Source organism: Oncorhynchus clarkii, chromosome 13, assembly GCF_045791955.1.
Source record: "Oncorhynchus clarkii lewisi isolate Uvic-CL-2024 chromosome 13, UVic_Ocla_1.0, whole genome shotgun sequence".
NCBI lineage: Eukaryota > Metazoa > Chordata > Actinopteri > Salmoniformes > Salmonidae > Oncorhynchus > Oncorhynchus clarkii.
In genome coordinates this window covers 26,830,067-26,881,743 of record NC_092159.1, presented here as the reverse complement: position 1 = coordinate 26,881,743, position 51,677 = coordinate 26,830,067, and the positions used below count along the sequence as shown (strand labels likewise).

At 41.4% G+C, this 51,677-nt stretch overlaps 3 protein-coding genes and 1 pseudogene across 4 annotated transcripts; 3 read left to right on the top strand and 1 right to left on the bottom strand.

Moving 5' to 3' along the window:
• Positions 1 to 8,340: 8,340 nt before the first annotated feature.
• On the bottom strand, positions 8,341 to 21,908 carry LOC139424728 (gastrula zinc finger protein XlCGF57.1-like). Its single transcript, XM_071176833.1, has 2 exons — positions 21,626 to 21,908; positions 8,341 to 9,676 (listed from the first exon to the last, which is right to left on the bottom strand). The coding sequence occupies exons 1-2, from the start codon at positions 21,789 to 21,791 to the stop codon at positions 8,349 to 8,351; spliced, it is 1,494 nt and encodes a 497-aa protein (XP_071032934.1). The 5' UTR covers positions 21,792 to 21,908; the 3' UTR covers positions 8,341 to 8,348.
• A 6,006-nt stretch (positions 21,909 to 27,914) lies between these two features.
• Positions 27,915 to 33,901, top strand: LOC139423873 (histone H2B-like; annotated as a pseudogene).
• LOC139423874 (uncharacterized) lies at positions 33,203 to 33,493 on the top strand. The gene has a single exon (XM_071175516.1). The coding sequence runs from the start codon at positions 33,203 to 33,205 to the stop codon at positions 33,491 to 33,493; it is 291 nt and encodes a 96-aa protein (XP_071031617.1).
• Positions 33,902 to 43,047: 9,146 nt separating the features above from the next.
• On the top strand, positions 43,048 to 47,193 carry LOC139423872 (vasoactive intestinal peptide b). 2 transcript variants are annotated; one of them, XM_071175515.1, is made up of 7 exons: positions 43,048 to 43,143; positions 43,323 to 43,432; positions 43,865 to 43,963; positions 44,422 to 44,526; positions 45,854 to 45,985; positions 46,133 to 46,238; positions 46,554 to 47,193. In XM_071175515.1, the coding sequence occupies exons 1-7, from the start codon at positions 43,138 to 43,140 to the stop codon at positions 46,560 to 46,562; spliced, it is 567 nt and encodes a 188-aa protein (XP_071031616.1). In that variant the 5' UTR covers positions 43,048 to 43,137; the 3' UTR covers positions 46,563 to 47,193. The 2 variants fall into 2 exon arrangements, with proteins under 2 accessions (XP_071031616.1, XP_071031615.1); XM_071175514.1 differs by having other exon boundaries at positions 46,133 to 46,243.
• Positions 47,194 to 51,677: the final 4,484 nt, after the last annotated feature.

Genomic DNA, 51,677 nt, shown 5'->3' with positions numbered 1-51,677 from the left:
TGATGATTATGATGACTGACAGTGTTAGTATGTTTGAGCCTTGTGTTTTTAATCAAATTCTCTCTCTTTCTCTCCATCTGTCTTTTGTCTGCAGGTATGTTTTGATGTGAGAGGATGCCAACCCCCAGTCCCATCATCGCCACCTCACCCGCTCTTAAGATAACCTTTCCGACTGAGACACCACTAGACACTATCATATAATTGTGATGAACTGAGAGAATATTAGGGTAGCACTGTGATTCATTAATCATATGCCGTCTTCCTGCTCCTCTGTTCTTACCTCTTTCCCTTTGTCTTTTACACCTCTCTCTCCACCTCCTCTTTCTTCCTCTGTTTTTATAATGCACACTAGATGTGCATTGAAGTACAGATTGAACTTGTATTTATATTACAGTTATAATATTTATAATTCATGTATTATGTATTTATAGCACTTGGATAATGAACTTCAACTTCATTCACATTCTCTACTAGTTGAACTTAAGTCTCTCATTTGATGCAATACTTCACCTATTCTGTGTTTATCAGATCAATGCAGATGAAGGAATATTAGATATTGTGATGAATCCGGTTTTAGAGTATTTACATGATGGATAGGAAGTGTAGTGTACTGTGTCTTAAATTATATTCCTGTATATATGAATTACAAATCAGCCTTTAACTAGTTAAATCATGTTTCTAATCTATTGCATAGTTACAATGTGTAACCATTGATGTCCCAGGACCAAGATTGGTTAACACTGTTGAAGTGTATAATTCTAAACACATACATGCAGACACAGCATCATTCAAAAACTGGAATTTGATACACCTGGTATTGAATATGACTGACTGAAAAATAATATCAAATACATTCATACCTGAACTGCACCTTTATTTGCCAAGGTAGAGTACATTGTTATGACTGGCCTGTTCAGGTCAGGTTATAGTGGATCACAGTCCTACAGAGACATCTCTCACTGCCGCAGGGGGAGGTGGGGGGGTTTATGACACCTCACGCCCATTGTAAATCTTAAGGCAGCAGACACATACTTTGTCCTCTCACTATGGAGAACCTACCTCAGCATGGTAACATGCAATAAATGTACTTTGGGACAATATATGTGATCAGACAAAATCAGCCAACGATAGATGGAATATGAAAATGAATGTTTTTGTTATGTGGTTATTAAAAGTTAAATGACAATGTTATAATGAAAACATTGTAACTCGAAGAGTTTTCATAATAGGTACCTGAAGTTTGCATACTGTGCATTGTGTGGAAAGTGTCCAGATCAAATCTGTTTTTGTAAAGATGAAATGTGAAGTTAGTTGTCTAAACTGTATCTGAGTAAAATCTATACCTTGCCATATAACTAGATACGGCCCCAGAGAACTTGCCATAAAGACGAAAATGCCCCATTGTGATCCGGGGGTATAAAACATGTGAGTTGAGAATTTACATAGTGACCACGCGATGCAGCCAAGGTCTACGATTAGTCACAACTCCAAAATGCAACACGAGGTTGAAGAAGACAAAGGAACCTCTTGAAAACTTCTTATGGGGGACGGTAGCATCCCACCTGGCCAACATCCAGTGAAATTGCAGAGCGCGAAATTCAAAAATACTCAATTCAAAAATTTAACGTTCTTGAAAATGTGTTATACATCAAAATAAAGCTTCACTTCTTGTTAATCCAGCCGCTGTGTCAGCCTTTTCAAAAAGGCTTTACGGCGAAAGCACACCATGCAATTATCTGAGGACAGCGCCCCACATACAAACACATGAAAATAATTTTTCAACCAGGCATTTGCGACACAAAAGTCAGAAATAGCGATATAATTAATGCCTTACCTTTGAAGATCTTCTTCTGTTGGCACTCCAAAATGTCCCAGAAACATCACAAATGGTCCTTTTGTTCAATAATGTCCTTTATGTCCCAAAAATGTCCATTTATTTGGCGCATTTGATTCAGAAATACACCGGTTTCAACTCGCCCAACATGCCTACAAAGTATCTAATAAGTTACCTGTAAACTTGGTTCAAACATTTCAAACGTTTCTAATCCAACCTCAGGTACCCTAAAACGTAAATAATCGATAAAATTTAAGACTGAATAAACTGTTTCTAATACCGGATAAGAACAACGTGGAGCGCGCTCCTGTTCACACGCACCAAAACAGTAGAGTCCACCTGGAGTGACACTTACAATGAATAGGACTACTTCATTACTCAAAAGAAAAACATCAAACAATTTCTAAACACTGTTGACATCCAGTGGAAGCCATAGGAACTGCAACCAGGTTCCTAATAACAAGGGTATCCCATAGAAAACCATTGGAAAATCCTATGACCTCGATTTTTTTTCTCCCCTGGATGGATTGTCCTCGGGGTTTAGCCTGCCAAATCAGTTCTGTTACACTCACAGACATTATTTGTAACAGTTTTAGAAACGTTAGTGTTTTCTATCTAAATCTATCAATTATATGCATATCCTAGCTTCTGGGCCTGAGTAACAGGCAGTTTACTTTGGGCACGCTTTTCATCCGGATGTCAAAATACTGCCCCCTACCCAAGAGAGGTTAACAATCAATGCTATGGTTGAGTAGCTGTATCTGTATCTAAGGTGAATTCAACCAGGACCACCTGGTTATTTTCTCCAAGGAATCGTGTGAAAACACTGCTTTCATTCCCATGCTGGAACAGCTACATGGCTGATTAGCCCCTCTTACAGAATGAGGGTGAGGAAACAGACCACTAAGAGAAAGGACTGACATTGTGTGGAAAAATCAGAGACTTACACCCGGTGAGACGAAAGAGGTGCAGCCATCAGAGGAGGAGGCGGAACTCGGTCCATGAAGAGATACCCCAACGGAGACCTTTGACAAGTAATTACATCATTATATTCTGACCCATAAGAGCGGCAGTTCGGGGCAAGGTGTTAGAATCATTTGTAAACTATGCTTAGTTTAGCCCTAAGTGTGCTTTCCTCTTGTGCACAGTCCTCATGTCTCCTTGCAGCATGTCTAAGGCATTTTCACGCAGATGAGCGGGGACCCTCGGCATCTTTCTTTTGGTGTTTTTCAGAGTCCGTACAAAGGCCTCTTTAAGCTGTTTGTCTTAACGACCATTCCACAGGTGCATGTTCATTAATTGTTTATGGTTCATCATGGGAAACAGTGTTTAAACACTTTACAATGAAGATCTGTGAAGTTATTTGGATTTTTACGAATTATCTTTGAAACACAGGGTCCTGAAAAAGGGACGTTTCTTTTTTTGCTGAGTTTAGATAATCTTTGGTATCGATCTAATGGTATCGAATGGTTGTGTTCCAAGCGGAAGTGTCTGCAATTTGTATTTTTTAAGTTGTGCTGACAATATCTGAGATAACTTAGACAAAAAATACAACTTTTTACAAATGTTATTACTACATGTCAGAAAAGTATAATTTCATGAGTTGGATTGGAGTGTATACATTTTTCTACCAGTACATAAGCATATTTTCAGAATAAAAATTATTAAGCAATTACCATAAGTCAAAATTGTCAGCACAAATATCTACTCTAAGTGACATTGAAAGTGACAATATGGTGCTTTTAGCCTTACATCCAGTACTTCGTCATCCGAGTCATTTCTCATGACTAGAGTCGTAAAATTACAGTGACTTTCCCAAAATGTGGAAGATTCCCAGAGGAATCAGGAGGGAATAAGCAGGAAATCCTCCAACCAGGGTTTTTGGAAAATTTGGGAAAGCTACCAGAATTTTGCAACCCTAGTCATGATAATAATCAGAGAACCTTGGCCTCCAGCTGGCTTTAGTGATGCCTCTATGTGGAGATTTGGGACATTGTTTAGTAATCCCTAGAATATTATACTTATTGTTATTTACTTATTCAGCAATAAAGTCTACATTTTAGCCCCCAACAAAACCTTAACTATAGAATGAGAAGACTATACACATTTTACATAGAAATGTACAAAAGCATTGCAGAGGAAAACACATAGGTGTACACCCTGTTTTGATGTTGTTCTGATGTTGTAATATTTTAAGGAGCGAGACATCCTTCTTCCTCTCCACCTTCTTTTCCACATCTTTCTCTCTTGTTTCCAAACTATCCCTCTTCTCCAGCATCTCTTTCTCAAGACTGTTGTAATTCTTCTCCACTGACTATCTTCTTCTCCAACTCTTTATCCTCTTCCCCAAACGTTTGTCTCTCCATTTTCTCTCACCTCATTTTATTTTTTGTCCATTTCCTCCTTTCTCTCATCTAATTCCTGATTCGCCGTCTTCATCTCCTTTCTGTCCACCATTTCTCTCCTTCAACTCTTTCTCCTTTGTCCAAATTAGGCCTCTTCTTCTCCAGCATCTCATTCTCTTCTCAAGGCTGTTGTTTTTTTCTCTCCACTGTCTATCTTCTTGTTCAACAACTTCTCTCTCTCCCTCACCATCTCCTTCTTTCTTATCTACCTCCTCCTTATCCAATTCCTTGTTCGCCATCTTCATCTACTATTTCTCTTCCCTTCAATTATTTTCTTTCTTTTACAAATTATTTATCGTCAAACTCATCTTTCTCTCTCTTGCAGGTCTTACAGATCTCATTCTTCACTTATACACCTACACTTTCCTTGACTGTCTGTCTCTCCATCTCTCATTTCCACTCCTGTCTTTCTGCCTTCCTGTCTCATTGAACTCTGTCCATGACCCTGGCCATTCAGCTCATCTTCGGTTGTTGGGTGGTGTGAGCTGCGTGTGGAACAGCTGCCTCCATGCTCAGCTTAGACTCCACTAATCACATCATCCTGTGGACACAGAGTTACAATGGACATGCACATACGCCACACATACACAAACACCCTCTTTCTCTCTCTCTCTCTTCAGAAAAGGCCCACTGGAAGGTTCACATTCTTACTTGCTATCACTTTGCTCAAAAGTCCCATACTATATCAAGATACCAGTACCAGGAATGATGATAGGCGTTTGCTCCAGATCAGTGATTCTCAAACCCCTCCTCGGGTACCCCCAGACGTTTCACCATTTTTTTGTAGCCCTGAACTAGCTCACCTGATTCACCTAATCAAGGGCTTGATAATTAGTTGACAAGTTGTATCAGATGTGCTAGCTCTAGAATAGATCAAATACATGGAACAGCCGGGGGTCCCTGACGATAGGTTTGAGAACCCCGTAGTTAGTCAACCACAGACCAATCATAACACCCTCAGAAAATGTGATAATTACAATTACTGTAGAAAAATAAAGTACAGAGAAAGAAAATACAACCCCTCTCTTTCCGTTGACATACACAATTCCCTTTGCCACAGCTCTCTTGAGTCTTCACATGCTTGTCCTCCATCTCTGCAGTTACAGTTGAAGTCGGAAGTTTACATACACCTTAGCCAAATACATTTAAACTCAGTTTTTCACAATTAAAGACATTTAATCCTAGTAAAAATGCCCTGTCTTAGGTCAGTTAGGATCACCTTACAGACAATTCATTTCCGTAACTGCAACAATGAGAGTTGGCCTGATGTCTTGACAGGATAACAACATTTTCTGAATTATGATGCCTTGCCGTTTAGTACTCTGAGGCGTCATAGTACCATCGTCATGACAATGGACAAACCATTTTACTGCACAGTCACACACAAGCAGAGGTTTAGTTTATTAGGATTATCATTAACTACTGTACATGCAGCACTCTTCCTGGGGTCCACATAAAACATACTGTTCTGTGCTTGGTCATCTATTTGAAAGACAATAACATAAGATATTACATTAAATTCAAAATACAAAACTAAAATAAGAGTTGTATTAAAGACACCAAGAGAAAACAAACTACTATTGACACTATTCATATATATATATATACAGTTGAAGTCGGAAGCTTACATTGGGTCCAACGTTCCACAAGCTTCCAACAATAAGTGAATTTTCCTCCTGACAGAGCTGGTGTAACTGAGTCAGGTTTGTAGGCCTCCTTGCTCCCACACACTTTTTCAGTCCTGCCCACAAATTTTCTATAGAATTGAGGTCAGGGCTTTGTGATGGCCAATCCAATACCTTGACTTGTTGTCCTTAAGCCATTTTGCCACAACTTTGGAAGTATGCTTGGGGTCATTGTTCATTTGGAAGACCCATTTGCGACCAAGCTTTAACTTTCTGACTGATGTCTTGAGATGTTGCTTCAATATATCCACGATTTTCTTTCCTCATGATGCCATGTATTTTGTGAAGTGCACCAGTCCCTCCTGCAGCAAAGCACCCCCACAACATGATGCTGTTACCCACGTGCTTCACGGTTGGGATGGCGTTCTTCGGCTTGCAAGCCTCTCCCTTTTTCCTCCTAACATAACAATGATCATTATGGCCAAACAGTTGTATTTTTGTTTCATCAGACCAGAGGACATTTCTCCAAAAAGTAAAGATTGTCCCCCCGTGCAGTTGCAAACCATAGTCTTTTTTATGGCGGTTTTGGAGCAGTGGCTTCTTCCTTGCTGAGCGGCCTTTCAGGTTATGTCGATATAGGATTAGTTTTAATGTGGATATAGATACTTGTATACCTATTTCCTCCAGCATCTTCACAAGGTCCTTTGCTGTCGTTCTGGGATTGATTTGCACTTTTCGCACCAAAGTACGTTCATCTCTAGGAGACAGAACGTGTCTCCTTCCTGAGAGGTATGACGGCTGCGTGGTCCCATGGTGTTTATACTTGCGTACTATTGTTTGTACAGATGAACGTGGTACCTTCAAGCATTTGGAAATTGCTCCCAAGGATGAACCAGACTACAATTTTTTTTCTGAGGTCTTGGCTGATTTCTTTTGATTTTCCCATGATGTCAAGCAAAGAAGCACTGAGTTTGAAGGTAGGGCTTGAAATACTTCCACAGGTACACCTCCAATTGACTCAAATTATGTCAATTAGCCTTTCAGAAGCTTCTAAAGCCATGACATCATTTTATGGAATTTTCCAAGCTGTTTAAATGTAGTCAACTTAGTGCATGTAAACTTCTGACCCAGTGGAATTGTGATACAGTGAATTATAAGTGAAATAATCTGTCTGTAAACAAATGTTGGAAAAAGTAGATGTCCTAACCGACTTGCCAAAAATATATTTTGGTTGTGGAGTGGTTGAATAATGAGTTTTAATGACTCCAACCTAAGTATGTAAACTTCCGACTTCAACATTAGGTACATCGAGTCATTATTTTTTAACTATTTTGAACCCTGGACTCAACTAATCATGCATCTGATTAATTTGATTCAATGCAATTACTGGCAGGCTACATGGCAGGCATTTTTTTTTTTTAAAGACATTGTCTCACAGGTAATTTTACAGAATTACTGTAAGCCCCCAAACAACAAGCCTGATGTGGCACGTAATAAACAGCATTTGTGTTTTTGAAAGTAGGACAACTCTCACCCTGTTTTCACACATTCCCATTTACCCTTGCTTTTTTGGTTTGCTTCTGCCCTTGAAATCAGATACAATTAAGTCTATATCAAATTGTTGCTGTAATGTTCATCACAGGAATACCTTTGCATAACTACAGCACTCATGGATAATAGTAAAAACTGTTTTGATTGCACAAATTGAATTAGACAAATGCTTTAGAGTATATCATGTTTTAGGCTCCCTAAAATGATGGATAGAATTAACAGGGTATCTTTAATCGGCAGTTCAGCACCCCATAAACATTTAGTAAGCACTTTATTTTCCTCTACATTTTAATATACATGACCTTGAACAGCAATCTTCTGTTCACTATACAGAGAATGGAATACATATGCTCCCTTGTACGATGTATTTGTACATATTTGAGAGGCCTAAAACAGGACTTAAATATGGCCCCTGACTAAAACTGCTTTGGGTGGCAAGTTCAGAGCAAAATATCCATAGGCTATCTATCACCTTTCCTTACTGTGGTTATAAATAATATATATTTAAAAGTTAAAGAAACATGATTAGGAAGACAAATCAAACAGTTTAGAACAATATATTTAGCAAGATGAGCAATCTGAGCCACCAAAGACCTAGGGCAGGGCTGGATTAAGAATGACATGGTAAAAAAAAATGAAAAAAATACCAGGACTCAAACCCCAGTTCCTGCGACGATCAGTCAAACCCCTCAAATATTACACCAGAGGTCCAAAACCATTCGGCTAACAAGGTTGGTAGTGGTGGCACTATGGTCGCTACACTTACCCCAATTGTAGGCCTACAGAATATCATTCCTCCATTTATCTGAAGCCTACAGCATGAATGACCCACACTTATTTTGCTTTTCTTTGTGTTTTCCTAGGAGTGTTGTCCTGTCCACATCCTGCCTTTTTATTCCCACCATCTGACAGATCTTTCTCCTAATTTCTTTCTTATTTCCTGTTTTCGTCCTGTTTTCCTTCTTTGTGGACGTTGTTTACATGCCTCACCAGGTGAGCCTTCTGCGTGAATCCTTTACCACATACTGAGCAGACATGTTGTTTCTCTCCTGTGTGAGTCCGAATATGTTCATTTAGGTGTCCCTTCTGATAGAAGCTTTTCCCGCAATCACCACAGCTAAATGGTTTCACTCCTGTGTGAGTCAGTATGTGTGTCTTTAGGGCTGCCTTCTGATTGAAGCTTTTCCCACAGTCACCACAGCTAAATGGTTTCACTCCTGTGTGAGTCAATATATGCTTCCTTAGGTGCCCCTTATGATTGAAACATCTTCCGCAGTCACCACAGCTAAACGGTTTCTCTCCTGTGTGAGTCAGCATATGCCTCCTTAAGTCTCCCTTGTAACTAAAGCTTTTCCCGCAGTCACTACAGTTAAATGGTTTCTCCCCTGTGTGAGTCCGTATATGTTCGGTTAGGAGCCACTTCTGATTAAAGCTTTTTTTCCCACAGTCACCACAGCTAAATGGTTTCTCTCCTGTATGGGTTCGAATATGTTCGGTTAGATGTCCCTTCTGAATGAAGCTTTTACCACAGTCTCCACAGCTGAATGGTTTCTCCCCTGTGTGAGTCCGTACATGGTTGGTTAGATGCTGCTTGCGTTTGAAGCTTTTTCCGCAGTCACCACAACTAAATGGTTTCTCTCCTGTCTCTCCTGTATGAGTCCTCATGTGCCTGGACAGAACCCCTTTGTATTTGAAGGTCTTGCCACAAATTGAGCAGGGTTTATCCACGTGACAGAGTCGAACATGGGCCTTCAGTTTACAGGTGGAGTTGTACTGTTTTTTGCAGAATCTGCATTCCCTGGGTCTCATCTTAGTGAGAGTCAAATGCCTCTGCAGGTCAGCTTTCAGAGCAAATGTTTCACCACAGTCACGGCAGCGTTGATTTTTTATAGACGTGGTGTGGCTGGAGTCATTGTTTTGATTATTTAGGTGGGTCACATTGCCAAAAGGTTTGAGATCCACTAGTTTAGAGTCACTATCTCTGTTCTCCACAGTCTGGGTTTGGGGAAGAGTCAAGGACTGAAGTGTGTCCTCCTGATCACATTCACTTTTCACACAAGGAGTGAATTTGAACTCTATGATATCAGCCTCCATCCCTTGAAGCTTCTCTTTCTCCTGACTGGTACAGAGTTCCTCCTGTTCCTCTTTAATCTGTGTGGGCTCTGGATCCTCATGCCCCAGTCTCGTGCTCCACTCCTGCTCACAGTGCTGCTGCTCAAAGGGAACCTCTTCAGAGACAGCAAGAGAGAGCTGCAGGGAGTCTGGGGGGAAGGAGAAAGGAGCAGATATGATCTATTCAGCCTTTAGACATCAGGGTCAATTTGTATTGAAGTCAGTAAATTCAGGAGAAAAAAAAAAACAGAAATTCCAATTCTATAAAATAAAAACTTGAATCCGTTTTCAATTACTTCTTTGCATCTCTTCTTAGTCTTACACATACCCCCAAATCATGTCTCAAAGCAAGTTCAAAAGTCCACTATCACAAGATACTTGTATTCAGACCCCTTCACTTTTCCCACATTTTTGTTACATTTTATAATTAGGCTGTAACGTATCAAATGAATGTTTCCTCAATCTATACACAATATCCTATAATGACAAAGCGAAAACAGGTTTTTAGACATTTTAGCAAATGTATTCAACATTTTTAAAAACACACCGTATTTACATAAGTATTCAGACCCTTGGCTATGAGACTTGAAATTGAGCTCTGGTGCATCTTGTTTCTATTGATTATCCTTGCGATGTTTCTACAACTTGGAGTCCATCTGTGGTAATTGCAATTGATTGGACATGATTTGGAAAGGCACACTCCTGTCAATATAAGGTCCCACAGTTAACAGTGCACGTCAGAGCAGAAACCAAGTCATGAGGTCGAAGGAATTATCTGTAGCGCTCCGAAACAGGATTGTGTCAAGGCACAGATCTGGGGAAGCGTACCAAAAAAATGTCTGCAGCATTGAAGGTCCCCAAGAACACAAGTGGCCTCCATAATTCTTAACTGGAAGTTTGGAAGCACCAAGACTCTTCCTTGTCAGGATCGAGGGAAAGATAAATGGCGCGAAGTAGAGAGAGATCCTTGATGAAAATCTGCTCCAGAGTGCTCAAGACCTCAGATTGGGGGCGAAGGTTCACCCTCCAACAAGAAAAAGACAATCACACAGCCAAGACAATGCAGGAGTGGCTTCAGGACATGTCTCTAAATGTCCTTGAGTGGCCCAGCCAGAGCTCGGACTTAAACCTGATCTAACATCTCTGGAGAGACCTGAAAATAGCTGTGCAGCAACGCTCCCCATCCAGCCTGACAGGGCTTGAGAGGATCTGCAGAGAAGAATAGAAGAAACTCCCCAAATACAGGCGTGCCAAGTTTGTAGTGTCATACCCAAGAAGACTCGAGGCTGTAATCTCTGCCAAAGGTGCTTCAACAAAGTACTGAGTCAAGGGTCTGAATACTTGTTACCATTTGCTAAAATTTCTAAAAACCTGTTTTTTCTTTGTCATTATGTGGTATTGTGTATAGACTGATGAGGGGGGAAAATTACTTAATCAATTTTAGAATACTATAATGAAGTCTGGTTTAACAGCAATGCGTCAGTGTCTTTCATCCTGGCCATGCATTAGCCAAGTAGCCCATCAATGGAAGGATTTTAAATGGTGTACTCGTAAGAATGCCTTGAAATATGAGGTTTTTGCATAATTCACAAATTACATAGTTCAAATCAAATCAAATCTTATTTGTCACATACACATGGTTAGCAGATGTTAGTGTGAGTGTAGCGAAATGCTTGTGCTTCTAGTTCCGACAATGCAGTAATAACCAACAAGTAATCTAGCTAACAATTCCAAAACTACTACCTTATAGACACAAGTGTAAGGGGATAAAGAATATGTACATAAAGATATATGAATGAGTGATGGTACAGAGCGGCATAGGCAAGATACAGTAGATGGTATTGAGTGCAGTATATACATATGAGATGAGTACGTAAACAAAGTGGCATAGTTAAAGTGGCTAGTGATACATGTATTACATAAGGATGCAGTAGATGATATAGAGTACAGTATACATACATACATATACATATGAGATGAGTAATGTAGGGAACATTATATTAGGTATCATTGTTTAAAGTGGCTAGTGATATATTTTACATCATTTCCCATCAATTCCCATTATTAAAGTGGCTGGAGTTGAGTCAGTGTGTTGGCAGCAGCCACTCAATGTTAGTGGTGGCTGTTTAACAGTCTGATGGCCTTGAGATAGAAGCTGTTTTTCAGTCTCTCGGTCCCAGCTTTGATGCACCTGTACTGACCTCGCCTTCTGGATGATAGCGGGGTGAACAGGCAGTGGCTCGGGTGGTTGCTGTCCTTGATGATCTTTATGGCCTTCCTGTGACATCGGGTGGTGTAGTTGTCCTGGAGGGCAGGTAGTTTGCCCCCGGTGATGCGTTGTGCAGACCTCACTACCCTCTGGAGAGCCTTACGGTTGTGGGCGGAGCAGTTGCCGTACCAGGCGGTGATACAGCCCGACAGGATGCTCTCGATTGTGCATCTGTAGAAGTTTGTGAGTGCTTTTGGTGATAAGCCGAATTTCTTCAGCCTCCTGAGGTTGAAGAGGCGCTGCTGCGCCTTCTTCACGATGCTGTCTGTGTGGGTGGACCAATTTAGTCTGTCTGTGATGTGTACGCCGAGGAACTTAAAACTTACTACCCTCTCCACTACTGTTCCATCGATGTGGATAGGGGGGTGTTCCCTCTGCTGTTTCCTGAAGTCCACAATCATCTCCTTAGTTTTGTTGACGTTGAGTGTGAGGTTATTTTCCTGACACCACACTCCGAGGGCCCTCACCTCCTCCCTGTAGGCCGTCTCGTCGTTGTTGGTAATCAAGCCTACCACTGTTGTGTCGTCCGCAAACTTGATGATTGAGTTGGAGGCGTGCGTGGCCACGCAGTCGTGGGTGAACAGGGAGTACAGGAGAGGGCTCAGAACGCACCCTTGTGGGGCCCCAGTGTTGAGGATCAGCGGGGTGGAGATGTTGTTGCCTACCCTCACCACCTGGGGGCGGCACGTCAGGAAGTCCAGTACCCAGTTGCACAGGGCGGGGTCGAGACCCAGGGTCTCGAGCTTGATGACGAGCTTGGAGGGCACTATGGTGTTAAATGCCGAGCTGTAGTCGATGAACAGCATTCTCACATAGGTATAACTCTTGTCCAGATGGGTTAGGGCAGTGTGCAGTGTGGTTGAGATTGCATCGTCTGTGGACCTATTTGGGCGGTAAGCAAATTGGAGTGGGTCTAGGGTGTCAGGTAGGGTGGAGGTGATATGGTCCTTGACTAGTCTCTCAAAGCACTTCATGATGACGGAAGTGAGTGCTACGGGGCGGTAGTCGTTTAGCTCAGTTACCTTAGCTTTCTTGGGAACAGGAACAATGGTGGCCCTCTTGAAGCATGTGGGAACAACAGACTGGGATAGGGATTGATTGAATATGTCCGTAAACACACCAGCCAGCTGGTCTGCGCATGCTCTGAGGGCGCGGCTGGGGATGCCGTCTGGGCCTGCAGCCTTGCGAGGGTTGACACGTTTAAATGTTTTCCTCACGTCGGCTGCAGTGAAGGAGAGTCCGCATGTTTTAGTTGAGGGCAGTGTCAGTGGCACTGTATTGTCCTCAAAGCGGGCAAAAAAGTTATTTAGTCTGCCTGGGAGCAAGACATCCTGGTCCGTGACGGTGCTGGTTCTCTTTTTGTAATCCGTGATTGACTGTAGACCCTGCCACATACCTCGTGTCTGAGCCGTTGAATTGAGATTCTACTTTGTCTCTATACTGACGCTTAGCTTGTTTGATTGCCTTGCGGAGGGAATAGTTACACTGTTTGTATTCGGTCATGTTTCCAGTCACCTTGCCCTGATTAAAAGCAGTGGTTCGCGCTTTCAGTTTCACGCGAATGCTGCCATCAATCCACGGTTTCTGGTTTGGGAATGTTTTAATCGTTGCTATGGGAACGACATCATCAACGCACGTTCTAATGAACTCGCACACCGAATCAGCGTATTCGTCAATGTTGTCGTCTGATGCAATACGGAACATATCCCAGTCCACGTGATGGAAGCAGTCTTGGAGTGTGGAATCAGATTGGTCGGACCAGCGTTGAACAGACCTCAGCGCGGGAGCTTCTTGTTTTAGTTTCTGTCTGTAGGCAGGGATCAACAAAATGGAGTCGTGGTCAGCTTTTCCGAAAGGAGGGCGGGGCAGGGCCTTATATGCGTCGCGGAAGTTGGAATAGCAATGATCCAAGGTTTTCCCGCCCTGGTTGCGCAATCGATATGCTGATAAAATTTAGGGAGTCTTGTTTTCAGATTAGCCTTGTTAAAATCCCCAGCTACAATGAATGCAGCTTCCGGATATATGGATTCCAGTTTGCAAAGAGTCAAATAAAGTTCGTTCAGAGCCATCGATGTGTCTGCTTGGGGGGGAATATACACGGCTGTGATTATAATCGAAGAGAATTCCCTTGGTAGATAATGCGGTCTACATTTGATTGTGAGGAATTCTAAATCAGGTGAACAGAAGGATTTGAGTTCCTGTATGTTTCTTTCATCACACCATGTCTCGTTAGCCATAAGGCATACGCCCCCGCCCCTCTTCTTACCAGAAAGATGTTTGTTTCTGTCAGCGCGATGCGTGGAGAAACCCGCTGGCTGCACCGCCCCCGATAGCGTCTCTCCAGTGAGCCATGTTTCCGTGAAGCAAAGAACGTTAGAGTCTCTGATGTCCCTCTGGAATGCTACCCTTGCTCGGATTTCATCAACCTTGTTGTCAAGAGACTGGACATTGGCGAGGAGAATGCTAGGGAGTGGTGCACGATGTGCCCGTCTCCGGAGTCTGACCAGAAGACCGCTTCGTTTTCCCCTTTTTCGAAGTCGTTTTTTGGGGTCGCTGGCTGGGATCCATTCCGTTGTCCTGGGTGAAAGGCAGAGCACAGGGTCCGCTTCGCAAAAGTCATATTCTTGGTCGTACCGATGGTGAGTTGACGCTGCTCTTATGTTCAGTAGTTCTTCTCGACTGTATCCTAAGATGACCTGGGGTACCAATGTAAGAAAAAACACGTAAAAAAAACAAAAAACTGCATAGTTTCCTAGGAACTATGCAGCCGGCCATCTCTGTCGGCGCCGGAAGTTACCTGCATACTTCGTTTTGCTTGTTCAAGTATCCATCTCATTTCCAAAGATTGAGTCTTGTCTGATTACCAAATAAGCACTCCTCCAAACTTATTTAAATGATTCAGTCCTATAATTCCATATCATCGGCAAATATATCTTTGCTATTGAAAACGCGCTGTTAGGTTCTAAATAAACGGAGTAAAAACTCAGTCGATTAGTAAAGCTCAAACCAAGTTTATTCACCCACTGGGTCACACAGCTACTTAAGACAAAGACATGCTCCCACCAGCACCAGTATTTATACCCACCTTAAGGTATACATTTTTATCAACTTCTCTCTAAACATGACATCTTTGTTGCTAGGCAGGACGTGGGTAATAAACTGTTCCTTGTCCCTTCATGTGACCTGACCTCTGCTGCCATTCCTCACTAATCCACAGCTATCCACCCTTATCAGTGACCACAACCATGTGATTTACTAAGTAAGGGAAAAGGCACTCTCTGAGCCCATGGCTCATACCCACCCTTAATTGACCCCAACATATACATTCCAACATTAACTTCTGGTGTAGCAAGTATTTCAAATTTACAACCCAACAGTGTCAAATTTCTAGAGTGCAAATGTGATGCGCAAAGGCATTTAGGCCTACATGTTGAAGCCAAATAGAACATTGTAGACTGCAAACATGACAAACATATTATGCAAAACTGGATTAATTTAACTGTTGCAGTGTGTTGTCAGTGTGTGTTCTGGGCCATCAGTAAATTCAGAGCGTGGTCAGATTGTCCGTTCGTAAATTCTGAGCGTTTCGGTCTCAGAGTGCACACTGGACCCTCTGGCTGAGGAGTAGGATTGATCCGAGCGTTCTGACCTCAAAACGGCAGTCAAACACCCAAGCTAAAAGCTACTTCCAGGCACAAATGAGAGAATACCTCACTCTGACCATTTTACTAGTCCTGGCAGATCTGGTTAGAGTGTTTTCATGTTATCAAGAGGGTTAGTGGGTAATGTTGCAATAGGTTGAGAAACACAAAAAGGTATCTATTGGATGGCTCCATCCACAACATTTCAAGCTGGCTGTGGAGTGAGCTTACGGCACATTCTTAACTGCGTTACACTGGCAACAATTTAATTACGTTTTTTTTTGCTGATGTTTACTGACACCTGTCATGACAACTGGGTACTTGGTCGTTCATATATTCCTCAATTATTCTGCGCTCTGGCACTCTCAAACCACAGTATTCTTATATTGGGGTATATTGCCAGTGCTGATATGTAAAATACAGGTTTTTGTTTTTTGACATACAGTGCCTTGCGAAAGTATTTGGCCCCCTTGAACTTTGCGACCTTTTGCCACATTTCAGGCTTCAAACATAAAGATATAAAACTGTATTTTTTTGTGAAGAATCAACAACAAGTGGGACACAATCATGAAGTGGAACGACATTTATTGGATATTTTAAACTTTTTTAACAAATCAAAAATTGAAAAATTGGGCGTGCAAAATTATTCAGCCCCCTTAAGTTAATACTTTGTAGCGCCACCTTTTGCTGCGATTACAGCTGTAAGTCTCTTGGGGTATGTCTCTATCAGTTTTGCACATTGAGAGACTGACATTTTTTCCCATTCCTCCTTGCAAAACAGCTCGAGCTCAGTGAGGTTGGATGGAGAGCATTTGTGAACAGCAGTTTTCAGTTCTTTCCACAGATTCTCGATTGGATTCAGGTCTGGACTTTGACTTGGCCATTCTAACACCTGGATATGTTTATTTTTGAACCATTCCATTGTAGATTTTGCTTTATGTTTTGGATCATTGTCTTGTTGGAAGACAAATCTCCGTCCCAGTCTCAGGTCTTTTGCAGACTCCATCAGGTTTTCTTCCAGAATGGTCCTGTATTTGGCTCCATCCATATTCCCATCAATTTTAACCATCTTCCCTGTCCCTGCTGAAGAAAAGCAGGCCCAAACCATGATACTGCCACCACCATGTTTGACAGTGGGGATGGTGTGTTCAGCTGTGTTGCTTTTACGCCAAACATAACGTTTTGCATTGTTGCCAAAAAGTTCCATTTTGGTTTCATCTGACCAGAGCACCTTCTTCCACATGTTTGGTGTGTCTCCCAGGTGGCTTGTGGCAAACTTTAAACAACACTTTTTTATGGATATCTTTAAGAAATGGCTTTCTTCTTGCCACTCTTCCATAAAGGCCAGATTTGTGCAATATACGACTGATTGTTGTCCTATGGACAGAGTCTCCCACCTCAGCTGTAGATCTCTGCAGTTCATCCAGAGTGATCATGGGCCTCTTGGCTGCATCTCTGATCAGTCTTCTCCTTGTATGAGCTGAAAGTTTAGAGGGACGGCCAGGTCTTGGTAGATTTGCAGTGGTCTGATACTCCTTCCATTTCAATATTATCGCTTGCACAGTGCTCCTTGGAATGTTTAAAGCTTGGGAAATCTTTTTGTATCCAAATCCGGCTTTAAACTTCTTCACAACAGTATCTCGGACCTGCCTGGTGTTCCTTGTTCTTCATGATGCTCTCTGCGCTTTTAACGGACCTCTGAGACTATCACAGTGCAGGTGCATTTATACGGAGACTTGATTACACACAGGTGGATTGTATTTATCATCATTAGTCATTTAGGTCAACATTGGATCATTCAGAGATCCTCACTGAACTTCTGGAGAGAGTTTGCTGCACTGAAAGTGAAGGGGCTGAATAATTTTGCACGCCCAATTTTTCAGTTTTTGATTTGTTAAAAAAGTTTGAAATATCCAATAAATGTCGTTCCACTTCATGATTGTGTCCCACTTGTTGTTGATTCTTCACAAAAAAATACAGTTTTATATCTTTATGTTTGAAGCCTGAAATGTGGCAAAAGGTTGCAAAGTTCAAGGGGGCCGAATACTTTCGCAAGGCACTGTACATCAGCAACGTCTGACCAGCAAAACACTAGCAGTATCCAATATTTTTGCGACAGCTATAGGAGCAGAGATGTAGAGGCGAAGCGAGAGGGTCGACTCCGCCCAAAATCTGCGAAATCAAGCGTTAAGCAGACCAAGAGTTTTTGTATGGGAGGGGGGTAACGAGTGTCAAATTTGGTCAAGATAAAAGTGAATTGCTATTTTGATAGGTAAGGCTTATTTGATCAAATATAAGTTTCATGATGCTTGGGTTGTTACACATGTACTGATTGATATAAGTGTAATGCGCGTGACATTCCAGCAATTTTGCGCAAAAATATTTTATATTGGAGTTGCGCCTGTTGTTCACATGCATATCTGGCCTCTCATTGGCTAGAATGTTCCCACCTGATCTCGCCGCCTGCCTTTTGCGGACATGTATTTCCATTGTTAGAGCGGTTAGTCGACCATCTTGTCAATATAATCACAAATCTTCGGTGAAAGTGATGACCCTTCTGCTTCACTTCCATATCCTTTCCCATATTGTTGTGAAAACGCACAGAGGTCATTTAAGATCAATCTATCAAATGCCTTTTTTGAAGTATATTAAAGAGCTAGAGTCTATTTTCCTGAATTTCCACTTGACTGATGTGCCCAAAGTAAGCTGCCTGTTACTTAGGCCCAGAAGCCAGGATATGCATAATAATTAGTAGCATTGGATAGAAAACACTTTGAAGTTTCTAGAAATGATTTTATAATGTCTGAGACTATAACACAATTGATATGGCAGGCGAAATTCCAAAGAAAACCAGAACCAACCAGAATTGTTTTTTTGAGCTCCCAGGCCCTAATAATGGAAAGCTATTGGTTCTATGTAATTCCAGCTTCCAGATTGCAATTCCTATGGCTTCCACTAGATGCCAACAGTCTGTTGGACCCACTCACTGTCACAGTCATACTCTGGACCTAGTTTTGTCCCATGGAATAAATGTTGTGGATCTTAATGTTTTTCCTCATAATCCTGGACTATCGGACCACCATTTTATTACGTTTGCAACTGCAACAAATAATCTGCTCAGACCCCAACCAAGGAACATCAAAAGTCGTGCTATAAATTCACAGACAACACAAAGATTCCTTGATGTCCTTCCAGATTCCCTCTGTCTACCCAAGGACGCCAGAGGACAAAAATCAGTTAACCACCTAACTGAGGAACTCAATTTAACCTTGCACAATACCCTAGATGCAGTTGCACCCCTAAAAACTAAAAACATTTCTCATAAGAAACTAGCTCCCTGGTACACAGAAAATAACTGAGCTCTGAAGCAAGCTTCCAGAAAATTGGAATGGAAATGGCGCCACACCAAACTGGAAGTCTTCCGACTAGCTTGGAAAGACAGTACCGTGCAGTACCGAAGAGCCCTTACTGCTGCTTGATCATCCTATTTTTCTAACTTAATTGAGGAAAATAAGAACAATCCTAAATTCCTTTTTGATACTGTCGCAAAGCTAACTAAAAAGCAGCATTCCCCAAGAGAGGATGGCTTTCACTTCAACAGTGATAAATTCATGAACGTCTTTGAGGAAAATATCATGATTATAGGAAAGCAAATTACGGACTCCTCTTTAAATCTGCGTATTCCTTCAAAGCTCAGTTGTCCTGAGTCTGCACAACTCTGCCAGGACCTAGGATCAAGAGAGACACTCAAGTGTTTTAGTACTATATCTCTTGACACAATGATGAAAATAATCATGGCCTCTAAACCTTCAAGCTGCATACTGGACCATATTCCAACTAAACTACTGAAAGAGCTGCTTCCTGTGCTTGGCCCTCCTATGTTGAACATAATAAACGGCTCTCTATCCACCGGATGTGTACCAAACTCACTAAAAGTGGCAGTAATAAAGCCTCCCTTGAAAAAGCCAAACCTTGACCCAGAAAATATAAAAAAAACTATCGGCCTATATCGAATCTTCCATTCCTCTCAAAAATTTTAGAAGACTGTTGCGCAGCAACTCACTGCCTTCCTGAAGACAAACAATGTATACGAAATGCTTCAGTCTGGTTTTAGACCCCATCATAGCACTGAGACTGCACTTGTGAAGGTGGTAAATTACCTTTTAATGGCATCAGACCGAGGCTCTGCATCTGTCCTTGTGCTCCTAGACCTTAGTGCTGCTTTTGATACCATCGATCACCACATTCTTTTGGAGAGATTGGAAACCCAAATTGGTCTACACGGACAAGTTCTGGCCTGGTTTAGATCTTATCTGTCAGAAAGATATCAGTTTGTCTCTGTGAATGGTTTGTCCTCTGATAAATCAACTGTAAATTTCGGTGTTCCTCAAGGTTCCGTTTTAGGACCACTATTGTTTTCACTATATATTTGGACCTCTTGGGGATGTCATTCGAAAACATAATGTTAACTTGCACTGCTATGCGGATGACACACAGCTGTACATTTCAATGAAACATGGTGAAGCCCCAAAATTGCCCTCGCTAGAAGCATGTGTTTCAGACATAAGGAAGTGGATGGCTGCAAACTTTCTACTTTTAAACTCGGACAAAACAGAGATGCTTGTTCTAGGTCCCAAGAAACAAAGAGATCTTCTGTTGAATCTGACAATTAATCTTAATGTTGAAAAAGTCACTGAGCTCTTCAGTGACACCAATCTACTGCCAATGTTTGTTTTTGGAGATTGCATGGCTGTGTGCTCGATTTTATACACCTGTCAGCAACAGGTTTGGCTGAAATAGCCAAATCCACTCATTTTAAGTGGTGTCCACATACTTTTGTATATGTAGTGTATTTAGCTAGCTTCTAGCCTAGTGTTTGATATGCAATGCGATCTCCTCGTAAGTCTCACGCATTGGCTGTGAGACACACTCCTTTGACCCTCTTCTCACGCTCTCACAGCACACCTCATATCACACGCATTAAAAATACTGCTTTTATTTTTCTAATTAGTCCACTGTATAGTGAGCACGTACATTTTTCAACTGTGCTCCAAATAGTTTTGAAATCGAAGCATGCGAGTCTTGCCTAGTTAAACAAAGGTTAACATTATTTTTTCTATAGCTATGTAAGGGATCAACAGGATTGGATGCATGTTTTAAAGAAACACACCTCAAGATTAGAGTGGAGCTGAATGGAGAGAGAGAATGTTCTCCACTGAATTTATTTAACTAAAAGGATGTTGTCAACTAAATTAGGTTGCTGGTACTCCCATCCTTATAGCAGAATGCAGCCTTTTGACGGCATGTACAAAAGTCAATTTAATCACATTAGTCCCCTCATTTGGTGATTGTCATTTAGGCTGTGGCAACTTAAAAGCAGCAGACAGATAGATCTACAGTGTGTTTTAGCAGGGAAGTTTTGTAAGGTGACCTGATTTGTAACTATAAAAATAATTGTGTTGAGCAGATTGTGAACCTAAAAGTGTCAATTTCACCTCCCCCAAAAGCTACAAGTAATAAAGTCGTCGAAGTTTGAGTGTTCATTTAAATGTTCAAAGCATCCTGAATACACCTGACCTATGGTTTTTATTTCCCACCCTGGTCATAGTTTAGGCCTGTGTCAAAATACGTAGAATGGCAGGAAATTCGCTTTAAAAAAGTGAAATATCCCCCAGTCCCCCGTCTAGGGGGCTATGAAATTGAAACATCGGGCAACATCCGCTCGTTGGTATGGATGTATCCAAATTAATGTCAATAGAAAGCAGCTTAAACACACGCAAATGTAGCTACTGGCTGCAGAGGTCGTGACTGTATTAGCTAGCCTAGTTGGCTAGCTAGCAAGCAAGGGGCAAGAGCGTTGCCAGCGACCATGGAACATAGCTATAGAACGAACTGGGCAGCGTCCATGAATATCGAACTAAACGAAAGACTGGGTCACATCTAGCAACCAAAAGATGAGAAAGTATTCAATATCTTGTAATTTTTTGTATATATATAACGTTAAATAAACACATTTTTCCGGTAAGTGGACTTTAGTATTGTTTTATTTGGCAACTGTGGTATATAAGCGGGATAAAGGCCTGAGTTCTGTACATTACCAGCTTGGGGAAAAATTGTCGGGCGTTTATCCCTTACATAAGTACATAACCCTAGATCCCCTGGTAGACATCTACTAGCTATATACTAACCAATTCTACTTAGTTTTATCTTCGGTGTGATCCGCAGCAGTCTCCGTAGCCGATCATTCTCCTCCTTGTACTCTGCCACCGTTTTCTCAACTGCCGCGAAAATATCCAGGGCAGCTGCCGTTAAACGCTCATTTAAAAACACACGAAACGACTGTAGTTTAGACATTTTCGAGTGAGGTGGGTAGTCGGCCTATTCCGTCCAGTCAGTAGGTCTTGAATCCGCAAGGAATGTTCATAACCAAAACAAACTAGTCTCCAAATCTTCCTACTTCCTTTTTCTTCTTCTTTGGGTTTCATGGTGAACTACACGCAAAAGGCGTATTGTCGCCACCAAATGGACGGGGGTGAAATATTTACAAAACAATCTTCCCTTCCATAGGGGAAGGGAAAATTAAGATGAATCCACACAAACTCCCCAAAAAGTATTAATAAAAAAGATATACATTCCCATTCCTTCTGTCATAAGCAAACTCAAATACCTAACTCAGTCTCTGGGGCCTGAGTGGGTGGGACTGCACAAGATAGTAACACACATGCATACTCCCAGATATTGTTGGTGTACCAGCCATGCAACTATTAACAAATTTACCATGGCAGACATCCATTTCCCTTAACACAAATACACATAAGCTGTTCATGTGATGTCACCATTACTCACTTGTTACAACATATGCATTTACCATATTCATTTTTAAAAAACTAATATTTTCTTTCTCCTAGGAATCATCTTTTATGCAGTGCAAGTGAAATGGATAATCAAACACGTCCTCTGTTGCTGCATTGAATAATACAATTGCCATGCAATCTGATATCTTGTGCTTTCTGTCCATTCCTTTGAAAAAAAGTGGATTATCCTACAGGAAATTCTCTCTGAAGGATGAGGAAGGGATCCTGCAGGTTGTCCAGAGGAAAATGGCCCTGAAAATCTTGTGGAATTACCTACAGGATATCCCACTGTATTTTGGGGCCGATTCCTGCAGGTGGTCATCAGGAAAAAAATCCTGCAAGATTTATTTGACGACTATCTGCAGGATTGTTTTCCTGCAGGATTCCTGTAGGACTTTTTTGGAAGGGCAATTAAAACATTTTGCTCCTTGGCCATTCTCTTCTTCTAAACTAAATCTAGTTTTGTGGTTTTCTTCTTCTTTTGTGTTTAACAGCAGCTGGCGCACCCGGAAATGTGCAACAGCGCCGCCAGTTGGAAATGTACAAAGCAGCCAGACCAGTAAAGGAAAACGATAACTAATTAAATCCAGGCAAACAGTGGTTATCATAACATCATAGACTGGCTAGTCAGTTGGTTTGCTAAGACAACTAAGAGGCTAGTTAACTAGCTAGTTAGCTATTGTTTTTTATTTTAACAAGAACAGAAGAATTGGTTTGGAAATGGCACAGATCTCCTGAGTGGTTACTCCAAGGTGGACTTTTCCTGTAACTGAGGTGCAGTGACCCTTTGGCGCCCTATCTGGCATCACCCAGGTGGGTGCTACACAATGTTTGAGGAGTACCTTACCACAGAGCCTACAAAGAGACTGGGGATGGCAATTCATTCACTTGAACTCAACTAGTGAACACACAATGCCAGGACGAGGCCAGTAAGCTGTGGTCCACCTTCCTTATCTCCCACAGTGATTAGCCAACCCTTACCATCATGGCTCCCATTTCTGGCCATTTTGGCCAGTACCGGGCCCGGCTGAGTTATGTAGGTGAAGGCGAGGCCCCTAACAGAGTGCTTTCGGAAAGTATTCAGACCACGTGACTTTTTCCACATTTTGTTACATTACACCCTTATTCTAAAATGTATTAAATTGTTTTTCCCCCTCATCAATCTACACATAATACCTCGTAATAACAAAGCAGAAACAGGATTTTATAAATGTTTGCTAATTTATAAAAATAAAAACCTGAAATATCCAATTTATATAAGTATTCAGACCCTTTACTCAGTACTTTGTTGAAGCACCTTTGGCACCGATTACAGCGTTGTCTTCTTGGTTATGACGCTACAAGGTTGGCACACCTATATTTGAGGAGTTTCTCCCATTCTTCTCTGCAGATCCTCTCAAGCTCTGTCAGGTTGGATGGGGAGCGTTGCTGCACAGCTATTTTCAGGTCTCTCCAGAGATGTTAGATCAGGTTCAAGTCCGGGCTCTGGCTGGGCTACTCACGGGCATTCAGAGACTTGTCCCAAAGCCATTCCTGCATTGTCTTGGCTGTGTGCTTAGGGTTGTTGTCCTGTTGGAAGGTGAACCTTCACCCCAGGTCTTGAGCAAGTTTTCATCAAGGATCTCTCTGTACTTTGCTCCGTTCATCTTTCCATCGATCCTGACTAGTCTCCCAGTCCCTGCAACTGAAAAACACCCCCACAGCACGATGCTGCCACCTCCATGCTTCACCGTAGCAATGGTGCCAGATTTCCTCCAGACGTGATGCTTGGCATTCAGGTCAAAGAGTTCAATCTTGATTTCATCAGACCAGAGAATCTTGTTTCTTTAGGTGCCTTTTGGCAAACTCCAAACGGGCTGTCATGTGCCTTTTACTGAAGATTGGCTTCCGTCCGGCCACTCTAACATAAAGGTGGTGGAGTTTTGCTGGACACAGTTAAAAAATAGCTATTTAAAAGCATTTTGTTGTGTTAAAGCCTGAATTTAAAATGGATTCAATTGCGATTTTGTGTCACAGGCCTACACACAATAGCCCATAATGTTAGATTGCATCATCTGAGGGTCTGTTGGGGAGGTATGCAAATTGGAGTGGGTCTACAGTGTCTGGGATGATGGTGTTATGTAATAGTATTCCACTGTGTAATAGGATTCCACCTTCCTCCTATATTGTCTTTTTGATGTCTCGTCGGAGGTGGTAGCAGGCTTTCTTGTATGCATCCATGTCCCTGTCCCGTATTGAAAGGTGTCCAGGTGATCCTGGAACTTGTGGCACTGAGAAATGATGGATGAGGATTTGAGAGAGCACCTAAAGTACATAAATGCGTAAGTGTTCTTTTCACTTCAATTTGATGTGTCGACACAGGTGGCTTAGTAGAGGTAAATTCCTGCAGAGATTTAGGGATCTGTTATTTGAAATCGAGGAGTTTCTGGCTTCAAAAGATGCAGAATATGAGCAGTTGCAAGACAAAGTGTGGCTGTTAAATTGAGCATTTTTGACCAACGTAACTGTTCGGCTGAATGAGCTCAATTTTGAACTGCAAGGAAAATACACAAATATTTTTTAAAGGATTCGCTTTGTGACTGACAGCATGTAAACAAAAATTGAAATTGCTGTCCTCACAATCGCAGCAACATGAACTGAGGAATTTCAAAAATATGTCAGAGCTTGAAAGTCAGGGAAGAGCACTAGCACTTTGTGACTGTGGTCGATACGTTGAACATTATCGCAGACTTTGACTGACGCTTTCAAGACTTTGCGATCTTGGAACCTGTGGCAACATTTATGTGCTTTATGTTTGGTGTGGAAGTTGATATTGACGAAATTGCAAAATAAATTGCATAATGTTTTCACATGGAGGCATCAGCCGTCGAGAGTGAAATTTTGACTCTGCAAAGTGACCTCCAAATCAAATTGAGGGCATCAGGGGAACACTTTCGGAACCTTATCATGGAGGAAAAATATCAAAACATGAGAAAAGTTGCCATGTACTTGACAGCGTTTTTTTTTGGATCTACCTACCTTTGCGAGTCAACATTTTTTGACATCAAGATCATCAAGTCAAAATAACGGTCCACTCTAACAGATGATCGATCACCTGGACACCTGCTTGAAGATAGCAATCAGTAGCTACAACCCAGACTATACAAAGCTTGCTGACAGCATGCAGTGCAAATCATCCAATCAATAAGGTGAAATGTTATTTAATATTGGCTAGGGGAGGGGGCGGGGGGGTAGACCGCGTTAGGATCTACTTTTTCCACCCTCTTCCTATCTAACTAAAGTCTGGGCACCCTTGCGCTAGCCTTTAGATGGATATTTCCTGTAAACCATGGTTTTTGGTTTGGATACGTTCTTATAGTCTGTGGGGACGACATCATCTATGCACTTATTGATGAAGCCTGTGACTGTTGTGGTAAACTCCTAAATGCAATCGGATGAATCCCGCAACATATCCCAGTCTGTACTAGCAAAACAGTCTTGTAGCATCGCGTCTGCTTCCTCAGACCACCTCAGTATTTTGCACATCTTTGTAAACAGGAAGCACGAGATTGGAGTAGGGATGGGTACCGAAACCCGGTATGAAACGGGCCCGGGGCTAAATTATGAAAGACCGTAGTATCGATAAGCTCCAACGTTATCGGTTCCGCTTTCAGTACTGGAGAAATTAAGAAAATACATGTCCTACATCATACATCATATTATTGCTAACCTAAACGTTATCTTGCACATTTTATTTCACCAATCGTTTCTAATTTGCAATAAGATTAAGGCATTCGTCTATGATGCATTTTAGCTATTCCCAATCCAGAAGAGAGAGATCTCGCACGGAGCCTGTGTCTCTCACACACTACAGCACACACGCTACAGCGCGCACACACACACACACACACACACACACACACACACACACACACACACACACACACACACACACACACACACACACACACACACACACACACACACAGAGTGGGGCAAAAAAGTATTTAGTCAGCCACCAATTGTGCAAGTTCTCCAACTTAAAAGATGAGAGAGGCCTGTAATTTTCATCATATGTGAACCAACCCACGCCTCCCTCTAACCCACGCCTCCCTCTAACCAACCAATGCCTCCCTCTAATACCGCTGGTCCAAGCCAGACATGCCCAAAGCCCCTTCACGCTGGCAGCTAGTGTGAGGATGACTGAGGAGAGGGTGAATGAGTGCCACCTAGCTGTGACCAAGTTCATTGTGAAAGGCCTACACCCCTTTGCAACAGTGGAGTCCAAGGGCTTTAGGTAACAGTCTGTCAGTATTTATTGAGTTGTATTAATTTTTAGGATATAGTAGTGTAAAAGGGTTGTATGTTAGTCCCATCACTCCACAATACAATACACAACACAATAATGATAATTCAACACATGGAAACTATATTTTTTTACTGTAGGGAGATGAGCAAGGCACTCAACCCCAAATATACCCCTCCAACAAGTTACATCAGTGACACATTCATTCCTATCTGGTATGGTGTAGAAAAGGCCGATGTGATCACTGAGCTGAAGGACGTGCCAAAGCTGGCCATCACATCAGACGGGTGGACCAGCTTCTGTCAGGACCACTATCTCACTGTTACAGTGCAATACACAAGCCAGGGCAGTGTAAAAATCGCAAATTGGCGAAGTAGTGGCAGGAGATCTCAGACATTCTGGAAGAGTTTGAGATAGAGCTGAGCAAAGATAGTAGCTACGACTGTTGATAATTCTGGCAATATGGATGTTGCCATCAAGAGGCTACACACACATTGATTCTGGCAGACCAGAAAATCTACAAAATGACTTCCATTGATAAATGGGCAGCCCGAATCAGTAGTCGTCATGTGGTTCAAGAGATCCTCAATGTCCAAAACAGTCTTGGAAGGAAAAGCAGCAGCTCCTTGGTAAGAAGCCAGTTCAATATATTAAAAGTATTATTTATTTAGAAATCCGTGACTCCGCCCCTAAAACCAAGCATACCACGAGGAAGACCATTACCGCCATGGACGTGGTCTATGCTCAGAAACACCAGGGACGCACCCTGTACGGTTTCGGCGGTAAAACGCATTGTTTTCCTAACTTGAAACTAAAGGCTCTTAAGAGCCACCCACATCTGCTTCAAAAGGGCCAATTCCATATAGTGATTGGTATGTTATTGGAATGTTGTTTAGGTATGCTTTTTGGTAGGAAAGCATGAGCCAATCCGAGTGGACAGGGAATATTAATGACAGGACTCTGTTCAGTGCAGCCTTCATGCAGAGAGTGAGGCCTATGTGTGACAGTGCCAAAGTGGGCAATTCTAGGATCAGCGTTATTTAGAGCAGCAATCGTGCCCCCCACACACATTTTGAAACACACAATTCCCCATCCATCACAGAATGTGAGAGAAGAGGGAGGGGAGGGGAAGGCATCCCACACATTTGTCTTTGTTCGGGAAGCCCGCCTCTGAGTGGAAGACTCTTTTGAGCGCAAGAGCTCCACTGGGCAAATGGCAGGGATGAGAAAGCAGGGGTGTGTCCATGGCAGCTGAACATGCTTAGCTTCCTTTTCATAAGACAGGTAAGCGCCCTCCACCCCTCATTTGTTTCTGAGAAGCAACGAGACATCAACATCATGCCCGAGCCAGCAAAGTCCGCGCCCAAGAAGGGCTTCAAGAAAGCTGTCAAATAGACCGCAGGGAAGTGCGGCAAGAAGTACCGAAAGTTCAGGAAGGAGAGCTACGCCATTTACATGTACAAAGTCCTGAGGCAGGTCCACCCCGACACCAGCATCTCCTCCAAGGCCATGGGAATCATATTAAGTTATTTGACATGAATTCTGAATTCTGTACAGCACTTTGTGACATCAGCTGATGTAAGAAGGGCTTTATAACTACACTTAGACCCAGTCACAAAGGTTCACATTTTACCTTTGGATTTACTAGATCAGAGTTCCCTTAACAGAAAAGGTATTAGGACAGCAGGAATCCGTTGATTTAAACATCAACAGTTTGCAAAACAGCTCTTATTAAACAGTACAAAAGCAGCCGCAACGACGGTCAAATTATTACTTGACAAATGACAAGAATTGCTATCAACATTGCAGGTGCGTCCTGGTTGCTGCATAGACTTCATAAGGAACTAAATATTCTCATAGTAACCGTGGTGCTGAAATGGCCACCGCCTCTGCCCAGTTGGCAAGGGCTATTTCCCGTTTGAGGAAATTTTGACACGCTATAGGCACAGTTCAGTACACCCCTCATCCAATAGGCTCCAGTATCTATATAAGCAGAAACCACTTTATTTCCCCCACTTTCCCTGGTCATCTGTGGCATCTCCACTTTTTAAGTCACTGCAACAAAACGATTGTGGAGGTGCATTGATGTAATATATAGTCCTCGAGAAGAAGTTATACAGGATATATAATGTAATGGCATCTCAAACGTTTTTTTTTTTTACAATCCATATACCAGTAGGAGAGCGTACAGAAAAATAATGCTCTAGGTTAGAGAGAACAGTTTGCAATCCATTTTTAATCAAGTAGTACCATTTGAAGTGACCCTCATTTTATACTTCACAAACATACATTGATTGTCATGATGTAGTGTTCCAAATCTGCAGTAGACAAAAACCAGCTGAAAATGTGCAGGTCAACACCAAACGGTTAAGTGATTCTGATTTCAGAGCAGTCAGATTAAGTAATAGTGAAATACATTTTAACAAATGAAATAGAATATCATGTCAAAAGTAATGTGAGCATTGCATTGTGGAAAGCAATGACTTCATAAACACATTTATTGCAATGTGCAGCATGTATTTGTAGATGAAACACTGATTAAGTTGGGTGAAAAAGTAACTATGATTTGGTGTACTCTACCTGAACATGTGTTTGGAGTTTTGAAAGCACTGCCTATTTGATGATCTGTTGTTGTTGTTTTTTTTTAAAACCACATACTTGGGGAAATGGCACCAGTTGAGCAATGATGGCTCTCTGTGGCCATTGTGAATAGTACTTCAGATCCAGCAGGTGGTGCTCAAATGCCTCCCTCCGTGGCTTGAATGATGATTAGACTTATTCCTCATAGCTCCTAATGCATTTAAGGCCCGTGTTGGCAATATGACTTCTGATCCAGCAGGTGGCAATGAAATCCCTCCCTACATGACTTGACTGACCAGTTAGTTGTCTGACTCCTTATAGCTCCTAATGATTTTAAGCAGAGTGTTGGCCACATGACTTCTGGTCCAGTAGGTGGCGGTGAGATCTCTCCCTACATGAGTTTACGTATTCCTTTGAGCTCCTAAATTAGGCAGAGGGTGTCAACAGTGCATCTCGGCTGAACCCTGTTCTGAGCCCCTTTCTTCATTTAATTCGATATAATTCCTGTCTTCTTCATGTCCTCTTCACTAGTCCCTCTGCATGTCTTCCTTTCTGTCTTGCCACGTGGGTTCCACTAAGGTGTGTTTTTTCTTCGTCTCGGCAACCACTATAATGGAACAGCAGTCACTTGAATAACGTTTCCATATTTTGCATTACTCATGTCATATGTATATACTGTATTCTACTCTATTGTACTGTATCTCAGTCTATGCCGCTCTGACGTTGCTCGCCCATACATGCATACATTGTAATTCCATTGCCTTGGTTAGATTGATGCGTCTTGTGTGTGTTGTTGTGAAATTGTTAGACATTACTTGTTAGACATTACTGCACTGTTGGAGCTAGAAACACAAGCATTTCTCCACACCCCGCAATAACATCTGCTAAACACGTGTATGTGGCAAATAGGATTTGATTTGATGGGTGATTGGATTAGATTTGATGTTGGTAGAAGTTTTCCTCAGTGTGTGTCCATCTTCCATTTCCACTTCATGTCCTAGTTGGGGGAGCTATCCATTATACTGTAGGCTACTTACTAGCAATGTCACTGTGGTCAAAGTAGATTTTCTAGGCTATAGGGTGTGGTAACAGGCCCGCTGTCATTTGTTTTTGTACTGTACATGTGAAGTATCTGCACTCTAGCCTAGCGAAGAGCAAGGCTGTTGAGAATAGGGGATTGCAAGCAGTTGAGGGGAACTAGTGAAAGACTCACCTGCTGTTCAACACAAGGCCCCAAACACCTCTGCAGACAGAGTATTATTCACTCCCAGTCCTATGATCTTGCTCTGTGAAGGAGGTTTGCTTTTCAGCATCCAATTCATGGCAGCCTTCACCCTAGTTGATTTGGGCATGTGAGTGATTCGAGAATGTTTGGCTTTGGTATCCAAGGTGTTTGAGAATGCTGGGGGTCAGTGTTCCGAGGGGCTGACTGTGACACCATAAAGTGGAATGTAGTTAGTGTGCTGTTGGAGGGATTCTAATTCAGTCCGGTGCAGTCTTCCAGACAGTGCAGTTGTGCTTCAAGTCTGCTCTCTGTGTGATGTCTTGTAAGTTGATTGTGACTAGATGGAGTACAGCTATGACCAGAAGTGACATTTCCGGTAACCCTAACCCTTTTCATAACCTTAACATAATTCTCCTAACCTGCTAGGGAAAAGTCACTTCATGACACTAGCTGTAGCCCACCTAGTCAAAACCTTGTCAGCCCTTATCCTAAAAAGCTAACTCTGTTCCTAGATGTACTATGTACTATTTATGTATTTATTTATATTGTATTTATTTATATATTACTAAACCAAGGTCTGGCAGCCAGTAAGTACAGGTAAGAGACCAGTATGGCAACAATAATTTGCTAGATTAAAGCTAGTCACATCTGAGATGTTATACTGCACTGAATGATAAAGTGCCAGTATGTGCTCTTGGACCCTTATGGAATCAATGGGTCCGCCCCATTTGTCCCTTTTGAAATGAACAGTTGAGATGGGCCCTCCTTCTGTGGCCGTCGTTTTATGCTACATCTGAGGCAATCTTGTGGGCATAGTGTCACCTGGGCCAGAAATGAGCAACATCATACCAATAATAAGACACTTTGTTATTGGTTAGCAAAGAAAAGTACAATACATTTTTTGCACATCCCTATCACCTCTGTATGGATAGGTAAACCATCTGTTCATTGTGTGGGTGGGTGGGTGTCTGAGGAATGTTTTACTGCGTTTCAGCTTACAGAGGTATCACCACCCCTCCTATCGGCACCTCAGGTCCTCTTGGCCCCCTGACTGTCAGGCTGGATCCTGTTAGGGAAGAAAGAAGAAGAATGATGTTATTAATGACAGGTAAAATACTACCACTGCAAGATGACATGGCCTTCCACAAGGTGACATGATGGGGCCCCTTTGCCTTTAGGGCATCCCATGTGTATTTGTTTCCCTGTAGCCTATATCTTCGGCGTTTGGATTTGACGTTGTCCCGTGTATATGGAAAGTTGAAGAATCCATTTATGAAAAAGTGGGCATTTTTTCCAATGGATGTTTGGTGTGTGAGTTGTTGTTATTTTGTGTGTGGGAGAGTCACCTCCTCTCTACTTGGGACCTCTGAGTTATTTAGGCCTATCTCTATTAGAGGGTTTCAACGTGGGGTGAATCATACTAGTTCAGTATGTAGTTAGTGTGCCTTCCATGGCCTGTGAAGTTAAAGTTAAAGACCCATTTCCTCAGTGTGGCTCCTCAGTCTTTGGGTGAGTGCTCCCTCAAACAGCTTCCCAACATGACTGTGGAGGCTGATTGGTCTTTGACTTGTGACGTTGTGTGGCTCTTTACCAGGTTTGTGACTCATTGTGACAACTGCAGATTTCCAAGGTAGGGGAAAATGGCCATCCATGAGACATGTGGTGAAGAGGTTAGAAAGGAGGTGCAGGTATTCATCAGGTGCTTGCTTGTGTGTGCTGTCAATGTTGTCTTCCCCAGATGCTTTGTTTGTCATTTTTTTCAGATGAGTCTTTATTTCTTCAATAGTAACAGAGAGGGTGGGGGGGATGGTCTACTGGTGTCAGATTTGAAGTATATACTGTTTTCTATATTTCTCTGTTGACAATGTTTTTCCATTCTTTGTTATAGAGGGATTAATTGGGATGAGAATTAACATTTTGTAGGTGGTTTCTAAATAATATAGCTTTTGTTTTGTTGTCTTCAATTAATTGGTCTTGAGACTTTAGCACAGGTATGATATTATTGGTTGTCTCCTTTAATTGCTTAGATTTTTTGCCAGAAGGTCCGGGGGTTGGTGTCTGTATCTAGCTGGTGATAGAAGGCAGTCCTCTGTTTCTATTTGTGGAGGGTGAGTTGATATCTGATATGATTCTGAAACCAATTGACTTCTGTTTTCAAGTTTGGTGCTCTTGTTCTTATAAAATCTCTCCGGACCTTTCTCTTCTGCTTGATGAGACTGAGGATATGTGGTGGGAGTTGTTTTTGTGGTGGTCTGATACATCCTTCGGAAACTACCCTGGCGATTTTCTTTGATATAGAGAAAGCATTTGACAAGATGTGGCACAATGGGTTGTGCTACCGGCTTGCAGACGCCAATCTCAAACTACCGCTCTCCATCAGAAACGTTATCACTTTCTCCACAACCCCACAACCGTACACTTAAAGTGAAGGTCTCCACAGCAATACCCATCAGAAGTTCATCAACAGAGCCACTCATAATCCATCATTGAAGGAAGCTGTCGGACAGGCCAAATGGGCCACAGACACACCCATGTACATAATGCTGAAACTGACCTAAAATATCCCCCATCTAAAACATAATCATGCAAGACTGACTTTAATTACACATAGTTTATTTTCCAACATAAAAAGAGCAAAAATAAAATACAAAAAAAATAAAAATACATTTGCACAATAAAAATTAAAATGTGTGTATATATGTGGATGCATTCATTCACCCCCCTCCGTTTCCCTCCATACAGCTATGAGCTGTAATTGTAATAAAGTTGGTTTTAAGTACAGTAAATTCATGTCGGGAAAGGAAAATAGAGCAACGAATCTATGCCTGGAAGAGTCAAAGAGGCAAAAGGTGGCAAGGAACTTGGAAAAGGAGGCGCCAAGTGTCACCGCAAAGTTCTCTGTGAAAAGATCCATGGAATCACCAAGCCCGCTATCGGTGTGAAGCGTATCTCCGGTCTGATCTATGAGGAGACCCGCCTTGTCCTGAAGGTGTTCCTGAAGAAAGTGATCCGTGATGCCATCACCTACACCGAGAGGAAGACCGTTACCGCCATGGATGTGGTCTACGGTCTGAAACCCCAGGGACCCACCCTGTACGGTTTCAGAGGTTAAACGCACTGTTTTCGGAACTTCGACATCCCGACTTGAACCCAAAGGCCTCTTTTAAGAGCCACCCACATCCTCTTCAAAAGGGCCAATTCCATATAGTGGTTGGTATGTTATTGGAATATTGTTTAGGTATGCTATTTGGTAGAAAAGCATGACCCACTCCGAGTGGACAGGAAGTATTAAGCAGGTCCACTCCGACACTGGCATCTCCTCCAAGGCCATAGGAATCATGAACTCGTTAGTGAACGTATCGCCGGAGAGTCCTCTCTGTGTGCCCACTACAACAAGCGTTCTACCATCACCTCCAGGGAGATCCAGACCGCCGTGCGCCTGCTGCTCCCTGGTGAGCTGTCCAAGCACGCAGTGTCTGAGGGCAGCAAGGCCATAACCAAGTACATCAGCTCCAAGTAAGCAGCGTATTTGGACTGCTATAATAACCCTAAGGCTCTTTTAAGAGCCACCCACCCTGTCAGTAAAAAAGCAATTCCAATGCGACCGTATGAATGTGTATGTAGGTAGGCTGTGTCCATTGTAGGACTGTTCCATTGTGGGCCGGTGCTGTGGGCCGAGTTGGAGAGTGGCTGCTTTGTATCCTTTTCCGTTTCAAGTGTAGGGGTTTTGCGTGCTGTCTTTGTCTGCCGAATGCAAGATAGCAACAGATGTTTCTCTGAAGGACATAACAAACAGGGTTGGCCTCCATTCCAGTTGAAGGCCGTCTATAGTGGAATAAGTGAGTGGAATGTGAAATGGCAAAGGGTGAAGACAGGGCCGAAATGGCCGTTGTTTGAGGTGACTTCCTGAATAAGTAGGAGACGGATAGAGTGGTGGCCACTCCAATACCTTGACTTTGTTGTCCTTAAGCCATTTTTCCACAACTTTGGGAGCATGCTTGGGGTCATTGTCCATTTGGAAGACCCATTTGCGACCAAGCATTAACTTTTTGATTGAGGTCTTGAGATGTTGCTTCAATATATCCACATCATTTTCTTTCCTCATGATGCCATATATTTTGTGAAGTGCACCAGTCCCTCCTGCACCCCACAACATGATGCTGCCACCCTCTTTTTCCTCCAAACACAACAATGGTCATTATCACCAAACAGTTCTATTTTTGTTTCATCAGACCAGAGGATATTTCTCCAAAAAGTACAATCTTTTTGGATCTTTTTGCAGTTGCAAACCGGAGTCTGGCTTTTTTATGGCAGTTTTGGAGTAGAGGCTTCTTCCTTGCTGAGCGGCCTTTCAGGTTCTGTCGATATAGGACTCGTTTTACTGTGGATACAGAAACTTTTGTACCGGTTTCCTCCAGCATCTTCACAACGTCTTTTGTTGTTCTGGGATTGATTTGCACTTTTCGCACCAAAGTACGTTCATCTCTAGGAGACAGAATGAGCGGTATGACGGCTGCGTGGTCCCATGGTGTTTATACTTTTGTATGTACTATTGTTTGTACAGATGAACGTGGTTGTCACGATCGTTGGAAGCATACTCGGACCAACTTGCAGCGTGATCCGAGTTCCACATCTTTTACTAGAAATAAGTGAACCACACAACAAAACAATAAAGACTAAACAAAATGACAATGGAGTGCTAACATGCAACTACACATAAACAATATCCCACAAACAAAGGTGGAAAAAGGTTACTGAAATATGATCCCCAATTAGAGACAACGATTATCAGCTGCCTTTAATTGGGAATCATACAAAATCCCCAACATAGAAAAACAAAACTAGAACCCCACATAGAAATAATAAACTAGACTAACCCCCAGTCACGCCCTGACCTACTCCACTATAGAAAATAAAGGCTCTCTCTATGGTCAGGACGTGACAGTTGTCACGCCCTGACCTTAGAGAGACGTTTTATTTCTCCATTTGGTTAGGTCAGGGTGTGATTTGGGGTGGGCATTCTATGTTGTTTGTTCCTATGTTTTGGCCAGGTATGGTTCTCAATCAGGGACAGCTGTCTATCATTGTCTCTGATTGGGAATCATAATTAGGCAGCCTTTTTTTCCTTTTGGTAGTTGTGGGTAGTTTTTTTCGTTTGTGCATATATAGCCTTACAGAGCTTCATGGTCGTTTGTTGTTGTATTATTGTTTCGTTGGCGACATTTGCAAAATAAAGAAAAATGTACGCTCACCACGCTGCACCTTGGTCCATTCCATACGACGATCGTGACAAGTGGTACCTTCAGGCGTTTGGAAATTGCTCACAAGGATGAACCAGACTTGTGGAGGTCTACAATGTTTTCTTCTGAGATCTTGGCTGAATTTCTATTGATTATCCCATGATGTCAAGCATAGAGACACTGAGTTTGAAGGTAGTCCTTGAAATCCATCCACAGGTACACCTCCAATTGACTCAAATTATGTAAATTAGCCTATCAGAAGCTTCTAAAGCCATGACATAATTTTCTGGAATTCCCCAAGCTGTTTAAAGGCAGTCAACTTAGTGTATGTAAAATAAGTGAAATAATCTGTCTGTAAACAATTGTTGGAAAAATGACTTGTGTCATGCACACGGTAGATGTCCTAACCGACTTGCCAAAACTATAGTTTGTTAACAAGAAATTTGTGGAGTGGTTGAAAAATGAGTTTTAATGACTCTAACCTAAGTGTATGTAAACTTCCGACTTCAACTGTATTACCTAAATTACCTCAATCTCAACCCTTTTATTAAAAACCTTTTTTGTTGATATTTTTTCTTAACTGCATTGTTGGTTAAGGGCTTGTAAGTAGACATTTCACTGTAAGGTCTACCTGTTTTAATCGGCGCATGTGACAAATAAAATAAAATTGGATTTGACTTAATTTCTAGAAACTCTACAATTTGGCTGATTTTGGATTTATAGGCCTCCCGGGTGGCGCAGTGGTTAAGGGGGCTGTACTGCAGCGCCAGCTGTGCCATCAGAGTCCCTGGGTTCGCGCCCAGGCTCTGTCGTAACCGGCCGCGACCGGGAGGTCCGTGGGGCGACACACAATTGGCGTCGTCCGGGTTAGGGAGGGCTTGGTCGGTAGGGATGTCCTTGTCTCATCGCGCACCAGCGACTCCTGTGACGGGCCGGGCGCAGTGCGCGCTGTGTTAAGAAGCAGTGCAGCTGGTTGGGTTGTGTATCGGAGGACGCATGACTTTCAACCTTCGTCTCTCCCGAGCCCGTACGGGAGTTGTAGCGATGAGACAAGATAGTAGCTACTACAACAATTTGATATCACGAAATTGGGGAGAAAAAGGGGTAAAAATTGGATTTATTATCAATAAAATGTCACAATATGGTGCAAGTGGTTCAATTTGGCTTCTGGCGTGCAAGGTCAACTCCCCGGATCTACTAACACCATTGACAACCACATTCCATTTTCAAGGGATTGTTAAATAAATGTTATAACTATTTGGTTTTATTATCATCCCCTCTTGAAGAGAATATTCAGAACGACACATTTCCAAGTTTTCCACATTTAGCTCTTTCAGAGTTATACAGCAAGTAACTGCAAGCGTTTCATGAACAGTGCACCGCATGTATTTTCAGGTACGTGAGGGTAGGCTATCCATTTGGCATGTAGCTAACTAGCTATCCAAGCAAACAATGTGTTATTTAGCTTATTTCATCAGAAAGTAGCATTTTGAAAAGAGCTTGACACCAGCAAGTCCTCACCCCGTTAAAGTTGGTAGTTGGACTACTGTCACTACCACTATAGATGGCAAGCAAATCAAACAATATTTGGATATATAGCAATCTAGTTTATCCCCTGAAAGTTAGCTTGTTAACTAGCCATATTGACGTAATCTGTTATTAACTAACTTTAGCTAGCCAATTTGACATGGTCCATCAATCAATGTAGCCTATCAGCAGCAATCGTGATTCAACACACTTCAAAATTTATGTTGGAAATGGGATATGTTAGCTAATTTCACTAGGTAGGCTTAAATTAGTTGGAGAAAAAAAGGACATTAGTTCTACTTACCACTATGTTAAGCCAACCGTACAAAGTTTATATTGGTAGCTTGGAAAGTAACCATTATCAATTAACAGTACATATAGCAAATGCACCTTTCTGCTGCTTGACAGGCAGAGCCCACATCGGATGGGGAAATTAACCTAAACCCCTAATACTTGTCAGGTATAGTTCACTTCATTTCATATCACTCAAACATCAAATTAATGGTGGCCAATATTGAGAGGGACAAGGCAGCATTCCAGCATTGTACATTCATCTCTAGGAGACAGAACGCATCTCCTTCCTGAGCAGTATGATGGCTGTGTGGTCCCATGGTGTTTATACTTGCATACTATTGTTTGTACAGATGAACGTGGTACCTTCAGGCATTTGGAAATTCCTCCCAAGGATGTGGACATGTGGAGGTCTACATTTTTTTTACTGAATCCTTTTGATTTTCACATGATGTCAAGCCAAGAGGCACTGAGTTTGAAGGCCTGAAATGCATCCACAGGTAAACCTCCAATTGACTCAAATGATACCAATTAGCCTATCAGAAGCTTCTAAAGTCATGACATCATTTTCTGGAATTTTCCAAGCTGTTTTTTTTTTTTTTTTTTTTGTACCTTTATTTAACTAGGCAAGTCAGTTAAGAATTAATGATCCCATGATCCCACCTATGACTCCTGAACTGTTTTGAATTGCTTAACTTAAAAAATGATGGCAAAATTTACTAGTCTGCCTTACAGAATATAAATAGAATTACTATTGTGAGGCAAAATTGCCACGGTTTACTGTTGTGATGAATAATTGCCATGGTCATTTGGAATGTCTGGTCAATGAGCATTATGGATAATGTAACCATTCTACATTTCCTAAGTTGGTCTACAAATGCATACATCATATGCAATGTGACAGTATGGTTGCCCGGGATTACAGTCATTCTGTCAGAAAATCAATGTGTTGGCAGGTTGTGAGGGGTGGCATTCTGTGGCTTTTAACCTTCTCCATCTCCTGGTGGGCACATAACAGGCATAACTGGCATTTTGCAGGGTGATTCTGCTTATACTGCCATGTCCCTATGAATCAACTCCTGATGTCACTATGAATCAACTTCTCCCATCACACTGTGACAAATTTAGCTTGGCCCTACCATCCAAAACATTCTGTATATCGGATGTGATGGGTGATCTTCAAACCTTTTGGCTTTTCATAGGCAAGGGCCTGAAGTGCTCATATGAGTAAAAATGTATTTAAAGTGATAATTAATCCAAATGACAAAATGAAATATTAAATGGCTTACCCTGTAAGCGGTCTATGGACAAGGTATGACATGGTATTCAATGCTGCACTAGGAAAGCTCAAGTATTTCAAAGGATTGAACTTATATAGTGTTTGAAACCAGGCCTCACATACTTTGTGTGATTTGTTATGTAAAGGAAATTATTTAAAAAAAAATGTTGTTTACTTTTTTGATAATTCCCATTGGAAAAGTTGGGCAGCAAGAACCTGAGATAAACTGTCATGTGAACCAAATCCTGTCACTTCTCTCCTGGCTGTCAATCATTTGCTAATGTTTAAAAGGTGAGAAAGTCTGACCACCAGTCTAATCTAAACAACTGTTCACCTAAACCAGAGATACAGCAACTGGAGATGTGCACCCAAACAGTCATTTGTACATCTGGCAACTCTGTCCACAAAAGGGAAATGTGAAATAGAATTGGATTTGCTGCGTTGAGTCCTGTAATGTGATTGGACCTGATGACTTGTATGCTCTGGGATTCTGTCTTTCTGTAGGATAAATAATTACTGTGCTATGATCCACTTAAATGTAAATCGCGGTACTAAAGCACTGCTGGGAATGCGAATAAATCGTATTTAATTAGCTGTGCTGACTAAGACCAAAAACAGTCTGTTTTGCCTTTTTGAACATACACTGAGTGTACAAGCCATTAGGAACACCTGCTTTCCATGACAGATTGACCAGGTGAATCCAGGTGAAAGATATGATCCTTTATTGATGTAACTTGTTAAATCCACTTTAATCAGTGTAGATGAAGGGGAGGAGGCAGGTTGAAGAAGGATTTTTAAGCCTTGAGACAACTGAGACATGGATTGTGTGTGTGTGCCATTCAGAGGATGAATGGGCAAGACAAAAGATTGAAGTGCCTTTGAACAGGGTATGGTAGTAGGTGCCAGGTGCACCGGTTTGAGTGTGTCAAGAACTGCAACGCTGCTGGGTTTTTCCTGCTCAACAGTTTCCCGTGTTTGTAGAAAAAAAGAGGAGGAAGGGAAGGAGAAGACAGAAGGTGCTCTTTGGTAAAAGGGGTAAATTGGTCATCAAAAAAAAAGGAGGACGAAGGCACTCTTCATATAATGAATTAAAACGCCTTTATTTGTATGGCATGTTCAATGGAAAGGATTTTAAAAATCCGACTCGTTTCGGCTGCATGACCTTCGTCAGGGATTACAAAGAAATGATAATACAATGTCCTCTTTTGAACAGGTTTATCCAATCATCCCTAATTTGAAGAGGGAGTGGTTACAACATTGATTGGACAACACCCTAGTAAGCAATGCTATACACGTTAAAAAGTTAAATACTGTAGATGTGTTATCAAAAAATGTAACCCCAAGCTAGAAGCATCATAACGCCTAGAAAGCTAGTTCTAACCTTAAATGTGACTGGGCAAAGTGGCAGGAATAGGAAAGCAATCTATTCCATAGTACTCTAGAACACAGCAAACATGGACAACAACAGTCTAAACATAGCTGAGGGCAATAGAGCAAAATGTCCACTAGATGACAGAAAATGGACCTATCACGACCCTACAGGAAAATTGAGAAATCCATATCTTCATTTAAACCAGGGTACTTAGTGGCCTGTAGTTTGTAAATCCATATCTTCATTTAAACCAGGGTACTTAGTGGCCTGTAGTTTATAAATCCATATCTTCATTTAAACCAGGGTTCTTAGTGGCCTGTAGTTTGTAAATCCATATCTTCATTTAAACCAGGGTTCTTAGTGGCCTGTAGTTTGTAAATCCATATCTTCATTTAAACCAGGGTTCTTAGTGGCCTGTAGTTTATAAATCCATATCTTCATTTAAACCAGGGTTCTTAGTGGCCTGTAGTTTGTAAATCCATATCTTCATTTACACCAGGGTTCTTAGTGGCCTGTAGTTTGTAAATCCAAAAACGTTCCCTTTCGTTTAGCTATTTAAGATGGTCCCCATTTCTAATTGAGGCTGGAACCCGATCAATACCTATAGCTTGTAGGGAGGCCATGGTGTAAGGACTTGTAGTGCCTTGCCATGGGGTGGTCTTCATTGCCTACCCGCGTGGCGTACTTGTGTTCCGCTAAGCGGTCTTGAAGCCGTCTCTTTGTCCGTCCAATGTAGAACACCTTGCGTTGTGGACATTCCAATCTGTAGATGACATGAGTGGTTTTTACAGTTAATGAAATGCTTGACGTGATACTCCATTTTAGAAACAAAACACTTTTTCTTTGCAATATTTCTGCACTGGTTGCATTTAAGAGCCCTTTGCTTTGTGGTCAAGCCTATTTTTTTGAGAGTCAGCAGGAAGATAGCTGTGGACTAATTAGTCATTTAGGGTAGAACATCTCTTAAAGCTTGTGACTGGTGGCTCTGGGAAGACTTGGTGTAGTAGCGTATCACTTTCGATGATTCCCAAATTATTTTTAATGATTCTTTTAATGTTCTCTGCTTCAGTGCTCTATTTTGTAACAAAGTACACTCTCTTGGATGTATCACGAGGCACTCCTAATCACAACAAGTTCTCTGTCAAGTCGTCCGACCCTTATACCTGCATCTTTCAGGACCTCAGCACTGTAGCCCCGATTCAAGAAGCGATTCTCTACTTCAGCAGATTTGATACTGTAGTCTGATTGCAAATTCTGCGGACTCTTTGGAATTGGCCATATGGAATGTTTTCATTTAGCCTTTTGGGGTGAAAGCTGTCTGCCCTCAGAATGGTATTCTCATCTGTAGGTTTCCTAAAGATTGATGTGTGCAAACAACCTTTATCATCTTTACTGATGTCAAGGCCCCAAAAAATGTATGTTATCCTTGCTGTACTCCATAGTTAGTTTGATGTTAGGGTTAATTCTGTTAAGGTATTGGTGAAGGAAATAAGTTCATCTTCTGAGTCGGACCAAAACAGGCAAACATCATCAATATATTGCGTCCCCACCACATAATCCGGTCAAAGAACTGGTTATTAGAAGGATCCAAAATGAAGTCATTTTCCCATTTACCCAAGTACAAACCAGCGTAGGAAGGGCTGTAGGAATGCTCCCATGGCACATCCTTTGACTTGTTTAACAATACGGTCCTGTAAGACAAAGATGTTATTATTAAGAGTCCATTCAGTCAGTGAGACAATGAATTCTGTAGGAGGCATTTCAGTCTCAGGCCGGGTAGTCAAGAAATGGTGCATACCTGCCAATCCTTGATCATGTTCAATGGTGGTGTACAGAGACTCCACATCCATGGTGACTAAAAAAAGAAGCTGTACCTATATTGTTCAATTTCTTCATTTTGTTCAACACGTCTGTGGTATCTTGAAGATGGGCTGGGAGTGACGTCAGAAAAGGCTTAATGAAGTAATCAATGGACTTAGAGATGGGTTCTGTCAGACTTTCATTACCACTAATGACTGGTCTGCCTGGGGGGGGGGGGGGGGGGGGGGTTTCAAGATTCTTGTGGACTTTTGGAAGAAGATAAAGAGAAGCCATATGCCGGACTGCCATTGACAATTAATTTGAACTCATTGTCTGAAATGTAGCCATTCTCCTTAGCTTCTGTGGGGATCCCTTTCAGTGCAGTTTTTAGGTCCTCTGTAGGGTTAAAGGTAAGAGATTGGTAGAATTCATCATTGTCTAATTGATGGTAGGCTTCTGTCACGTATTTGTCTTTACTTCACACTACTGTATTGCCAGCTTTATCTGCTTTTTTAACCACAATCCATCCATTTTTGGACAATGATTGAACTGTATCCCTCTCTGTCTGAGTTTCCCGTGTTTATCAAGAATGGTCCACCACCCAAACGACATTCAGCCAACTTGACACAACTGTGGGAAGCATTGGAGTCAACATGGGCCAGCATCCCTGTGGAATGCTTTCGACACCTTGTAGAATCCATGCACCGACGCAATAGTAAGAAGGTGTTCCTAATGTTTTGTACACTCAGTGCAACAATAAGCCTCCCACTGGGCACAGACAATGTCTATTCCACGTTGGTTCAACATCACTTCATTGAAATTACGTGGAAAGAACATTGATTCAATCAGTGTGTGCCCAGTGGGCTCCATTATGGAAAATTGTGAAGACAATTAAACATAATTAATTTTGACAATACTAATATCAGAAGGGCCATCATCATCATATCACATTTAGCCCTGCCTTCTGTAATAATCTGACCTTTTTGGCAGGTGATGTCAGGGCCAACCACGAAGTCCAGACTGTCCGAAACTTAATAAGCCTGTGACGAGCGCATTGGGAATTGTTACGATGACGTATCGTCACTACTGTGATTGCGTTCCATACTTAGAAAGCAAGGAAATAATAGATACAGAGTCAGTGAAAGGTGGTGGTTCATTTGACCAGATCCAAACCGCGGCTTGAATAATACAGAAACTTTTCTTTCAGCACCGTGGACAGCAGCCCAGCCGACCCACGGTGATCGTTGATGCATGTGAGTCTATTGCATTGTGCAACATATACAACCTGATTTACTTAAGGAAATACAAGACGGCATATTTTTATTTCATTTAGTTAAAATGTTAATCTTAACAGTAATGATAAAGTAATTGTCCCAATGGTGATCAAGAAGGAGAGAAATACAACACTATTATTCTGTCTCTGCATGTGCAGAGCGTTATGGCACAGACGAACAGCTTTCATCGACTTTTTTTGATGGCACTATGCAGTATGCTGTGTACCAGAACCATGAGTCTACCTGCTGTCGCCGCATACTCAGTCAGGTAACGATATTTTATGATTTTGTTCTGACTTCTGTTTTGAGATACTCTTACTGATAATTTAAAGAAAAGCTGACTTGAAAAGCATCTTGTTACAATCGTTGATAGATACAGACACATTTACTATATGGTTACATGGTTATCATAAACAGGCTATCTGACTGTCGGTACTAAAACCATGTTTAAATGATTCTGGTCTTGCTACATGATTCTGATTGGAAATTGTTGGTGCGTATTAAATATACTGTATGTTAAGATTCATCTCTGCCATCCGAAGGGAACTTTGAAGAAGAAACTCAAAAGAAAAACGTTTTCACATAAAACATTTGGTGAATCCAACTATGTAGCAATTGAGAAATTAAATAATGTCATTGGTCAATTATGTATATTGAATTTGATATGACGATGGACTCACTTATTGCTTCCGTTCTATAGGTCAGGGACTGTTGAGACAGATGGGAAGGGTGACTGGGAGCAGAGTCTGTCAATAAATGACATGGAAACCCTTAAACTTCTCTATGATATAATTGCAAGGTAATGGTCACATTCACTTAGTTACAAAATGGTTTGTGATGAAATCAGTCCCTCACTTATGTTTCTCAGCACAGAATCGAATGAAATTGGTTCCTCCTATGGATTTTTAATGCACTTCTGTCATACAGGTATCTGTTGACATCTGTTTTCTGATGGGCCAAGTCTGTATTACAATAAAAAATAAAATGTGCTGTGTTGTTAGCCAATGATAATAATAAGGCAACATTGACCTCACGTCAGGGTCCACCAACATATTTGAGGCTAAAGTTCTTAGCAGTAAATGTGGAACGTTCTGAAGTGCCCGTCACCAGCAATTAATACTTTGTGACTGTGACATTTTGCTGAATAATCTGCTCTTGACATCCTGTCTGCATCAATCAAAAGTTAATTGATGTAACTATTTAACATAATTTGTCCTGAATCTGAAAGCATTTTATTGATCTTTTTTTTTTTTTTAGACCAACAAGACATGCAGATGGTCTCTTCACAAGTGGCTACAGCAAACTTTTAGGTCAGCTTTCGGCCAAGGACTACCTTGAATCCTTGATTGCAAAGCGAGTCAGGTACAACTTTCACATGGTAACCATAAATTGTGCTCTGAGGGACTCTAATCTATCTTGGTCTATACCTCTAGTTCTAACATTCACTATGTAGTCAACCAGTACGTTAAAGTACAAATAGGGACGCCGGGGCAGCTCTAAGGTAGGTTGAAATTCACACCAATGGTGTGAATTGAAGTTTTACAGCTGAGAAGTTAATAGAAGTTTGTCACAACAATGTCGCATTTGCGATCCTGCTAGTTCATCCTGGCGATTGAATCACTCTACCGATGTAATACCACTACAGTTTGGCTTGACTGCCTCGTCAAAAGTTATCTCACTTATATCGCCACATTTCTCTTATTACTGCAACATGATTTGGATTAAAGAACGTTTACAATGGGTAGTAACTCAATGTTATATTAATGTTGAAGATTCCCTGTTTGTGTTTTTAGCATCCATGCCATGGTTTTTCCAAAAAATGATCTAGTGCTGCCTCAAATCTCCCAGTAGTCAATCAGAAGGGCCTTTGGGGGGAAATTATTCCTGTGTAGTGACCATCGGTTGGTCCTTGTGATCATGCCCAATTTGCAGTTCCCCTTAAACTGAACAATTTGAGTCCTTATGGATTGGAATCTCCACGAATATGGCAGAGACCCCAGTGCAGGTCCGTACTGCCCGGTCAGAAGTGGCACCAAACTTCCGCACGGTTGCATATTTTCAGAGAACACATAGAGCCCCGAGTTGATTATCATGACCATACTGCGATTATAATTGAACACACACACACATGCAAATTTGCCGGTAGAAATGTGTTCCAACATTCACTGAAGTTGCTAGGAAGTTTACTACTACAGCTACAGTAAAGTGTAGTAACAGAACAAATAGACTTGGTGACGAACCAAACCACCAAACCACTAGCTAACTATTTATACAATTGTAATTCAACAATGCCAGTGGTGTTTTCAATTTGGCTTGAAAGATCAGCTGAAAGATGGAACACGTCAGAATGTTGGTTTCGCCACTTGGCATCATTCTATCAGCTACAACACAGACCATAATCTGCAGCAAATGCCTGTTAACAGTTCCATCTGAATTATTAGTGCACCCTCCAAGAAATAATTCATAGCCGTTGGTTATTGTCATGCATTACAGAGAAATAATGCACACTCTATAATGCTCTCAATCAGAAACTAGTATTCAATAATGCCATGGTATAAATGTTTCAACAATTCATAAGGTCTTGTATATCATGGTGCAACAATATGTAAACCAGTGAACAAGTAAAACTTGCTTTGAGCAGATCTTATTGTAATCATTTTTTGTTTTCTAATTATATTTTCATCTGTAGTAATGACCTCATGGAGGACCAGTTTCCAGTAAAACACCACTCAGACGCTGTGTTTTCAGACAACTACAGCCACTACGGAAAACAGATGACCATCAAGAAATACTTGAAATCAGCGCTGTCAAACAAGAGGAGGTAGGGAACCAGGACAGGTCTAGTTTTTTAACATAAAAGACTGGAAAATATAATTTAAACAGTGTATAAAGTATGTCCAATGTCTATTAAAACTCATTTGTTCTCCAAACCAAATTGAATACTGATGGTTTACTTTTTGAATTCTAGCTTGGAGGAACCTACTATTCCAGAATTATCCATTAGGAGCGAGCCTTCCTCACAGCAAACCAATGATGACATCTCAATTCATGAACTCCTCAATAGTCTTTCATTGGTACAGTAGGTCCTGCTTGGATATTAGCATGCTAGTTTCGTGCGTTTTTAACTGATGCACAGTACAACGTTTTTATGCTAATTTCTAACAAAACAATTGTGAGTTATTGGTATTTTAAGATACTGTACACTGTATTAGCCTCAGTTGATGTACTTTAAATATTCATGAATTATTAATAATATGATACTCAGTTGATATGGTCCCCAATTTCTCTGATTTTTTCCGGACACAAGGGAGACAGGCTGACATCATACACACATCATGCTATTGTGTTTTTATATTATGACGCAACATTTCTGTTCCTTTTTTTTTCAGACCCTCTAAGGAATATCTTCTAAAGTGAACGAACGGCAAAGCCAGACAAAATTATATTTGACCATTATTATATGTCATGTCATTTTTTTGTTTTAATTAAATCGTTATTTTGCCTCGCGGTACATTTCACGAAATAGCTGTGTAGCTGAGTGATAGTCACAAAACATGTATACATCTTCATGGGAGTACTGCAAACTCAACGCATCCTAAATGACATAACAGTAAAAGCATTATCTTTGGCCAGTACACTGGAGATTTGCAATGTTGTTTAAATGCATTCACCAGTATTATAATATATAGTACATATGCCAAATAATGTGTTACATGCATTACGTTTGATTCGTGTATCCAGTATTGTGTATTTACTTGTCAGCGTTGCAATGTGTGAAACTACAGACATTCCTAATGCATTGAGATAATAACGGAGATGGTTGCGTTAAGACATCCCAGCACCCAATAGACTTGAGCACAGAAAGAAGTTAAGGAGAGGAGCTTGAAAACGTTTTTAGTGAGGATGATACAGACTAAAACTCTTAGTAGGTGGCACTGCTGATTTTATTTATTATATGGCAACATCAGAATAGTCTGTTGTTATTGAAAGAAAAATAATAATAATATGGATGTTTGTTTTTAGTGTCAATAAATACGGTCAATATTCACCCCTTTCTGCTTCCTTTGGATTTTTCCCCCAAACTGCAAACCCATGGGATTTCCCCGGTAATAACAATGTTAAATATTATTATACCCTGGCTGCATTGAAATCATTTGACTGGCCTGCATGAGGACTTCTGTCACCGTTCGCCACTGGTAACAGGTCTCAGACTAGGAGTGTTGATCTAGCATCAGGTCACCCCTAGGGCCCTGGGTTTTTATCATTTGCTCTTATTTTGAATTCTGGCGACCAAACAGAACACAAGTGTCAACATGATTTATATTCAGAATTTGGTCCAGGGCAAGGCTGGCGGGATAAGTCACCAAAATGGCATTAGTATTGTCACAGCATTCCACTGAATGATTCACATTCCTGGAAGAGGGTCATATATATCACTGAGCAGCACACTCACATTTTGTGATGGTGGGCTGAGATGTGGTGCCCAGGACGTAGTGGTCGGCACAACATGGAGGAGTAAAAGGACCCAGGGTTTGACAGCAAGCAGGCTTGGCCTATAGGTAGTCCATATGAGAGGCGCACTGCATCAATTTAAAAGCATAGATAGTGATTATTTGGGACATCCAGATTTAAAGATCTGTTTGACACAAGTTTCCCGTTTACACTCTCAGAAAGTGTTCGATTTGTTATTAAAGGGTTAAACTCTTGTCACTCTATTGGTCAGTGGCAAACCGTGGCTATTGGACCTGTGGGGAAAATAACCTTCCAACACATTGTACTAAACAAAAAATCTAGAAACATAACAAAACATTAGCATCACTTAATGCACCCAACTGAATCAAACAAGCCTGAGCCACCCCATTGGGCAAAAACTAGTTGAATCAACGTTGTTTACACGGCATTTAAAAATATATGAGATGGCGTTGAATCACCGTGGATAACTAATTGGATTTGCAAAATTCATCAACATAAGGGCATTTCCTTTATTTATTTATTTTTTTACACAACTTTTAACCTAAATCCAATGCCGTGATTTTTTGGGGGGGGATTTCATGTTGAATTCACATTTTTTTGACAACTCAACCGAATATAAATCAAAACTAGACGTTGAACTGGCGGGATGCCTAATGCCATCACTATCACACAATCACCAAAAGCGACAACCGTGACCCATCAAAGGATGTGTGTGACAGGCTCACGATGCTGAAAGGATGGCGACCTTAATATTCAGCACACTCCACGTGATGTGGTATACTGTAGGAGAGCACACTTTTTTTTTGTATAACATATACTTGGACATCTTCTTGGACATTCGTGTACAATTATGACTTCCCATTGCAAACATATTTGTCACTTTCATCACATAAAGTAACCGGCGATCTAAAGTTCAAATGCCACAATGTTTCACACGCATAATCATTTGAAAGTTCATCTTGAATTGGACAAAGCTAACAAATTAGGGACAACATCCTCGTCAATAAAACCTGCTGCAGCCGCTGTAAACTAGCCTACAGCTAGCTAGCTAGACCTTGGGAAAACTACTGCTCGCTATTGGCCCACAGGTTTTATTGAAGGCTCGCTGTCAGCCTTAGAGAAGGCAGAAGTTTCCATAAATTCTATCTTGTATCACCCGTTCAGTGGTGAGAGATTGTTGCACAAGCACTCATTCACATGATACAGATTGTACAAACCAACAACCCAGGTTGCCCAGATTGTTGGAAAAAAAAAGCCTACTCAATGGTCCGCATTCATTCACTAATGTTAAACAAGCAGATGCAGTACGACCAAAAGCAGGACAACTGAAAATACAATGTGCACTAGCGACTACTACTTCCTCTTACTTACAAAATAAAGAAGAGGTAAGCCACGTTGTAGGTAATGTCAACAGTTATTAATATTAAAGATGTATCGTATGCCAAAACATTATAATGTGTCTCTTATCATTTTTTTTTGGTTTTAAAGTTGCCGCCACGCCGCAACACGCCTTTATGGGTAATGTATTATTTGGGTTCAAATCTATTACAAGCTCCTTTGTTAGCTTGTAAAGCACTTTGAACTGCTGCATAAGCAAGATAATTGTTACTATTGTTATTATTATTACTCCCTAGTAGCAGTGGTATCAGTATCAGTAACGTTAGTAGTAGCCTTTGATCATGACTCTCAGTTCCATTCCATTACACAGACGAGTCATTGGACAAAGGTATCTTCTGTACAGGGCAGTTTTGTTATGAGCCCTACGCTTGGCCTGAACATGAACACGGATGGCTTGTAGTACGTTTTGAAAGTATAAGGACGTTATCTTTCATATCAGCAAGAAATCATTTTCAAAAAACAAAAGGTTAAATTGATACACACCTTTTATTGGGTTAGGGGTTAGTGTTCCCACACGGCCATATCTCCGTGTTAAAGTGCATGTTTACAGAAGACAGACAGAAGATGGAGGGGCCACCTGTGCTAATTAACTATCTAGGGTGCTCTGAACACCTGTGTGTAAGGGAAGAAGGCCACCAAAAACGTGTTGTCACTGAAAATACGATTGGCTGTAACTGTGAGAAAGCCTTTTAAAACAGTGTACAGTAAGTGTATATTTAGCATTTGTGTATTTGTGTATTTGTGTATATATATTTTAAGGGTGTAGATTAGCTTTAATATTGTGGATAGATTGTAGCTTCCTACAATGTAATTCAAATCAAATCAAACCTTATTTGCCACATGCGCTGAATACAACAAGTGTAGACTTTACCGTGAAATTCTTACTTTACAAGTCCTTAACCAACAGTGCAGTTGAAGAAGAAGAAAATATTTACCAAGTAGGCTAAAATAAAAAAGTAATAATAAAAAGTAACACAATAAGAAGAACAATAACGAGGCTTTATACAGGAGGCCTGTAATTTTCATCATAGGTACACTTCAACTATGACAGACAAATGAGAAAACAAATCCAGAAAATCACATTGTAGGATTTTTAATTTATTTATTTGCAAATTATGGTGGAAAATAAGTATTTGGTCAATAACAAAAGTTTCTCAATACTTTGTTATATACCCTTTGTTGGCAATGACAGAGGTCAAACGTTTTCTGTAAGTCTTCACAAGGTTTTCACACACTGTTGCTGGTATTTTGGCCCATTCCTCCATGCAGATCTCCTCTAGAGCAGTGATGTTTTGGGGCTGTTGCTGGGCAACACGGACTTTCAACTCCCTCCAAAGATTTTCTATGGGGTCTCCTACCTGACTTGGTGGTTCCAAACATCTTCCATTTAAGAATGATGGAGGCTACTGTGTTCTTGGGGACCTTCAATGCTACGGACAATTTCTTCGACCTCATGGCTTGGTTTTTGCTCTGACATGTGTAACAGTATAGCTTCCGTCCCTCTCCTCGCCCCAACCTGTGCTTGAACCAGGGACCCTTTGCACACATCAACAACTGACACCCACGAAGCATCGTTACCCATCACTCCACAAAAGCCGCGGCCCTTGCAGAGCAAGGGGAACCACTACTTCAAGGTCTCAGAGCGAGTGACGTCTCCGATCGAAACGCTATTAGCGCGCACAACCGCTAACTAGCTAGCCATTTCACATCGGTCACACATGCACTGTCAACCTAGAAACAGGTGTATGCCTTTCCAAATGTCCAATCAATTGAATTTACTACAGATGGATTTCAATCAAATTGTAGAAACATCTCAAGGATGATCAATGGAAACAGGATGCACCTGAGCTCAATTTCGAGTCTCATAGCAAAGGGGCTGAATACTTATGTAAATAAAGTACTTCTGTTTTCAATAAATTTGCAAAAATTTCCAGACCTCGACTTTTTATGAAGCAGAAAAGAAAAGCACAGATGGATGGCTAACAGAAAAATGAATATACACACACTCTCTTAAACACACATGTGTATTTAAATATGTAAATACATTGTAAGTATTTGTTTATTTTAAATGTGTTGTCCATTTCACACAATGGACATGTGCAGTTGTGCTTACTCAAGGTTGGTGGAGAGGGACTGGATGGGAGAGATGGTCACTGACACATGACACAAAAGTATGCGAAATATCCTCCATCAGTGCTCAGACTGTCCGCAATAGGCTGAGAGAGGCTGGACTGAGTACTTGTAGGCCTGTTGTAAGGCAGGTACTCACCAGACATCACCGGCAACAACTTCGCCTATGGGCACAACGCCACCGTCGCTGGACCAGACAGGACTGGCAAAAAGTGCTGACGACGAGTCGCGGTTTTGTCTCAACAGGGGTGATGGTTGGATTTGCATTTTTTGTTGAAGGAATAAGCGTTACACTGAGGCCTGTACTGTACCGAGGCCTCATAAGTATTTTCAATTTTTACAAAGAACTAAAAATAAACGTTATTTCATAGTCCATAATTTGGCTAACTGGGTGGGTACATGAACATTGTTTCTGAAACCTCCAGCTAATCACTCTCAGTAGCTGGTTATCAGGAGATCTTACAAATTGTCTCCTGAACTTTGATAATTAACTTATTAGTTATCAGTTAATA

Excerpts from the sequence above, each read along its gene's own strand:
- LOC139424728 (XM_071176833.1), bottom strand. The coding sequence starts at position 21,791 with ATGTCTAAACTACAGTCGTTTCGTGTGTTTTTAAATGAGCGTTTAACG. Across the intron at positions 9,677-21,625 it reads GATAAAACTAAGTAGAATTG|ACTCCCTGCAGCTCTCTCTT; the intron begins GTTAGTATATAG and ends CCTTCCCCCCAG.
- LOC139423874 (XM_071175516.1), top strand. The coding sequence starts at position 33,203 with ATGCCTGGAAGAGTCAAAGAGGCAAAAGGTGGCAAGGAACTTGGAAAA.
- LOC139423872 (XM_071175514.1), top strand. Across the intron at positions 45,986-46,132 it reads GCGCTGTCAAACAAGAGGAG|CTTGGAGGAACCTACTATTC; the intron begins GTAGGGAACCAG and ends TTTGAATTCTAG. Across the intron at positions 46,244-46,553 it reads AATAGTCTTTCATTGGTACA|ACCCTCTAAGGAATATCTTC; the intron begins GTAGGTCCTGCT and ends TTTTTTTTTCAG.